Source organism: Salmo salar, chromosome ssa28 (assembly GCF_905237065.1).
Source record: "Salmo salar chromosome ssa28, Ssal_v3.1, whole genome shotgun sequence".
Taxonomy (NCBI): Eukaryota; Metazoa; Chordata; class Actinopteri; order Salmoniformes; family Salmonidae; genus Salmo; species Salmo salar.
The window spans coordinates 39,803,560-39,875,648 of NC_059469.1; the positions used below are offsets into that span (position 1 = coordinate 39,803,560).

Consider the following 72,089-nt stretch of genomic DNA (forward strand, 5'->3'; position numbering starts at 1 on the left):
GCTCTGAAGATAGATGGGGGGGCAATCGGTTCACATATGGTGTCCAGAGCACAGCTGGGGGCAGAGGGTGGTCTACAGCAAGCGGCAACGGTGAGAGACTTGTTTTTGGAGAGGTGGATTTTTAAAAGTAGAAGTTCAAATTGTTTGGGTACAGACCTGGATAGTAGGACAGAACTCTGCAGGCTATCTCTGCAGTAGATTGCAACACCGCCCCCTTTGGCCGTTCTATCTTGTCTGAAAATGTTGTAGTTAGGGATGAATATTTCAGAGTTTTTGGTGGTCTTCCTAAGCCAGGATTCAGACACGGCTAGGACATCCGGGTTGGCAGAGTGTGCTAAAGCAGTGAATAAAACAAACTTAGGGAGGAGGCTTCTAATGTTAACATGCATGAAACCAAGGCTTTTACGGTTACAGAAGTCATCAAAAGAGAGCGCCTGGGGAATAGGAGTGGAGCCAGGCACTACAGGGCCTGGATTCACCTCTACATCACCAGAGGACCAGAGGAGGAGTAGGATAAGGGTGCGGCTAAAAGCTATGAGTATTGGTCGTCTAGGACGTCCGGAATAGAGAGAAAAAGGAGCAGGTTTCTGGGGGCGATAAAATAGCTTCAAGGTATAATGTACAGACAAAGGTATGGTGGGATGTGAGTACAGAGGAGGTAAACCTAGGCATTTAGTGATGATGAGAGAGATATTGTCTCTAGAAACATCATTGAAAACAGGTGATGTCATAGCATGTGTGGGTGGTGGAACTGAGAGGTTGGATAAGGTATAATGAGCAGGGCTAGAGGCTCTACAGTGAAATAAGCCAATAAACACTAACCAGAACAGCAATGGACAAGGCATATTGACATTAAGGAGAGGCATGCTTAGCCGAGTGATCATAAGGGTCCAGTGAGATTCAGACAGCTAGCCGGGCCATAGGTAGCAAGTTGGCAGAAGATGGGAGGAGGTCTGTTTTTAGCCACCTCGTGCATTTCCGTCTGTAGATTAGTGGGGTTCCGTGTGGTAGGGGGGATCAGTCCAATTGGCAAAATAGTTATAGTTATAGTGGCCGAAGAAAATTGTCCGGTATATTCAGATAGCAGCCGATAAGACAGCTAACGATTAGTGGGCCGCAGATGGGCCATCAGGTTACGTCGCGACGGAGGGGCCAGTTGGATAACTCCCTCGGGCAGATAACGTCGGTAGTCCAGTCGTGAAGGCCCGATGGGGCTCCGCATCGGCAGTAAAACGGGTCCGGATAGGTGATTGTAGCCCAGGAGTCGCTGATGGAACTCTTCAGCTGGCTAGCTCCGGAATAATTGATGTTTGCTCTGGGACCGACGTTAGCCAATAGTCACTCGGATAGCAGCTAGCTAGCTGCAAGATGTGTAAGGAAACCAGGGTATCATTTTGTAATTTGGCCTGTCATTTAGTAATTTGACCTGTAACAGTTTGGCCTGTCAATCAATCACTGTGGGTGGGATTGTCAGGGGAGGGGGCAGGATGTTTGTAACAGAGTTGTTATGGTTTCAGATCTGTCAATCAATCACTGTGGGTGAGACTTTGAGGGAATAGATTAGTAATCCAGTCAGAAAAGTCTACTCTTTCAATATAATTTATTGTGGCAAAGACCTAAGAAAAAAAGTTGTGTTTTGTCAAGTAAATATAGATTACATGCTAAGAAACAATGTAGAGTTGCAGAAAAAAATAAAAACTTTAAAAGTCCCCATCAGATTGTGCACCCCCCCCAATCTTAAACATAGTCAAGTGTCCATGAATAGACCTGCAGGTGTGATTGATGAATGAAGCAGGTGTTAAACATGGAATCTGCTACATAGAAGGAAGCAGTTGACTGCTTTCGTGTTCGACATTTTAATCAAATCAGTAGGCCTACATCAATATCATGACGTTAGATTTTATAACCTTAAATTTGTTTTCATCTATCGTATTTTGGACCAGAACGAGGCTCTTTCTCCACTACCTATTGTTCCTGCAGTGAGGCTTTAACATCTTCACCTAATGTTTTCAGAATTTATCTTCAAATAGTCGCCAAAATAAATAACAGTAGTGGTCTACCAGTGTGCAAATTAGGGAGCCAAATGAACGACTCTCTCTCTCACCGATATAATTTAGTTCCGTTCACCTAAATGATCCGTTCAAAAAGAGCCATTCGTTCACAAACAACCCATCACTAGTCAACACTGACGAGTCACTTTAGCGCTCACTGGCAAGTCAAGACATGGTCTTCAAATCCTAGGAAAATACAAAGGAAATTGTTGGTTTACTGTACAGATGCGATATAAAAAAAGAAATGGATCTGCCACAAAACAATAACGTAGTGGATTTCAACTCATCATGACCACTTACGTCACATGGATTTGTGGAAATACACTCACGTGAAAGGATGAAGAAGCATCATGCTCTCCCTGCTACGTGAAAATAAATTAGACTGCAGCCAACAAGAACAAACACAAACCCAGGTACTGAGAGGCGGGACAGACAGCAGACTGACCAACCAGCAGTGTCCCTGTCATCGCTTGCTATGTGACTGACAGGCGTCTGTCCTATCAATAGACCACTAGAAGATACATTTAGTTCTTCTAGCGGGATAAGGCTATACACACATTTCTGACTAGCAAATGTAATATTTTTTAAATGAAAATAAGCCTAGTTAATGAATGAAGTGGAAAAAGTAACTGGCTAACAATGAGGCTGTTCTCGGCTGTTTATTTAACACTGTATTGTCTTCCCCTAGTTTGAAGACTGAAATGAGAGAAAAGTAGGTCGAGTCTGTAGGGAGAGCAGGCCTTTCAGAGAGTAAGGTCGGTCGAGTCTGTGGGGAGAGCAGGCCTTTCAGAGAGTAAGGTCGGTCGAGTCTGTGGGGAGAGCAGGCCTTTCAGAGAGTAAGGTAGGTCGAGTCTGTGGGGAGAGCAGGCCTTTCAGAGAGTAAGGTCGGTCGAGTCTGTGGGGAGAGCAGGCCTTTCAGAGAGTAAGGTCGGTCGAGTCTGTGGGGAGAGCAGGCCTTTCAGAGAGTAAGGTCGGTCGAGTCTGTGGGGAGAGCAGGCCTTTCAGAGAGTAAGGTCGGTCGAGTCTGTTTGGAGAGCAGGCCTTTCAGAGAGTAAGGTCGGTCGAGTCTGTGGGGAGAGCAGGCCTTTCAGAGAGTAAGGTTGGTCGAGTCTATGGGGAGAGCAGGCCTTTCAGAGAGTAAGGTCGGTCGAGTCTGTTTGGAGAGCAGGCCTTTCAGAGAGTAAGGTCGGTCGAGTCTATGGGGAGAGCAGGCCTTTCAGAGAGTAAGGTCGGTCAAGTCTATGGGGAGAGCAGGCCTTTCAGAGAGTAAGGTCGGTCGAGTCTATGGGGAGAGCAGGCCTTTCAGAGAGTAAGGTCGGTCGAGTCTGTGTGGAGAGCAGGCCATTCAGAGAGTAAGGTTGGTCGAGTCTGTTTGGAGAGCAGGCCTTTCAGAGAGTAAGGTAGATCGAGTCCATGGGGAGAGCAGGCCTTTCAGAGAGAGAGTGAAGAAGATGAAGATGACGGGAGTAGAGTGATGAAGGGTACCGAGTCACAGCAAACCAATGCCTGGGAACACAAACACACACACACCTCACTCACCCAGGTTGTGCTCGGTGAACAACGGCAGATTGACGCTCGAGTTGAAGCTCCCTGGAGTAGAAAAGATGCAATAACCACATCCACTTTAATACAATAGGTTAGCAAGCTTGAAATAAACAAATATCACACTTGTATTCATTTGAAATGGAGAGCAGAGAAGAAAGAAAGGGTGGTGACTAATACAGTAGGTCCTGTACTGTGACTACTACAGTAGGTCCTGTACTGTGACTAATACAGTAGGTCCTGTACTGTGACTAATACAGTAGGTCCTGTACTGTGACTAATACAGTAGGTCCTGTACTGTGTGATGTGACTAATACAGTAGGTCCTGTACTGTGTGATGTGACTAATACAGTAGGTCCTGTACTGTGTTATGTGACTAATACAGTAGGTCCTGTACTGTGACTAATACAGTAGGTCCTGTACTGTGTGATGTGACTAATACAGTAGGTCCTGTACTGTGTACTGTGACTAATACAGTAGGTCCTGTACTGTGACTAATACAGTAGGTCCTGTACTGTGACTAATACAGTAGGTCCTGTACTGTGACTAATACAGTAGGTCCTGTACTGTGTAATGTGACTAATACAGTATGTCCTGTACTGTGTACTGTGACTAATACATTAGGTCCTGTACTGTGACTAATACAGTAGGTCATGTGCTGTGTGCTGTGACTAATACAGTAGGTCCTGTACTGTGTACTGTGACTAATACAGTAGGTCCTGTACTGTGACTAATACAGTAGGTCCTGTACTGTGACTAATACAGTAGGTCCTGTACTGTGTAATGTGACTAATACAGTAGGTCCTGTACTGTGTGATGTGACTAATACAGTAGGTCCTGTACTGTGTAATGTGACTAATACAGTAGGTCCTGTACTGTGACTAATACAGTAGGTCCTGTACTGTGTGATGTGACTAATACAGTAGGTCCTGTACTGTGACTAATACAGTAGGTTCTGTACTGTGTGATGTGACTGTAGAGATTTTGTGACCATAGTACAGTAGGTCCTAGTGGTAGGAATGTATGACTCACTCTTCCTGGGGTACTCAGGTAGAGGATCCACCTGGTAGGCACTACGGAGGAAGCTGGGCTTGGGTCTCTCCTTTTCCTCAGCAGCCTTTACCCTGACCTCCCCCTCCCTCTCGGGGACTGGAGCATGAAGGAGCACCTCCTGGTCTGATTCTCCCAGATACCCTTTACTCCCATCCACCACTTGCCTCTCCTGGGTTTCCGCGTCTCTCTTGTTCCCCTCCTCTTCAGGCTCCTGGTCCAAATCCTCCATCCTCTCCTCCTCTTCCTCTTCTTCCCGGTGTCCGGCGGTGTTGCTACTCCCGTCACTACCAGTCCCAGACGTGTGCGCCACGCTCTCCTCGTCCGAGATGATGTCATCAAAGAACTGGTCTTCATCGAGGACGTCAGAGGGAGTGGGAGGGATCAGGTTGATGACAGGTGGGGTGAGGAGGCTACCTGTACCTGAGCCTCCAGGTGTGTCAAACAGAATTGAGTCCTCCTCCTCCGCTACCTCCACCTCCTTCTCCTGCTCCTCCATTGCCTCATCCTGCTCCCCTTCGCCTGTTATGTTTCTCCTCTGGTTTGCCCCAGGCTCCTCCTCGCTGGCTGGGCTTCTCCTCTTTGTCTGCTTTCCACCCGGCTGGTCTCCTCCCGGCTGGTCTCCTCCCAGCTGGAGAGGAAGGGAGGACAGAGGCTTCAGCATTCTTTTCTTCTTCAGTGCCCTGCGGACGGCCGACACAGAGTTGGAAGATGGACTAAAAGTACTGAACATCTGGACTGGTGCAACCTCCTCTTTGGTCAGGGTGAAGCTAGGGTTGGCCAGCCCAAGATCCTCCACCGTGATGTGGATAGCACTGGCCTCTCCCTCCCCTGAGATCCCCTGGTCGTCCCCAAGACAAGTCCACTCTAGCTGTGTGTCCCTCTCCCCGCTCTGCCCTCTCTGGCTCTGGCCTGGTATTAGTTCTTTGTCCTCTCCTCCCACACAGGAGCAGCAGCAGCACAGCAGCCTGCAGGAGAGACCGTGTATGTTCTTCCTCCACAGACACAGACGATGCATTCGAGGACCATGCAACCTCTCTGCCTCCATCTCTGCAGCCATGTCTTCCCAATCCCAGAAAATAATGGATAAATCCAGCACACTGGTGATCTTGATGTTTCTGAAAATGCTGTTGGTTTTATTTTACCAGCATTTCCCAACCGTGTCTGTCATGCGTTCCCTGCCAATTCAATGCACATCCTCGGGCAGTCTCAGACAATCTCAGACCACAACGATGCCATTCTTCAGTTTCATCTGATAAGATAACTTCTCTGACATGTCAGATGACTCTGCACATCCTCGGGCAGTCTCAGACAATCTCAGACCACAAGGAGGCAATTCTTCAGTTTCATCTGATAAGACAATTTCTCTGACACGTCAGATCACTCTGCACTCCACTTACCTCAGACAGCCCCCCCCAAAAAAAAAAAAACAAGGAGGCTGGTATAGTTGCTAAACTAGTGTCTTCCGAAATCTGTCTTGTCATGAGCTTGGCAAGCAAGACTATTGGTAAACACGGTCTTGTTTTCTATCTGATAAGCCTTCGTCAATAGTCTCACGGAAGGATGAACAGCGAACAGCCACCCACACCTCTGCACTGTACTCCTGCTCTTACCCTTTGATAGGTTCTGGAGGCTTCGCACGCCATGCAAATATATCTTTCTGCAGTCTGTGTTGCTTAGCAAAGCAGAGAGTACTAACTTATTCATGTCGCTGCTCTGGGTCGTCAGAGGAACACTTCAAATGAACATCAGTTTTAATTAAAAAAAAAGGCCTTTCGTATGGAAAGCAGCATGTTTAGACGTTGCTCTGCTTTAAAAAAAAAAAGCCACACAAGTGACAATGATAGCTGGGAAAATAACATCTTAACGAAATTCAAAGTATTATGGATGAATGTAACATTTTTTTCCCCCCGCATTAATTCTGCGTGGTTAGAGGGTTAATTCCGCTTGGTTACTTAATTGAAACAACTCAAAGGTTAACAGTTTAAGCATTAATTCAGAGTGGTTAAGGTTAGGGCTGTGGTTTGGGGAAGGCTTAAAACAACTCAATATTACCATCAAGGCTTGCTAGAGCATTGTGAACTGCCGTAGCGCAGTGGTCTGAGCAGTATGCTTTGGCTCTGAACATTACGTTTACATTTTAGTCATTTAGCAGACGCTCTTATCCAGAGCAACTTACATTAGTGAATGCGTACATTTCATTATTATTATTTTTTTTTCCTCATACTGGTCCCCCGTGGGAATCGAACCCACAACCCTGTCGTTGCAAACACCATGCTCTACCAACTGAGCCACACGGGACTTTGTGAGTTTGCTGGGCAATCGGTTCTTTTTTTTGGTGAGCGCCGAGGAAGGCATTCTCAGGACATTTTAAAATGTCTGAAATCGATTTATATTTCTAGAGATCAGGCTGGTGTCTGTCTGTCTGTCTGTCTGTCTGTCTGTCTGTCTGTCTGTGTGTGTGTGTGTATATATAATCCCTGAGTCAGTGTTGACATTGTGTTGAGGCTCAGTGTTTGGAGTAGGTGTGTACAATACGTGGATCAGCGGACACACACACACACACACACACACACACACACACACACACACACACACACACACACACACACACACACACACACACACACACACACACACACACGGCCAGTGAGCAGATGCATGGCACACCCACCACCACAAGGCATCAGATAAATCTCCTTTCATGCCACAGGCCCAGTCCTGTTCTCAGATTGGTGGGAAGTCAGACAGAACAAAGTGGAGAACGTCCTGCCATCACCACCACCCAACTAAATCCCTGCCCATCACCCCAACTAAATCCCTGCCATCTCCACCAATCAACTAAATCCCTGCCCATCACCCCCAACTAAATCCCTGCCCATCACCACCAATCAACTAAATCCCTGCCCATCACCCCCCAACTAAATCCCTGCCCATCACCCCCAACTAAATCCCTGCCCATCACCAACACCACCCAACTAAATCCCTGCCCATCACCACCCAACTAAATCCCTGCCCATCACCACAAACCAACTAAATCCCTGCCCATCACCACCAATCAACTAAATCCCTGCCCACCACCACCCAACTAAATCCCGCCCATCAACACCAACCAACTAAATCCCTGCCCATCACCACCAATCAACTAAATCCCTGCCCATCACCACAAACCAACTAAATCCCTGCCCATCACCACCAATCAACTAAATCCTTGCCCACCACCACCCAACTAAATCCCTGCCCATCAACACCAACCAACTAAATCCCTGCCCACCACCACCCAACTAAATTCCTGCGCATCACCACCACCCAACTAAATCCCTGCCCATCACCCCCCAACTAAATCCCTGCCCATCACCAACACCACCCAACTAAATCCCTGCCCATCACCACCCAACTAAATCCCTGCCCATCACCACCCAACTAAATCCCTGCCCATCACCCCCAACTAAATCCCTGCCCATCACCAACACCACCCAACTAAATCCCTGCCCATCACCACCCAACTAAATCCCTTCCCATCACCACAAACCAACTAAATCCCTGCCCATCACCACCAATCAACTAAATCCCTGCCCACCACCACCCAACTAAATCCCTGCCCATCAACACCAACCAACTAAATCCCTGCCCATCACCACCAATCAACTAAATCACTGCCCATCACCACAAACCAACTAAATCCCTGCCCATCAACACCAATCAACTAAATCCCTGCCCACCACCACCCAACTAAATCCCTGCGCATCACCACCACCCAACTAAATCCCTGCCCATCACCCCCCAACTAAATCCCTGCCCATCACCAACACCACCCAACTAAATCCCTGCCCATCACCACCCAACTAAATCCCTGCCCATCACCACCCAACTAAATCCCTGCCCATCACCAACACCCCCCAACTATATCCCTGCCCATCACCATCACCACCCAACTAAATCCCTGCCCATCACCAACACCACCCAACTAAATCCCTGCCCATCACCACCACCCAACTAAATCCCTGCCCATCACCACCACCCAACTAAATCCCTGCCCATCACCACCACCCAACTAAATCCCTGCCCATCACCACAAACCCACTAAATCCCTGCCCATCACCACCACCCAACTAAATCCCTGCCCATCAACACCAACCAACTAAATCCCTGCCCATCACCCCCACCCAACTAAATCCCTGCCCATCACCCCCACCCAACTAAATCCCTGCCCATCACCCCCAACTAAATCCCTGCCCATCACCCCCAACTAAATCCCTGCCCATCACCAACACCCCAACTAAATCCCTGCCCATCACCAACACCACCCAACTAAATCCCTGCCCATCACCATCACCAGCCCAACTAAATCCCTGCCCATCACCACCCAACTAAATCCTTGCCCATCACCCCAACTAAATCTCTGCCCATCACCCCCAACTAAATCCCTGCCCATCACCCATCACCACTAAATTGGATGCAGTCTATCACAGTGCCATCCATTTTGTCACCAAAGCCCCATATACTACCCTCCACTGCGATCTGTATGCTCTCGTTGGCTGGCCCTCGCTTCATACTCGTCGCCAAACCCACTGGCTCCAGGTCATCTACAAGTCTCTGCAAGGTAAAGCCCCGCCTTATCTCAGCTCACTGGTCACCATAGCAGCACCCACCTGTAGCACGCGCTCCACTGGTCACCCCCAAAGCCAATTCTTCCTTTGGTCGTCTTTCCTTCCAGTTCTCTGCTGCCAATGACTGGAACGAACTGCAAAAAATCTCTGAAGCTGACTCTTACCTCCCTCACAAGCTTTAAGCACCAGCTGTCAGAGCAGCTCACAGATCACTGCACCTGCACATAGCTCATCTGGTCCTGCGTGGCTCAGTTGGTAGAGCATGGTGTTTGCAATGCCAGGGTTGTGGGTTTGATTCCCATGGGGGACCAGTACGGAGAAGAAATGTATGCATTCACTACTGTAAGTCGCTCTGGATAAGAGCGTCTGCTAAATGACTAAAATTGAAATGTAAATAGCCCATCCAATCTACCTCATACTTTATTTATTTATCTTGCTCCTTTGCACCCCAGTATCTCTACTTGCACATCTACCATTCCAGTGTTTAATTGCTATATTGTAATTACTTCGCCACCATTTCCTATTTATTGCCTTACCTCCCTAATCTTACTTCATTTGCACATGCTGTATATAGATTTTCCTATTGTGTTATTGACTGTATGTTTTGTTTTACTCCATGTGTAACTCTTTGTTGTTGTATATGTCGAACTGCTTTGCTTTATCTTGGCCAGGTCGCAGTTGTAAATGAGAACTTGTTCTCAACTGGCCTACCTGGTTAAATAAAGGACTTGTTCTCAACTAGCCTACCTGGTTAAATAAAGGTGAAATAAAAAAATACTAAAATTAAATCCCTGCCCATCACCACCACCCCTCAACTAAATCCCCTCCCATCACCACCACCCCAACTAAATCCCCTCCCATCACCCCCAACTAAATCCCCTCCCATCACCACCACCCCCCAACTAAATCCCCTCCCATCACCACCACCCCCAACTAAATCCCCTCCCATCACCACCACCCCCAACTAAATCCCCTCCCATCACCACCACCCCCAACTAAATCCCCTCCCATCACCACCACCTCCCAACTAAATCCCTGCCCATCATCACCACCCAAATAAACCCATACCACTCAAATGATTGGATCTCTTAAGTTATCCTCTTTGGGCTAGACGTGCTGCTAGCGGGACACCTCGACAACATCCGGTGAAAATGCAGAGCACGAAATTCAAAATACAAAAATTGTAATATTAAACATTCATGAAAATACAAGTATCTTACATCGTTTAAAAGCTTAACTTCTTGTTAATCCAGACGCTTTGTCAGATTTCAAAAAGGCTTTATGGCGAAAGCATACCATGCGATTATCTGAGGACAGCACTCCGCGTACAAAAGCATTAAAAACATTTTCCAAACCAGCAGAGGCATCACGAAAGTCAGAAATAGCGATAAAATAAATAATTTACCTTTGAAGATTTTCCTCTGTTTGCAATCCCAAGGATCCCAGCTACATAACAAATGGTTGTTTTTTGATAAATTCTTTCTTTATATCCCAAAAAAGTCAGTTTAGTTGCCGTGCTTGATTCAATAATACACCTGTTCCCCTCGTTTAAAATGCATACAAAGGAATCCCAAAAGTTACCAATAAACTTCGTCCAAACAAGTCAAACAACATTTCTAATCAATCCTCAGGTACCCTAATATGTAAATAAACTATCACATTTAAGACTAGTGTGTTCAATACCGGAGATAACCTTTTACAGTTAGGGGAGAGCACGAAATTCAAATAAAAATATTAGAAATATTTAACTTTCATACATTCACAAGTGCAATACACCAAATGAAAGCTTAACTTCTTGTTAATCTAGCCACCGTGTCAGATTTCAAAAAGGCTTTACGGCGAAAGCAAACCATGCGATTATCTGAGGACAGCACCCCACAATTCATGCCTTACCTTTGAAGATCTTCTTCTGTTGGCACTCCAATATGTCCCATAAACATCATAAATGGTCCTTTTGTTCGATAAATTCCGTCGTTATATCTCCAAAATGTCCATTTATTTGGCGCGTTTGTCTCAGAAAAACACTGGTTCCAACACACGCAACATGACTACAAAATATCTAATAAGTTACCTGTAATCTTGATCCAAACATTTCAAACAACTTTCTTAATACAACTTTAGGTATTTTTTTATGTAAATAATTGATACAATTTAAGACGGGATAAACTGTGTTCAATACAGGACGAAAACAAAGGGGAGAGAGCTTTTAGGTCGCGCGCCCCAACCACAACAGTACACTAGACTCGACCCTTCTCAACAGCCATACTTCTTCATTGCGCAAAATAAAAACATCAACCAATTTCTAAAGACTGTTGACATCCAGTGGAAGCAATTGGAACTGCAAGCAAGTGCCTTAGAAATCTAGATCCACATAGAAATCTCACTGAAAACACTATCACCTCAACAACAACAAAAATCCTGGATGGTTTGCCCTCGGGGTTTCGCCTGCCAAATAAGTTCTGTTATACTCACAAACATAATTTTAACAGTTTTAGAAGCTTTAGAGTGTTTTTTTGTCCAAATCGACCAATTATATGCATTTCCTAGCTTCTGGGCCTGAGTAGCAGGCCGTTTACTTTGGGCATGCTTTTCATCCGGACGTGAAAATACTGCCCCCTATCCCAAACAGGATAATAACGAAGTGCGTGCCATCATCCACACGCGCCACACAACTACAGTAAAAATGAGAGCCAACTAGAAAAACTACAAATTGTAGCTGATTATTGGCCAACAACCCAATAAGGGTACAGAATGCCTTCCAGAACTGAGACAAGAACTGAGGACCTGATCAGAAACCATGTCTACCGGGAGTCCATGGATATGGAAGACATGCTGCACCATAAGCTGGGCCGTCTCCTTGGCAAAAGGTAGTTTGGGGAGAAGGATGAAATGGGCGGCCTTGGATAACCGATCGACTACCATCAGAATGACAGTGTTGCCATCAGACGGAGGGAGCCCAGTGACAAAGTCCAGAGATATATGAGGCCAGGGACGATGAGGGACCGGTAGTGACTGAAGGAGGCCAGAAGGAGGTTGCCGTGGAGTCTTGTTCTGAGCACACACACTGTGAGTGCGGCGACGAAGGCAGAGACGTCAGGACCCATTGTGGGACACCAAAAACATTGTCGGAGGAAGGCTAGTGTATGACGGGACCCTGGCTGACAGGTCAGCCAGGAGGAATGAGCCCATTTCAAGACCCGGGAGCGGTCTGGATTAGGGACAAACACCCGGTTAGCCGGGCCCCCTTCAGGTCCAGACTGGGAGTGTTGTGCCTCACGGACCAGATTCTCAATACCCCAATCCACAGTGGCAGCAAGGCATGAGGTAGGGAGAATGGTTTCAGAGGTCGAGGGTGTGGCAGAGGAACTGTATAGGCAGGAGAGGGCGTCAGGCTTCACATTATTTGACCCTGGGTGATAGGAGATGGTGAAGTTAAATCTGGTGAACAGGAGGGCCCACCGGGCCTGCCTGGAGTTGAGGCACTTGGCTGTATGGAAATATTCCAGGTTATGGTCGGTCCAGACCAGGAATGGCTGTTCTGCTCCTTCCAGCCAGTGCCTCCACTCTTCCACCGCCAGGAGTTCTCGGTTGCCAACATCGTAGTTCCTTTCAGCAGGATTGAGACGATGGGACAGGAAGGCACAGGGATGACGCTTCTGGTCCTGGGCAGATCGCTGGGACAGGATGGCCCCCACTCCAACATCCGAAGCATCCACTTCCAACACAAATTGACGCGAGGGGTTTGGATGGATGAGGATGGGTGCTGTTGTGAACCGATGCTTCAGGTCCACAAAGGCTTTGTCAACAGCTGGAGACCATTTGAATGGTACCTTGGTAGAGGTGAGTGCCAAGAGGGGGGCCGCCAGGGTGCTGTAGTCCCGAATAAAACTGCGGTAGAAGTTTGCAATCCCAAGAAACCGTTGCAACAGCACCCTGGACTTTGGTTGAGACCAATCCACCACCTTTCCAGGATCCATCTGAACATTTCCCTCAGCAATGACATATCCCAGAAAGGTGATTGTAGAGCGGTGGAACTCACACTTCTCGGCTTTCACGAACAGTTGGTTCTCCAGGAGGTGCTGAAGGACCTGTCTGACATGAAGAACATGTTCTTGTGCAGATCGGGGAAAAAAACAGGATGTCGTCCAGGTAGACGAACACAAGCCGGTTTAGCCTGTCCCGAAGCACATCATTGACCAAAGCCTGGAAAACAACAGGAAAAAAAACCTGAGTACTCATAATGTCCACTGGCTGTGTTGAAGGCCATCTTCCACTCATCCCCCTCGCTTATCCAAACCAGGTGGTAGGCATTTCGAAGGTCCAACTTGGAAAATATGGTGGCCCCCTGGAGAGGTTCAAACGCCGAGGAGAGGTAGAGGGTAACGATTCTTGACAGTTATGTCATTAAGTCCCCGGTAGTCAATGCACGGCTGCATGGTCTTGTCCTTCTTCTCCACAAAGAAAAACCCTGCGCCGGCAGGAGATGCAGACGGATGGCCCCAGTGGCCAGAGACTCCTCTACGTACTCCTCCATAGCTTTGGTCTCTGGTCCAGACAGAGAATACAACTGACCCCGAGGTGGTGTTGTGCCTGGGAGAAGATCAATGGCACAATCATAAGGACGGTGCGGAGGAAGGGAAGTAGCATGTGCCTTACTGAACACTTCCAGGAGGTCATGGTATTATGTGGGGATAGCAGAGACATCCACAGTCTAGCTAACATCCTGAGGAGGACGACTTGGGGAAGGCTGTGCTGCTTGAAGGCAGAGGGAATGGCAGAGACATCCACAGTCTAGCTAACATCCTGAGGAGGACGACTTGGGGAAGGCTGTGCTGCTTGAAGGCAGAGGGAATGGCAGTGACATCCACAGTCTAGCTAACATCCTGAGGAGGACGACTTGGGGAAGGCTGTGCTGCTTGAAGGCAGAGGGAATGGCAGTGACATCCACAGTCTTGCTAACATCCTGAGGAGGATGACTTGGGGAAGGCTGTGCTGCTTGAAGGCAGTGGGAATGGCAGAGACATCCACCGTCTTGCTAACATCCTGAGGAGGATGACTTGAGGAAGGCTGTTCTGCTTGAAGGCAGTGGGAAGGCCAAAATGGGCTCCAACCCAGGATGGAGGTTGCGGTCCAATCAATCGTCTGATTTTGCTTTTGAAGCCAAGAAAATTCCAAAACAACCGCAACATGGGGAGAGGCAACGAGGAGGAACTGTATTGTCTCGCTGTGGTTACCAGAAACCCGTAATTGAATGGGCACAGTACTATGGGTGACTTCCCCTATAGAGCAGCGATCCAGTGCCCTAGCATCCATGGGCACAGAGAGAGACTGAGTGGGAATACCAAGCTCCGAATCTATCGTGGCATCCTTAAGACATTCATCAGCCCCAGAGTCAATGAGCACTCAGAGAGACTTAGATTGGTCTCCCCACAGCACAAGAGCTAAAATGGGTGTGCGGGTGATGGGAATTAGGGAACTCCCAGTCTGACTGGCCATAGTACTGGTACCCACTAGAGACAGGGGTTTCCTAATAAGGCAGGTAGCAATAAAATGTCCTACCCCTCCCCAGTACAGACAACAGTTATCATTCATCCTTCGTGAGCATTCCTCAACTGATAACCTAGCTCTTCCCAACTGCATAGGCCCAGGAGTATCCAACTCACCAGTTTTAGATTCCTGAGAGCGCTCGGGTGGCTTTAAGTCCTCTCGGAAGAGCTGCCTTCGGAAACTTCCAGATTCCCTTGAAGGTGAATGTGCCATAGCGGGTACATGAGTGTGCCCAAGATCAGACCTCCTCTCACTCTTGCGGTCCCTTAGGCGTCCATCAATTTTAATGGTAAGGGCGATAAGGGTGTCGAGATCCATCGGCAGTTCCCGAGCAGCTAGCTCATCTTTACCTCCTCAGATAATCTGTGCAAAAAAGTATCGAAAAGAGACTCCGGATTCCAGGCAGTCTTGGCAGCCAACGTGCGAAAATCAACCACGTAGTCTGCCACACTACGGGAATTTACTGGCCACCTTCCTCCCGGAAACCGGATTCTGAAATATCTTTCTCACTTCTGCCATGTATTCCTCCAGATGACTACAAATGGCAGATTGTTTCTCCCAAACTGCCATAGCCCAGGAGAGCCCCCTTCCCGACATTAACGTAACAATATACGCTACCTTTGATCTGTCTGAAGGAAACGAAGATAGCTGTAGCTCAAAAATAAGTGAGCACTGAGAAAGAAAACCTCGGGAGTTACCAGGACTCCCCGAATATCTCTCCGTAGGTGTTAAGCAGGGTTCTCAGGGAGCCGGGATAGGTTGTACAAACTCACCTTTTAGAGGTGGCAGGCAGCCTCTGAGCTAACTCCCTGATTTGCACCATAATAGCCTTTAACCCATGGTTGTGGCGTTCCATCAAGGAACTGAGCCCTTCCAAAAGGCCCTGTAGGAACTCCTGATGTCTCCCAATGGTGGCTCCCTGAGGGAGACAGCTTGGCGGAGCTGGTCCAAGTCTGCTGGGTCTGTCAGGGCCAGTTCGTACTATCAAGGCACAAGGTGAGACCCAAATGCAGACACAGGAGGCAGATGGTTGGAGTCTTACAATGTTTATTCATCCAAACGGGTATGAAAGAGAATGTTCAAAAAGGCAAAAAGTCAAAACCAGATCAGAGTCCAGGAGGTACAGAGTGGCAGACAGGCTCGTGGTCAAAGCAGGCAGGCGGGTACAGAGTCCAGAAAACAGGCAAGGGTCAAAACCGGGAGGACTAGAAAAAGGAGAATAGCAAAAGGAGTACGGGAAAAACACGCTGGTTTACTAAACATATGATGTGGGGGCACACTTCCTATCACATGACATGGGGGCACACTTCCTATCACATGACATGGGATAATGACGTACACTACAAAAGGCATGCCTATGCATCACCCAACCGGATGGCTTAATTGTTATGGTATTGTGTTATTTTTTATTTTATTTTGTACTTGATTTTACTGGAAATATGTCTTCTACCTATTTAATGTTCTGGGTGTTTGTTGGTTCTCATGAAGACAGGAGACTCATATGACTATGTCCTTACACCACCCGACTGCTCTATATTGTAATTTGTGACATTGATTCGTTAGAAGACTGAAGACTTAGTTACTATCACAATGTCATATCGCCTGGCGGAAGATGCAGTTACAAGTCCGTGTCAACTACGTGCTACATTTCCCCCTCGGAGGACAATGCATTTTTATCCAAACTAAACAGAATAACGAGGCTTGAAATGTTGAGTAATCCGTTACTTCGCACTAATGCATGCCTTTCAAACTTCTTTCCATCGGTCTCGAGGTGGATTCACATCCTAATCTAGACTTTTGGTATAAAAGTTAGAGCCTAGATATAATATATAAGTATGTTTGGAAGCATAAGCCCTTTCTATTTCAATGAACATTTACAACCAAATTTGTCTTCAAATTGCAAGGCTTTGCAATGCTCATTGAAAAGCTCAATGGGCAACTGACTATTTTCACCCACATAAAGTTGACCAACCATATCACTGGAGGTCAGCTCCCAGTTCACCACTGGAGGTCAGCTCCCAGTTCACCATATCACTGGAGGTCAGCTCCCAGTTCACCATATCACTGGAGGTCAGCTCCCAGTTCACCACTGGAGGTCAGCTCCCAGTTCACCATATCACTGGAGGTCAGCTCCCAGTTCACCACTGGAGGTCAGCTCCCAGTTCACCACTGGAGGTCAGCTCCCAGTTCACCATATCACTGGAGGTCAGCTCCCAGTTCACCACTGGAGGTCAGCTCCCAGTTCACCATATGACAGGCGGTGTCTGAGAAAGGCCCCAGACATGGATTGTTCTCCATGCTCCCGCCCAGCAGGCGGTGCCGGTGCATCAAGGCTCTGACAAACAGACTCCTAAACAACTTCAATCACCTGGCCATAAGATTGTTACATGGCTAACAACTGCTCTCACTCACACCTACGCTTCTGCTAAAATGATTATTGGTTAGATTTCATACTCTCACAATTACATGCACAAACTTACACTCACATACATACACTCATCACCATATACAAACCCACCTGACTAAAATGTAAATGTAAATACCGTATACTACGTCAGCTACTGTATAATCAACAGCGGCTAGACTACTTTAGTCTGTGGCTCGCTAGCATTATGTAAGGTACTGTTTAATCAACGAGGGGCTATGCATTGTCTGGAAAATAATGAACGATGTGGAAGGTGTGTTCCACAACGCTCTAGTGGAGAACTGAACCTTCCAAATCAAATCAAATCACATTTTATTTGTCAAATGAGCAGAATACAACAGGTGTAGACCTTACAGTGAAATACCTACTTACAAGCCCTTAACCAACAATGCAGTTTTAAGAAAAATACCTAAAAACAAGAAATAAACAATTAAAGAGCAGCAGAAGATAACAATAGCGGGGTTATATACAGGGGGTACCGGTTAGTCGAGGTAATTGAGGTAATATGTACATGTAGGTAGAGTTATTAAAGTGACTATGCATAGATAATAACAGAGAGTAGCAGCAGCGTAAAAGAGGGGGGGCAATGCAAATAGTCTGGGTAGCCATTTGATTAGATGTTCAGGAGTCTTATGGCTTAGAAGCTGTTTAGAATCCTCTTGGTCCTAGACTTGGAGCTCCGGTACCACTTGCCGTGTGGTAGCAGAGAGAACAGTCTATGACTAGGGTGGCTGGAGTCTGACAATTGTAGGGCCTTCCTCTGACACCGCCTGGTATAGAGGTCCTGGATAGCAGGAAGCTTGGCCCCCGTGATGTACTGGGCCGTACGCACTACCCTCTGAAGTGCCATGCAGTCAGAGGCCGAGCAATTGCCATACCAGGCAGTGATGCAACCCGTCAGGATGCTCTCGATGGTGCAGCTGTAGAACCTTTTGAGGATCTGAGGATCCATGTCAAATCTCCTCAGTCTCAGATCCAAAGTTAGTTTGATGGTGATGTGGACACCAAGGAACTGGAAGCTCTCAACCTGCTCCACTGCAGCCACTTCAATGAGAATGGGGGCATGCTCGGTCCTCTTTTTCTTGTAGTCCACAAACATCTTCTTTGTCTTGATCACGTTGAGGCAGGTTGTTATCCTGGCACCACACGGCCAGGTCTCTGACCTCCTCCCTATAGGCTGTCTCGTTGTTGTCGGTGATCAAGCCTACCACTGTTGTGTTGTCTGCAAATATAATGATGGTGTTGGAGTCGTGCTTGGCCGTGCAGTTATGAGTGAACAGGGAGTACAGGAGGGGGCTGAGCACGCACCCCTGAGGTGCACCTGTGTTGAGGATCAGTGTGGCGGATGTGATGTTACCTACCCTTACCACCTGGGGGCGGCCCGTCAGGAAGTCCAGGATCCAGTTGCAGAGGGAGGTGTTTAGTCCCAGGGTCCTTAGCTTATTGATGAGCTTTGAGGGCACTATGGTGTTGAACGCTGAGCTGTAGTCAATGAATAGCATTCTCACATAGGTGTTCCTTTTGTCCAGGTGGGAAAGGGCAGTGTGGAGTACAATAGAGACTGCATCATCTGTGAATCTGTTGGGGCGGTATGCAAATTGGAGTGGGTCTAGGGTTTCTGGGATGATGGTGTTGGTGTGAGCCATGACCAGCCTTTCAAAGCACTTCATGGCTACAGACGTGAGTGCTACGGGTCGGTAATCATTTAGGCAGGTTACCTTAGTGTTCTTGGGCACAGGGACTATGGTGGTCTGCTTAAAACATGTTGGTATTACAGACTCGGACAGGGAGAGTTTGAAAATGTCAGTGAAGACACTTGCTAGTTGGTCAGTGCATGCTCGCAGTACACGTCCTGGTAATCCGTCTGGCCCTGGGGCCTTTTGAATGTTGACCTGTATATTAAAGGTCTTACTCACATCGGCTGCGGAGTACGTGATCACACAGTCTTCTGGTACAGTTGGTGCTCTTATGCATGTTTCAGTGTTATTTGCCTCGAAGTGAGCATAGAAGTAGTTTAGCTCGTCCGGTAGGCTCGTGCCACTGGGCAGCTCTCAGCTGTGCTTCCCTTTGCAGTCTGTAATGGTTTGCAGGCCCTGCCATATCCGACGAGCGTCAGAGCCGGTGTGGTACGACTCGACCCCACTAGAATCAACACTCAGATATAACACTGGTGTTAAGCACACTAGAATCAACACTCAGATATAACACTGGTGTTAACCCCACTAGAATCAACACTGAGATATAACAGTGGTGTTAACCACACTAGAATCAACACTCAGATATACCACTGGTGTTAACCCCACTAGAATCAACACTCAGATATAACGCTGGTGTTAACCCCACTAGAATCAACACTCAGATATAACACTGGTGTTAACCCCACTAGAATCAACACTCAGATATAACACTGGTGTTTACCCCACTAGAATCAACACTGAGATATAACACTGGTGTTAACCCCACTAGAATCAACACTCAGATATAACACTGGTGTTAACGCCACTAGAATCAACACTCAGATATACCACTGGTGTTAACCCCACTAGAATCAACACTCAGATATAACACTGGTGTTAACCCCACTAGAATCAACACTCAGATATAACACTGGCGTTAACCCCACTAGAATCAACACTCAGCTATAACACTGGTGTTAACCCCACTAGAATCAACACTCAGATATACCACTGGTGTTAACGCCACTAGAATCAACACTCAGATATAACACTGGTGTTAACGCCACTAGAATCAACACTCAGATATAACACTGGTGTTAACCCGACTAGAATCAACACTCAGATATAACACTGGTGTTTACCCCACTAGAACCAACACTCAGATATAACACTGGTGTTTACCCCACTAGAATCAACACTCAGATATAACACTGGTGTTTACCCCACTAGAATCAACACTGAGATATAACACTGGTGTTAACCGCACTAGAATCAACACTCAGATATAACGCTGGTGTTAACCCCACTAGAATCAACACTCAGATATAACACTGGCGTTAACCCCACTAGAATCAACACTCAGAGATAACACTGGTGTTAACCCCACTAGAATCAACACTCAGATATACCACTGGTGTTAACGCCACTAGAATCAACACTCAGATATAACACTGGTGTTAAACCCACTAGAATCAACACTCAGATATAACACTGGTGTTTACCCCACTAGAATCAACACTCAGATATACCACTGGTGTTAACCCCACTAGAATCAACACTCAGATATAACACTGGTGTTAACGCCACTAGAATCAACACTCAGATATACCACTGGTGTTAACCCCACTAGAATCAACACGCAGATATAACACTGGTGTTAACGCCACTAGAATCAACACTCAGATATACCACTGGTGTTAACATCACTAGAATCAACACGCAGATATAACACTGGTGTTAACCACACTAGAATCAACACTCAGATATAACACTGGTGTTAACCCCACTAGAATCAACACTCAGATATAACACTGGTGTTAACCCCACTAGAATCAACACTCAGATATACCACTGGTGTTAACCCCACTAGAATCAACACTCAAATATACCACTGGTGTTAACCCCGCTAGAATCAACACTCAGATATAACACTGGTGTTAACCCCACTAGAATCAACACTCAGATATACCACTGGTGTTAACCCCGCTAGAATCAACACTCAGATATAACACTGTTGTTAACGCCACTAGAATCAACACTCAGATATAACACTGGTGTTAACCCCACTAGAATCAACACTCAGATATAACGCTGGTGTTAACCCCACTAGAATCAACACTCAGATATAACACTGGCGTTAACCCCACTAGAATCAACACTCAGATATAACACTGGTGTTAACCCCACTAGAATCAACACTCAGATATAACACTGGCGTTAACCCCACTAGAATCAACACTCAGATATAACACTGGTGTTAACCCCACTAGAATCAACACTCAGATATAACACTGGTGTTAACCCCACTAGAATCAACACTCAGATATACCACTGGTGTTAACCCCACTAGAATCAACACTCAGATATACCACTGGTGTTAACATCACTAGAATCAACACTCAGATATAACACTGGTGTTAACCCCACTAGAATCAACACTCAGATATACCACTGGTGTTAACCCCACTAGAATCAACACTCAGATATAACACTGGTGTTAACCCCACTAGAATCAACACTCAGATATACCACTGGTGTTAACCCCACTAGAATCAACACTCAGATATAACACTGGTGTTAACCCCACTAGAATCAACACTCAGATATAACACTGGTGTTAACCCCACTAGAATCAACACTCAGATATAACACTGGTGTTAACGCCACTAGAATCAACACTCAGATATAACACTGGTGTTAACCCCACTAGAATCAACACTCAGATATAACACTTGTGTTAACCCCACTAGAATCAACACTCACAGTACTTTTTACCTTAACACCAAGATTTTAACACCCGCTAATTAGCTGTGTGGATTGTCGGTCTGTAAAAACAAACAAAACAAAACCATCTACGTTTGATCGTTTTAGCTCAGAGCTGAACAGAACATAACGCAGCAAGAAGCTGATAAAACCCTGCCAAGATCTATACTGTAACAGTGCTGAGAGAGAGAGAGAGAGAGAGAGAGAGCAGGGCACAGAAACAAGGGGGAAACTCAGTGTGTTTTGTAGACTATGTTCACAGTGAACAAGAAGGTATTCTGTTCTATTGTTGTGGCAGATTTTTTTTTAAAGATTTTTTTTTTTATTAAAGAGCAAATGTGTTCAGACACAATAATCTGTGGCATCAAAGAGAGGTTCCGTTTTTATTTGTCACCACAGTGTGGCAGTGGTGAGTAGAACTACATGAGGAGAGAGGAGACAAATCGCTGTTCTCTAACATCTGATTCGTCTGGTCTGTGAGAGTCTGGGTAAGACAGAAACCTCACTAGCGTTTTTCATTCACACCAGAGAGACAGACTCTGGATGATAGCTTCATCTGATATTTGCAATAATATCAATTTGGAGTATAACTCTGCCACGGACACAAACAGTAGAGAGAGAGAGAAAGAGAGAGAGAGTCCCACTGGTCTCTCTACTCTCAGTCACTGAGATCAACGTGGATCCTTCTGATTCCTAGGACAGACAGGACATTCACACAGGCTAAGACTTGCTATAGGTTATCTTTCCCTATACACAGGTTCCTATGTGTATGTTTTCTGTCCGTTCCCAGCAGTGTTCAGTGGTATGTTCTCTGTCTTACTGCTCTCACCACCAGAGAAAGAGGGAGTAGTAGATTCTGGACAGAGCTCAGATGGCTAGAAGGCAAGCCAACAACAACAACAACAACCACAACAACAACAACAACAACAACAACAACCACAACAACAACCACCACCACCACAACAACAACAACAACAACAACAACAACAACCAGCTCTCTAGAACTGATCTGTAAGGACTCCTCACTAATGGATCCTAGACCCTGCTCTCTCTCACACACACACACACACACACACACACACACACACACACACACACACACACACACACACACACACACACACACACACACACACACACACACACACACACACACACACACACACACAGAGAGAGCTCTGTAAGGACTCCTCACTAATGGATCCTAGGCCCTGCTCTCTCTCACACACACACACACACACACACACACACACACACACACACACACACACACACACACACACACACACACACAGAGAGAGAGAGCTCTGTAAGGACTCTTCACTAAGGGAAGCTTACCACACGTCTCTCTGCTCACAGTTCGATACTAGTTTTCCGTGTGGCTGGAGTTTCCACAGCTAGTTTATAGCTAGGCAGCTAGCAGGTCTCACATATCTCTCCCTGGTTCCTTAATATCCCCATTCTGTGGTTACCAGGGCGTTTCCTGTGGTTAACAACGTTCCCCTAGGGTTAACCAACGTTTGCTCTGTAGCCTACATTAAACCAACTTTCTCCCTCAGTCCCCAGCACACATCCTCTCAGAATCCTCATACTTGTAATGTGTCTAGCTAAAAATGCAAGCTAGCTTGTCTTCTCCACTTGGTTGTTGGCTGTTGGCTGTTACATGCCTTGATATCCATTGGCTGTTACATGCCTTGATATCCATTGGCTGTTACATGCCTTGATATCCATTGGCTGCTGGCTGTTACATGCCTTGATATCCATTGGCTGCTGGCTGTTACATGCCTTGATATCCATTGGCTGCTGGCTGTTACATGCCTTGATATCCATTGGCTGTTGGCTGTTACATGCCTTGATATCCATTGGCTGCTGGCTGTTACATGCCTTGATATCCATTGGCTGCTGGCTGTTGCATGCCTTGATATCCATTGGCTGCTGGCTGTTGCATGCCTTGATATCCATTGGCTGTTGGCTGTTACATGCCTTGATATCCATTGGCTGCTGGCTGTTACATGCCTTGATATCCATTGGCTGCTGGCTGTTACATGCCTTGATATCCATTGGCTGCTGGCTGTTACATGCCTTGATATCCATTGGCTGTTGGCTGTTGCATGCCTTGATATCCATTGGCTGTTGTTAGACTCTTGGAGACAGTGAGTCTCATCGTACATCCACAGACTGTTTGTGATGTCACGTGGCATGGCAAGGGTCTCTTCACTGTACTGCCCAAACAACGCTGAATCCCTCTCTTTCTACCGGAAATAATGTCAACACTTCTTCATGAGACAATGTTAGAAAAGGGCAGCGAGGAAGAGAAGACTTCGTCCCAAATGGCAACCTATTTTCCACACGACTCTGGTCTAAAGTAGTGTACTATATAGGGAATAGGGTGCCATAGGGCTCTGGTCTAAATTAGTGTTTTTTATAGGCAATAGGGTGTCATTTGGGCCGTAACCGAGGACTTCAGAATAACATCCAGAACCTCTTTATAATTCTGAGGATGTTGAGAAAACATGAAGGGAACAAGGACGGAAACAATGTCACCAAGCCGTTTCTGAGGAGTCTGGGAAGGCCTGCGAAAATAGCCACTTTACATATTGGACAGGATCTGCTAATAAAATAATAAAATAATAAAATCCAGAATTAAAAGGAGAACCTGGGTAGAACACACACACACACACACACACACACACACACACACACACACACACACACACACACACACACACACACACATGCAAGCATGAACACACACACACACACACACACACACACACACACACACACACACACACACACACACACACACACACACACACACACACACACACAGCACACACACACACACACACACACACACACACACACACACACACACACGCAAGCACGAACACACACACACACACACACACACACACACACACACACACACACACACACACACACACACACACACACACACACACACACACACGCACACACACACACACACACACACACACACACACACACACTCAGACACGCAAACACACACACACTCAGTTGATTTTTTGAAATGCAGTGGACCAGCCCAGTAGTCAGGGACGAGAGGGAAGGAGGAAGGAGGAGAGAAAAAGGGGGGATGAGAGGGGAGGACAGAGGAGGGCAGGGGAGGGGATGAGAGGGGAGGACAGAGGAGGGCAGGGGAGGGGATGAGAGGGGAGGACAGAGGAGGAGAGGGGATGATAGGAGAGGACAGAGGAGGGGAGTGACCTTGGTGCCCTCTTGCCCAGCAGCCTGTGTCTAATCAATTACTACTGGCATTCAGTAGCCCACCAACAATTAGCAACAGCAAAGATGGTGATGGGGGTGTGGAGGGGCAGAGGAGGGCAGGAATGAAGCCTAACAAACTGATTTGATTGAAATGCTGTTCGTTTCCAGAATGTGAGTCAGTGGAATAAGACCCCAGGGCTTCCACAATAAACTGGTGATAAGACCCCAGGGCTTCTAGTATAACCTGATAATAAGACCACAGGGCTTCTAGTATAACCTGGTAATAAGACCCCAGGGCTTCTAGTATAACCTGGTGATAAGACCCCAGGGCTTCTAGTATAAAATGGTAATAAGACCCCAGGGATTCTAGTATAAAATGGTAATAAGACCCCAGGGATTCTAATATAACCTGATTCTCTTCTTCTGTGTTTTTAAAACAACAGTTAATGAGCCAGATAACGTACTATTCTGTCCTCTGTAGGTGGACGTTACTACTACTACAATCATGACATGTTACAGTGAGTGTTAGAAAGGACCATATGTTTATTATCAATGCACATATATGGCTATAAATTTGTATGAATGATACAAAGAGTTACTGAACGTTCAGTATGTTCTGAAAGACACTATCACAAGTTGCTTGGTCATGTAGGGAGCAAACAGTAGACAACTAACCAGCTACATACAGACAAACAGTAGACAACTAACCAGCTACATACAGACAAACAGACAACTAACCAGCTACACACAGACAAACAGACACTAACCAGCTACACACAGACAAACAGTAGACAACTAACCAGCTACACACAGACAAACAGTAGACAACTAACCAGCTACACACAGACAAACAGTAGACAACTAACCAGCTACATACAGACAAACAGTAGACAACTAACCAGCTACACACAGACAAACAGACAACTAACCAGATACACACAGACAAACAGTAGACAACTAACCAGCTACACACAGACAAACAGTAGACAACTAACCAGCTACATACAGACAAACAGACAACTAACCAGCTACATACAGACAAACAGTAGACAACTAACCAGCTACACACAGACAAACAGTAGACAACTAACCAGCTACACACAGACAAACAGTAGACAACTAACCAGCTACATACAGACAAACAGACACTAACCAGCTACATACAGACAAACAGTAGACAACTAACCAGCTACATACAGACAAACAGACAACTAACCAGCTACATACAGACAAACAGTAGACAACTAACCAGCTACATACAGACAAACAGTAGACAACTAACCAGCTACATACAGACAAACAGTAGACAACTAACCAGCTACATACAGACAAACAGACAACTAACCAGCTACATACAGACAAACAGACAACTAACCAGCTACATACAGACAAACAGTAGACAACTAACCAGCTACATACAGACAAACAGTAGACAACTAACCAGCTACATACAGACAAACAGACACTAACCAGCTACATACAGACAAACAGACAACTAACCAGCTACATACAGACAAACAGTAGACAACTAACCAGCTACATACAGACAAACAGTAGACAACTAACCAGCTACATACAGACAAACAGAGACAACTAACCAGCTACATACAGACAAACAGACAACTAACCAGCTACATACAGACTGTAGGACAACGAGGCAGCTACATATAAACACAAATCTTTTGTTGTTGTGGTTCAGCTTTTGAAGCAGCGGGGGAATTATTTACTGCCCTCTGTTTTATTACAGACTGTGCCGTTCCTGGGGAGAAGAAGTCCGACCAAATCATTTGTCTTAAAGTGGTTGATTGGCTCTCTGGAATCTTAAATTTGCATCCCAAATAGCACATTATGCGCTAATTAATGCACTACTTTTGTTTAAGGCCATTTAGGACACAGGCCATGTACACTGATGTTTTGGTGGAGGGTTGGTCATGTCTGTCTGTCTGTCTGTCTGTCTGTCTGTCTGTCTGTCTGTCTGTCTGTCTGTCTGTCTGTCTGTCTGTCTGTCTGTCTGTCTGTCTGTCTGTCTGTCTGTCTGTCTGTCTGTCTGTCTGTCTGTGTCAATATTTCTCTCTTTGTTTTGCTCTTTCTTTCTCTCTCGTCTCTGTCTCTTTTTGTCACGCCCTGACCTGAGAGAGATGGTTTATTTCTCTATTTTGTTAGGTCAGGGTGTGGGGTGGGCATTCTATGTTTTGTATTTCTTTGTGTTGGGCCGAGTATGGTTCCTAATCAGAGGCAGCTGTCTATCGTTGTCTCTGATTGGGAACCATACTTAGGCATCCTTTTCCCACCTGTGTTGGTGGGTAGTTGTTTTCTGTTTTGTGCTTCTGTACCTGACAGAACTGTGCGCTTTCATTTTCCCTTTGTTATTTTTGTTCGGGTGTTTGTTTGATTCAAATAAATAATCATGAACACTCAACACACTGCACCTTGGTCACCTCTCTACGACGATCGTTACAGAACTACCCACCACAACTGGGTCAAGCAGCGTGCCCAGGAGGAGATGGATTCCTGGTCTCTAGCCTGTTGGGGCTCGGGGGCAGTATTGAGACATTTTGAAAAAAATATGTGCCCATTTTTAACTGCCTCCTACACCAACTCAGAAGCTAGGATATGCATATTATTAACACATTCGGATAGAAAACACTCTGAATTTTCTAAAACAGTTTGAATGGTGTCTGTAAGTATAACAAAACTCATATTGCAGGCAAAAACCTGTGAAAAATAGATCCCCAAAAAATCATTGTTTTATAGATACCATAGTGAGAAAGGATTCATTTCGCAACACCTACGGCTTCCACTAGATGTCAACGATCTTTATAAAGTTGTTTGAAGCGTCTATGATAAACAGAGAGCAAATTAGAATCCAAGGAAGTTGACATGTCATCACTTCATTTTTTTGCGCCTGCGCATAAATCTGAGAAACGTGAGTTTGTCATCATTGTTTATCTAGACATAGGATAGGTTGTGTGAAAATATTACTGATGTTTAACGTTAAAAATGGACCAAAAGATTAATGCTAAACAACATTTGACATGTTTGAACGGACGTAAATAGATTATTTACTAGGTTTTTTTTGCTTTTCGGCGTGATTTTACACTCCACCCACCACGTTTTGTGGGAGCATAATGAACGCTAAGTACTTGGTGTTATTTGGACATAAATTATGAACTTTGTCAAAAGAAACCACATTTGTTCCGGACCTGGGATGCCTTCCGGACCTGGGATGCCTGCCTTCTGATGGAGATAATCAAAGGTAAGGGGATATTTACAATGTTATTATCGATTTTAGATGATGCTAACTGTATAGCATAGCCTGTTGTTCTTAGCATAGCACCCCGTTTATTGCAAAATGTGATTTCCCAGTAAAGTTATTTTGAGATCTGGCCATTCGGTAGCAATTACGAGATGATAATATATTATTCTTTGAATGACAATATTATAATTTACCAATGTTTTCAAATAGTAATTTTGTTATGTTCACCGGAAGCATTTCAGAGAAGAAAAAAATCTGAATTTCACGCTACTGTAAAATGCTGTTTTTGGATATAAATATGAACTTGATGGAACAAAAAATGCATGTATTGTATAACATAATGTCCTAGGAGTGTCATCTGATGGAGATTGACAAAAGTTAGTGCATAATTCTAGCTGGTTTCTGCTTTTGGTGACGCCTGACCTTGAATTGAAAATGGATGTTTGTACTTTTGTGGCTATGTACTGTCCTAACATAATCTAACTTTATGCTTTTGCCGTAAAGCCTCTTTGAAAATCGAACAATGTGGTTAGATTAAGGAGATGTTTATCATTTAAATTGTGTAAAATAGTTGATTGTTTGAGAAATTGAAATTATTAGATTTTTGATGTTTTGAATTTCCAGCCTTGTTAGCAATCCCGACTCGGGGTTCATTGCTAACCTGTAGCCCCAACAGGTTAAAGGAGTTGGAGGAGAGATTAGACTGGACTTGGGGCCAAGTATTGGAGAGATACAGAAGCCTGCCGGGGAAGCAGGTGAAGGCAGCGAGAGAGGAACTAGCACGGCAAGGACGGAAGCACGAGAGGCAGCCCCTCCAAAAAAATTGTTTTGGGGGGGGGCACACGGGTAGATTGGTGGAGTCAGGGTTGAGACCTGAGCCAACTGCCCGTGCTTATCGTGGTGAGCATGTGCCTGCTCCTCGCACTCTCCCTCCAGTGCGCCTCCACAGCCCAGTATGTCCTGTGCCTGCTCCTCGCACTCTCCCTCCAGTGAGTCTATTCAGCCTGGTACGCCCTGTACCTGCTCCACGTACCAGGCTGTCAGTACGTCTCCTCAGTCCGGTGAGACCCGTTCCGGCTCCACGTAAGAAGCCTCCAGTGATGATCCATGGTCCGGAGCCTCAAGTGATGATCCATGGCAAGAAGCCTGTAGGGATGATCCATGGCCCAGAGCCTCCAGTGATGATCCATGGCCCGGAGCCTCCAGTGATGATCCATGGCCCGGAGCCTCCAGTGATGATCCATGGCCCGGAGCCTCCAGTGATGATCCATGGCCCGGAGCCTCCAGTGATGATCCATGGCACAAAGCCTCCAGTGATGTATACGCTGACTCGGTGAACGAGTTTATTAGCAAGTGCATCAGTGATGTTGTACCCACGGTGACTATTAAATCCTTCCCCAACCAGAAACCGTGGATTGATGGCAGCATTCGCTCAAAACTGAAAGCGCAATCCACTGCTTTTAATCATGGCAAGGTGACCGGAAACATGACCGAATACAAACAGTGTAGCTAACAAGCTAAGCGTCAGTACAGAGACAAAGTAGAGTCGGAATTCAACGGCTCAGACACGAGATGTATGTGGCAGGGTCTACAGTCAATCACGGACTACAAAAAGAAAACCAGCCCCGTCGCGGACACCGACGTCGTGCTCCCAGACAAATTAAACAACTTCTTTGCTCGCTTTGAGGACAATACAGTTCCATTGACACGGCCCACTACCAAAACCTGCGGGCTCTCCTTCACCTCAACCAACGCGAGTAAAACATTTACACTTGTTAACCCTCGCATGGCTGCCGGCCCAGATGGCATCCCTAGCCGCGTCCTCAGAGCATGCGCAGACCAGCTGGCTGGCTGGTGTGTATACGGACATATTCAATTCAATTCAACATATTCTGCTAACCATGTGTATGTGACCAATACAATTTGATTTGATTTGTTATATAGGATGGTGTGTACAGACAGTAGTTATGTAGGATGGTGTGTATGGACACTATGGACAGTATATGAATAGAAAATGTGTGGACAAGAGTAGTTATATAGGATGAAACCGTGACTAGAATACAGAATACATATGAAGTGGGTAAAACGGTATGTTAACAAGTGACTAGTGTTCAATGACTGTACATACTATACACAAGGCAGCAGACTCTAACGTGTACGGTCTAGTACCGGGCGGTAGCCGGCTAGTGACCGTGTCTGAGGTTCAGAACAGGGTACTGGGCGAAATGCCTGTTTTTCATAGAAATCACAGCAAATGAACTGTAACACTCGTTGAGTATGACTAGCAGCATACTGGACCACAGAGCCCGACCAACAGGCAGAGACAGGATCACACCCAGCTGTTGCCAACAACAAAACACATTGACCAAGTTTCCACTACCACAACCAACCAGCTTTCAGGATTCCCCAACAACTTCCCAGCTAGCACATTTGGCTCCCTGGAAGTTGTGGGAACATTTATTTCTGGTTTCACATTGGGTGTGAGAACGAAGCCAGATGTTTTCTGACCGGTACAACGAAACATTTTTTTTTTTTTACGTTTTCAGAACAGAACTGAAAATGAAGGTTTTCCTGGTAGGTTTTATTAACGCTCTGAGAATAGAAATTGTAGGTTATTTGGAGTTTTTTTTTAATAACTTCCTTGAAACTCTCACTGAATGTTTCATTAAGACTTTTAATAACACTGATAGATTAGTTTGGGTAAACTGTTTTGAACTCCAAGCACAGATAGGACTCATGGAGATTAATTTCCTTAGGCATTAATCACGTAAACACACTTATGTTTTACCCTGACATGGCATCAGTGAGATTCGAACCTATGATCTTCTGTTCTTTATCAATTCAAACATTTCAAAGGAAACTCATTTAAATCAGGTGTGGCCAATTAGTGGGCGTGGCCAACACACCTGAACACACTTAACAAGATAGAAGATCGAGATTTGTTGATGCTGAGAACGGAATGCATGTTTTTTAAATAACATTAAATGTTTTTAAATAACATTCTTAGAACATTCTTAGAACATTTCTCTGAACGTTACTAAAGTTTTCTTGTGATTTTTATGGAAAGTTTTATTAACTTTCTCGGAAACAATTTGAGAACAACAGTACTTTAAAAAGAACAATGAGGAAACCTTGGAAGGTTGTATGCAAAATACTCATAGGACAAATGCGCTCTCACCAAGCTCTTAGGAGCTCTAAGGAACATATGGTTCTCAGAATGTTATGGGCTAGCTGGGTTACATCTATTGTGTTGTTGGTCTGTGTCAAACACCTTTACCCTTCTCCAACCCCTTAAAAAAGAAAACCACTGGGGTTTCATCTGAACAGCCTCACCCCAACCCCAAAACTACCACCCTAACTCCTTTTGGGCAGTATCAGAGCCCTTTGCTGCCTCCTTTATCAGGAGAATTCAGTGTGTCGTTATGAGTGCTTCATGGAGATGAAGTGAGGCTGTTGGATAGTACTTTGGAAGATATATGTCTGTGAGTATAACAGAACTGATATGGCAGGCGAAACCCCGAGGACAAACCACCCCCCCCCCAAAAAAAATGATTCAGCTTACCACTATTTTCAATGGCTGTCACTTTTATTATAAGGCGAAGTCCTCCCAGATTGCAGTTCCTAGGGCTTCCACTAGATTTCAACAGTCTTTAGAAAGAGTTTCAGGCTGGTTTTTGGAAAAATGAGCCAAAAATTTTAGTTTTTCTAGGTGGCTCCCAATTTTGGCTGTAGTGTTTCCAAGCGCGTGGAGGAAAGCGCGTTCTTTCTTATTTATCTCCTTTAATGAAAGCGCGTTCTTTGGTATTTTTCTCCGCTAAAGACAATAACGATCGTTTATTTACGTATTAGGGTACCTAAGGTTTGATTATAAACGTTGTTTCACTTGTTTGGAAAAGTTTATTAGTAACATTTGGGATTCATTTTTTATGCATTTTGATGGAGGGAAACTGGGTGGATTATTGACTGAAGCGCGCCAGCTAAACTGAGTTTTTATGGATATAAAGAAGGACATTATCGAACAAAAGGACCATTTGTGACGTATCTGGGACCTTTTGGAGTGCCAACAGAAGAAGATCATCAAAGGTAAGGCATTTATTATATCGCTATTTCTGACTTTCGTGTCGCACCTGCCTGGTTGAAATATGTTTTCAATGGTTTTGTATGTGGGGCTAGTCCTCAGATATTCGCATGGTTTGCTTTCACAGTAAAGCCTTTTTTGAAATCTGACACAGCGGCTGGATTAACAATAAGTTAAGCTTTATTTTGATGTATTACACTTGTGATTTTATGAAAGTTAAATATTTATAATACAGTTGTTTTGAATTTCGCGCTCTGCAATTTCACCGGATGTTGTCGAGGTGTCCCGATAGCGGCACGCCTTTCCCAATTAAGGATTAATATTAAAGAAGTCTCAAGGTATTGCTCACCTGAGGTAGAGTACCTCATGATAAGCTGTAGACCACACTAACTATATTTTTCGTAGCCGTCTACTTACCACCACAAACCGATGCTGGCACTAAGACCGCACTCAATGAGCTGTATAAGGCCATAAGCAAACAACAAAATGCTCATCCAGAGGCGGCGCTCCTAGTGGCCTGGGGACTTCAATGCAGATAAACATTTCTACCAGCATGTTACAAAAAAAAATACTCTACACCACCTTTACTCCACACACAGAGATGCGTACAAAGCTCTCCCTCGCCCTCCATTTGGCAAATCTGGCCATAATTCTATCCTCCTGATTCCTGCTTACAGTACATGCAAAAACTAAAGCAGGAAGTACCAGTGACTCGCTCAATATGGAAGTGTTCAGATGATGTGGATGCTACGCTACAGCACTGTTTTCCTAGCACAGACTGGAATATGTTCCGGGATTCATCCAATGGACCTCAGTCAACGGCTTTCTAAGTCACTGGCTTCATCAATACGGTGCCTTGCAAAGTACTCATCCCCCTTGGCATTTTTTTCTACTTTGTTGCATTACAACCTGTAATTTAAATTAGATTTTTATTTGGATTTCATGAAATGGACATAGACAAAATAGTCCAAATTGGTGAAGTGAAATATAAAATATATATCTTGTTTCAAAATAAATAAAAACGGAAAAGTGGTAAGTGCATATGTATTCACCCCCTTGGCTATGAAGCCCCTAAATAAGATCTGGTGCAACCAATTATCTTCAGAAGTCAAATAATTAGTTAAATAAAGTCCACCTGTGTGCAAACTAAGTGTCACATGATCTGTCACATGATCTCAGTATTTATACACCTGTTCTGAAAGGCCCCAGAGTCTGCAACACCACTAAGCAAGGGGCACCACCAAGCAAGTGGCACCATGAAGAGCTCTCCAAACATGTCAGGGACAAAGTTATGGAGAAGTACAGATCAGGGTTGGGTTATAAAAAATTATCATAAACTTCTAACATCCCACAGAGCACCATTAAATCCCCAAAAAATTTAATTGAAAGAATATTTCACCACAACAAACCTGCCAAGAGAGGGCTCACGGACCAGGCAAGGAGGGCATTAATCAGACAGGCAACAAAGAGACCAAAGATAGCCCTGAAGGAGCTGCAAAGCTCAACAGCGGAGATTGGAGTATCTGTCCATAGGACCACTTTAAGTTCTACACTCCACAGAGCTGGGCTTTATGGAAGAGTGGCCAGAAAAAAGCCATTGCTTGAAGAAAAATATAATCAAACATGTTTAGTGTTCGCCAAAAGGCATGTAGGAAACTCCCCAAACATATGGAAGAAGGTACTCTGGTCAGATGAGACTAAAATTGAGCGTTTTGGCCATCAAGGAAAGTGGTATGTCTGGCTCAAACCTAACACCTCTTATCACCCCGAGAACAGCATCCTCACAGTGAAGCATGGTGGTGGCAGCATCATGCTGTGGAGATGTTTTTCAGGGACTGGGAAACTGGTCAGAATTGAAGGAATGATGGAAGGTGCTAAATACAGGGAAGTTCTTGAGGGAAACCTGTTTCAGTCTTCCAGAGATTTGAGACTGGAGTGGAGGTTCACCTTCCAGCAGGACAATGACCCTAAGCATACTGCTAAAGCAACACTCGAGTGGTTTAAGGGGAAACATTTAAATGTATTGGAATGGCCTAGTCAAAGCCCAGACCTCAATCCAATTGAGAATATGTGGTATGACTTAAAGATTGCTGTACACCAGTGGAACCCATCCAACTTGAAGGAGCTGGAGCAGATTTGCCTTGAAGAATGGGCAAAAATCCCAGTGGCTAGATGTGCCAAGCTTATAGAGACATACCCCAAGAGACTTGCAGTTGTAATTGCTGCAAAAGGTGGCTCTACAAAGTATTGACTTTCGGGGGGTGAATAGTAATGCACCCTCAAGTTTTCAGTTTTTTTGTCTTATTTCTTGTTTGTTTCACAATAACAAATATTTTGCATCTTCAAAGTGGTAGGCATGTTGTGTAAATCAAGTGATACAAACCCCCCAAAAATCTATTTTAATTCCAGGTTGTAAGGCAACAAAAAATTGGAAAAATGCCAAAGGGGTGAATACTTTTCGCAAGCCACTGTAAGTGCATTGACGACGTCATCCCCACAGTGACCGCACGTACATATCCCAACCAGAATCCATGGATTACAGGCAACATCCGTGACCTGTAATGCAGACAAACCATCAAACAGGCAAAGCGTCAATAGAGGACAAAAGATTGAATCCTTATACACCGACTCTGACACTCGTCAGATGTGGCAGGGTTTGCAAACTATTACGGACTACAAAGGGAAGCACAGCCGAGAGAAACGCAGTGACACAAGAGAGACCCAGTGACGAGCCTTAAGACTTTTAGGCATTTTCCTCAAAAAAGTTCATGAATTTATCACTGCTGAAGTGAAAGCCATCCTCTCTAGGGGAATACTGCTTTTTAGTTAGCTTTGCGAAAATACATTTTGTATTGTTCTTATTCTCCCCAATTAAGTTGGAAAAATAGGATGATCGAGCAGCAGTTAAGGCTCTTCGATATTGCTGTCTTTCCAAGCTACTCGAAAGACTTCCAGTTTGGTGTGGTGCCATTTCCATTCCAATTTTCTAGAAGCTTGCTTCAGGGTTCGGGTATTTTCTGTATACCAGGGAGCTAGTTTCTTATGACAAATGCTTTTTGTTTTTTGGGGTGTGACTGCATCTAGGGTATTACGCAAGGTTACATTTAGTTCCTCAGTTAGGTGGTTAACTGATTTTTGTGTCATTCGGAAAAGCATACTGAAGCAGGTTTTTCCTCAAAGATTTTGTCTGTGCTTAGCTCTATTCCATTTATTTGTATCCCAAAAATCTCCCTAGTTCATGCCGATGACAAGCATACCCATAACATGATGCAGCCACCAACATGCTTGAAAATATGAAGAGTGGTACTCAGTGATGTGTTGCGTTGGATTTACCCAAAACCTTTTTTAGCATTTTTTTTTAGCACATTACTTAAGTGCCTTGTTGCAAACAGGAAGCATGTTTTGGAATATTTGTATTCTGTACAGACTTCCTTCTTTTCACTCTGTCATTTAGGTTAGTATTGTGGAGTAACTGCAATGTTGTTGATCCATCCTCAGTTTTCTCCTATCACAGCCATTAAACTCTGTAACTGTTTTGTAATGTCACCATTTGCCTCATGGTGAAATCCCTGAGCTATTTCCTTCCTCTCTGGCAACTGAATTAGGAAGGACACCTGTATCTTTGTAGTGACTGGATGTATTGATACACCATCCAAAGTGTAATTAATAACTTCACCATGCTCAACATCATTTTTTTTTACCCATCTACCAATAGGTGCCCTTTAGGAGGCAGTGGAAAACCTACCTGGTCTTTGTGGTTGAATCTGTGTTTGAAATTCACTGCTCGACTTGTAGAACTTACAGATAATTTTATGTGTGGGGTATAGAGACGAGGTAGTCACTCAAATATCATGTTAAACACAGAACGAGTCCATACAACTTATTACGTGACTTGACCAAACTTTAAGCCTGAATGTATTTATGCTGCCTTGGCAGCAGCTGATTAGGGATCCTAATATAATACTAAATACTTAGCTGGACTCTTGGACACTTGGCGGGACTCTTGGCTGGACTCTTAGCTGGACTCTTAGCTGGACTCTTGGACTGTTAGCTGGACTCCGTGGGAAAAGGAGCCACACTGTGTTGCAGTAATAACAAACATCAACAGAAAACACAGGTGCTGTTGAACACTAATGGGAAATACCCTTAGCTCTACAGTACACACACACACACACACACACACACACACACACACACACACACACACACACACACACACACACACACACACACACACTACAATTCAAGGTCAGTAGTGAAAAGGAATAATGTCTCAAACTGGGTTCACCAGTAATGACCAAGTGGTCTGACCTTAAAAAAAGAGACCATGACATTGATTTACTTATCTTGGATACTTTAAACACTTTTAACTCTGACCACGGACACACACACACACAAACACACGTTTGAATCCCCGGGTCGACAAAAAGTTAAAAATATGTCGGTGTACCCTTGAGCAAGGCACCTAACACTAATTGCTCCATGATAATGGCCGTGACCCCGCTTTCCCAGGGTGTCTCAGGAGGAGTTGGGATTCGGTGACGCTGGCTGTGACCCCGCTTTCCCAGGGTGTCTCAGGAGGAGTTGGGATTCGGTGACGCTGGCCGTGACCCCACTCTCCCAGGGTATCTCAGGAGGAGTTGGGATTCTGTGACGCTGGCCGTGACCCCGCTCTCCCAGGGTATCTCAGGAGGAGTTGGGATTCGGTGACCCTGGCCGTGACCCCGCTCTCCCAGGGTATCTCAGGAGGAGTTGGGATTCGGTGACCCTGGCCGTGACCCCACTCTACCAGGGTATCTCAGGAGGAGTTGGGATTCTGTGACGCTGGCCGTGACCCCGCTCTCCCAGGGTATCTCAGGAGGAGTTGGGATTCGGTGACCCTGGCCGTAACCCCACTCTCCCAGGGTATCTCAGGAGGAGTTGGGATTCTGTGACCCTGGCCGTGACCCCACTCTACCAGGGTATCTCAGGAGGAGTTGGGATTCTGTGACGCTGGCCGTGACCCCACTCTACCAGGGTATCTCAGGAGGAGTTGGGATTCTGTGACGCTGGCCGTGACCCCGCTCTCCCAGGGTATCTCAGGAGGAGTTGGGACACGGTGACCCTGGCCGTGACCCCACTCTACCAGGGTGTCTCAGGAGGAGTTGGGATTCTGTGACGCTGGCCGTGACCCCACTCTCCCAGCGTATCTCAGGAGGAGTTGGGATTCGGTGACCCTGGCCGTGACCCCGCTCTACCAGGGTGTCTCAGGAGGAGTTGGGATTCGGTGACCCTGGCCGTAACCCCGCTCTCCCAGGGTGTCTCAGGAGGAGTTGGGACACGGTGACCCTGGCCGTGACCCCACTCTACCAGGGTGTCTCAGGAGGAGTTGGGATTCTGTGACGCTGGCCGTGACCCCACTCTCCCAGGGTATCTCAGGAGGAGTTGGGACACGGTGACCCTGGCCGTGACCCCACTCTCCCAGGGTATCTCAGGAGGAGTTGGGATTCGGTGACCCTGGCCGTGACCCCACTCTACCAGGTTATCTCAGGAGGAGTTGGGATTCTGTGACGCTGGCCGTGACCCCGCTCTCCCAGGGTATCTCAGGAGGAGTTGGGATTCGGTGACCCTGGCCGTGACCCCGCTCTCCCAGGGTGTCTCAGGAGGAGTTGGGATTCTGTGACCCTGGCCGTGACCCCACTCTACCAGGGTATCTCAGGAGGAGTTGGGATTCTGTGACGCTGGCCGTGACCCCACTCTACCAGGGTATCTCAGGAGGAGTTGGGATTCTGTGACGCTGGCCGTGACCCCGCTCTCCCAGGGTATCTCAGGAGGAGTTGGGACACGGTGACCCTGGCCGTGACCCCACTCTACCAGGGTGTCTCAGGAGGAGTTGGGATTCTGTGACGCTGGCCGTGACCCCACTCTCCCAGCGTATCTCAGGAGGAGTTGGGATTCGGTGACCCTGGCCGTGACCCCGCTCTACCAGGGTGTCTCAGGAGGAGTTGGGATTCGGTGACCCTGGCCGTAACCCCGCTCTCCCAGGGTGTCTCAGGAGGAGTTGGGACACGGTGACCCTGGCCGTGACCCCACTCTACCAGGGTGTCTCAGGAGGAGTTGGGATTCTGTGACGCTGGCCGTGACCCCACTCTCCCAGGGTATCTCAGGAGGAGTTGGGACACGGTGACCCTGGCCGTGACCCCACTCTCCCAGGGTATCTCAGGAGGAGTTGGGATTCGGTGACCCTGGCCGTGACCCCACTCTACCAGGTTATCTCAGGAGGAGTTGGGATTCTGTGACGCTGGCCGTGACCCCGCTCTCCCAGGGTATCTCAGGAGGAGTTGGGATTCGGTGACCCTGGCCGTGACCCCGCTCTCCCAGGGTGTCTCAGGAGGAGTTGGGATTCGGTGACCCTGGCCGTGACCCCACTCTACCAGGGTGTCTCAGGAGGAGTTGGGATTCTGTGACGCTGGCCGTGACCCCACTCTCCCAGGGTTTCTCAGGAGGAGTTGGGACACGGTGACCCTGGCCGTGACCCCGCTCTCCCAGGGTGTCTCAGGAGGAGTTGGGATTCGGTGACCCTGGCCGTGACTCCACTCTCCCAGGGTGTCTCAGGAGGGTGTCTCAGGAGGAGTTGGGACACGGTGACCCTGGCCATGACCCCACTCTCCCAGGGTGTCTCAGGAGGAGTTGGGATTCGGTGACCCTGGCCGTGACTCCACTCTCCCAGGGTTTCTCAGGAGGAGTTGGGACACGGTGACCCTGGCCGTGACCCCACTCTCCCAGGGTATCTCAGGAGGGTGTCTCAGGAGGAGTTGGGACACGGTGACCCTGGCCATGACCCCACTCTCCCAGGGTGTCACAGGGGGAGTTGGGATTCGGTGACCCTGGCCGTGACCCCACTCTCCCAGGGTATCTCAGGAGGAGTTGGGAGACGCAAACAAAAAAACATTTCCAATTTACAAGTGTGTTAGTACACACTGTTACATGTGTGAAATAGGACACATATAATGATTGTATAATATAATTATAACATATAATGATCGCCGACACAGAACTCTGGAGGACCGAGTTCTGAAATCAGTGGCATTAAAGTACGATAGCTAAGGAGACGGAAGAGAAAATTCTACCGTTTGATTGCAAATACAGTACCAGTCAAAGGTTCGATGGTTATAGCCTAATATTAGCTAGTTAACCTCTCTAGGGTATGTGGGACGAAATCGTCCCACCTACGTAACAGCCAGTGTAATCCCGTGGCGCGTTATTCAAAAACCTCAAAAATGCAAAAACTTCAATTTTTCATACATATGACTATTTTACACCATTTTAAAGACAAGTCTCTCGTTAATCTAACCACACTGTCCGATTTCAAAAAGGCTTTACAATGAAAGCAAAACATTAGATTATGTCAGCAGAGTACCCAGCCAGAAATAATCAGACACCCATTTTTCAAGCTAGCATATAATGTCACATAAACCCAAACCACAGCTAAATGCAGCACTAACCTTTGATGATCTTCATCAGATGACAACCCTAGGACATTATGTTATACAATACATGCATGTTTTGTTCAATCAAGTTCATATTTATATCAAAAACCAGCTTTTTACATTAGCATGTGACTAGCATGTGACTAGCATCCCCACCGAACACTGCCGGTGAATTTACTAAATTACTCACGATAAACGTTCACAAAAAGCATAACAATTATTTTAAGAATTATAGATACAGAACTCCTCTATGCACTCGATATGTCCAATTTTAAAATAGCTTTTTTCGGTGAAAGCACATTTTGCAATATTCTCAGTAGATAGCCCGGCATCACAGGGCTAGCTATTTAGACACCCAGCAAGTTTAGCATTCACCAAAGTCAGATTTACTATAATAAAAATGTTATTACCTTTGCTGTCTTCGTCAGAATGCACTCCCAGGACTTCTACTTCAATAACAAATCTTGGTTTGGTTCAAAATAATCCATAGTTATATCCAAACAGCGGCGTTTTGTTCGTGCGTTCAAGACACTATCCGAAAGTGTAAATAAGGGTGACGAGCATGGCGCAATTCGTGACAAAAAAAATCTAAATATTCCATTACTGTACTTCGAAGCATGTCAACCGCTGTTTAAAATCAATTTTTATGCCATTTTTCTAATAAAAAAGCGATAATATTCCGACCGGGAATCTGCGTTTAGGTAAACAGACGAAAGAAAATAAAGCATGGGGTCGACTCGGGCACGCGCCTAAGCCCATAGTACTCTGATCGGCCACTTGCCAAAAGCGATAATGTGTTTCAGCCAGAGGCTGCCTCGATATCGTTCAGCTTTTTCCCGGGCTCTGAGACCCTATGGGAGCCGTAGGAAGTGTCACATTAGAGCAAAGATCCTCAGTCTTCAATAAAAAGAGCCAAGATGAAACCCAACTTGTCAGACAGGCCACTTCCTGCATGGAATCTTCTCAGGTTTTGGCCTGCCATTTGAGTTCTGTTATACTCACAGACACCATTCAAACAGCTTTAGAAACTTTAGGGTGTTTTCTATCCAAAGCCAATAATTATATGCATATTCTAGTTACTGGGCAGGAGTAGTAACCAGATTAAATCGGGTACGTTTTTTATCCGGCCGTGTCAATACTGCCCCCTAGCCCTAACAGGTTAACATTGAACCTGGTTGGTTAACTTTAGTTATCTACAGATGAATGCATGGCAGTAACATTATGAGTTGGGATTACGGTTCATTGTTTTAGCTAGCTAGCTACATGTCTAAACAAAAGACGTCACGATTCAAGTAACCATTTGAATAGAATGTGGTTGGAGCTAAAGCTGAATAGGGGGTGAACGATGCTGATTTGAAACAGACAAAGAAGAGTTCTCCAGTAGGTACCAAAAATATTCAAAGGCCATTTTCTCAAAATTGAGGTTACAAGTTGATCAACTTTCAAAGCAGAATTACTTTCCCATTGTTTCCTCAACTGTAGTGTTTGATGTTGTAGCTCTGAGTCTCTACTTTTATCCAATGTAAAAAAACAATTGTGAGCCGGTCGGTCACTTAAGTAGTCTTGGGTATTTCATTATTAAATCATGATGTTGTTTAAGCAAATATACTCTAGTTCACCCTCTTTGTTGTGTAATACCCATTAAGATGTCCCCTCCTTTCGGTTTTCTCTTGCTTGTTTCCACCCATTATTTTTGTCATCTTTGTGGGTAGCAGGGCATGGGAATGAAACAGAGAAAGTGGTTTAATATAATAAATATTAAAATGAGTAAAATAGTAAAATGAGCCTATTTGAAGTCTGCTACTTTACCTAAAGGAATTCTGGACATTCACTGTCATCTGAAAAGATCTTCATTTGACTCATCTGAGACCACAACAACAATGGGAAAATACCTTTCATATCTCTCTCTCTGTCTCTGTGTCTCTGTCTCTCTCGCTGTCTCTGTGTCTCTCTGTCTCTCTCTCTCGATCTCTGTGTCTCTGTCTGTCTGTCACTCTTTCTTGCTCTTTCTTTCTCTGTCTGCCCTCCCTTGGTCCCTCTCTCATGCCCTCTCACTTTCACCTCTCTCTCTACTGAAGTCATTCCTCATCTGAACACAATCTTCCAGAGCGTTTGAGCTAACCTACCTCTGTCAGTCTGGGTCAGATTATTCCCTCTGTTCTCTAAAGACCTACCTCTGTCAGTCTGGGTCAGATTATTCCCTCTGTTCTCTAAAGACCTACTGGGACAATGAATCAACTATACATTCTGATCCTTTGAACTATTGTTGTCATTCTTTTTCCTCTTCCTCCCTGTCTTCCTCCCCTTCTTCCTCCCCGTCTTCCTCCCTCTCCTCCTCCCCGTCTTCCTCCCCATCTTCCTCCCCCTCTTCCTCCCCGTCTTCCTCCCTCTCCTCCTCCCCGTCTTCCTCCCCATCTTCCTCCCCCTCTTCCTCCCCGTCTTCCTCCCTCTCCTCCTCCCCGTCTTCCTCCCCATCTTCCTCCCCCTCTTCCTCCCCGTCTTCCTCCCTCTCTTCCTCCCCCTCTTCCTCCCTCTCCTCCTCCCCCGTCTTCCTCCCCGACCTTCCTCCCCCTCTTCCTCCCCGTCTTCCTCCCACTCCTCCTCCCCGTCTTCCTCCCACTCCTCCTCCCCATCTTCCTCCCTCTCCTCCTCCCCCTCTTCCTCCCTGTCTTCCTCCCCGTCTTCCTCCCTCCCCAAACAGTAGCAACCAGTGATATATGGGTACTGTGTCATAGATAAAACTGTCTGGTCTGGATGAATGGATATAGATTTACCTGGACTGGTCCTATATGACTGATTTACCTGGACTGGTCCTATGTGACTGATTTACCTGGGCTGGTCCTATATGACTGATTTACCTGGGCTGGTCCTGTGGGACTGATTTACCTGGGCTGGTCCTATATGACTGATTTACCTGGACTGGTCCTATATGACTGATTTACCTGGGCTGGTCCTATATGACTGATTTACCTGGGCTGGTCCTATATGACTGATTTACCTGGGCTGGTCCTATATGACTGATTTACCTGGGCTGGTCCTGTATGACTGATTTACCTGGGCTGGTCCTGTATGACTGATTTACCTGGGCTGGTCCTGTATGACTGATTTACCTGGGCTGGTCCTATATGACTGATTTACCTGGGCTGGTCCTGTATGACTGATTTACCTGGGCTGGTCCTATATGACTGATTTACCTGGGCTGATCCTATATGACTGATTTACCTGGGCTGGTCCTATATGACTGATTTACCTGGGCTGGTAATATATGACTGATTTACCTGGGCTGGTCCTGATTTACCTGGACTGGTGCTGTGTGACTGATTTACCTGGGCTGGTCCTATATGACTGATTTACCTGGGCTGGTAATATATGACTGATTTACCTGGGCTGGTAATATATGACTGATTTACCTGGGCTGGTCCTATATGACTGATTTACCTGGGCTGGTCCTGTGTGACTGATTTACCTGGGCTGGTCCTGTGTGACTGATTTACCTGGGCTGGTCCTGTATGACTGATTTACCTGGGCTGGTCCTGTATGACTGATTTACCTGGGCTGGTCCTATATGACTGATTTACCTGGACTGGTCCTATATGACTGATTTACCTGGGCTGGTCCTATATGACTGATTTACCTGGGCTGGTCCTATATGACTGATTTACCTGTCTGGTCCTATATGACTGATTTACCTGGGCTGGTCCTATATGACTGATTTACCTGTCTGGTCCTATATGACTAATTTACCTGGGCTGGTCCTATATGACTGATTTACCTGGGCTGGTCCTATATGACTGATTTACCTGTCTGGTCCTATATGACTGATTTACCTGGGCTGGTCCTATATGACTGATTTACCTGTCTGGTCCTATATGACTAATTTACCTGGGCTGATCCTATATGACTGATTTACCTGGGCTGATCCTATATGACTGATTTACCTGGACTGGTCCTGTATGACTGATTTACGTGGGCTGGTCCTATATTACTGATTTACCTGGACTGGTCCTATATGACTGATTTACCTGGGCTGATCCTATATTACTGATTTACCTGGACTGGTCCTATATGACTGATTTACCTGGACTGGTCCTATATGTCTGATTTATCTGGGCTGGTCCTGTGGGACTGATTTACCTGGGCTGGTCCTGTATCAAATCAAATTTCAAATCAAATGTATTTATATAGCCCTTCTTACATCAGCTGATATCTCAAAGTGCTGTACAGAAACCCAGCCTAAAACCCCAAACAGCAAGCAATGCAGGTGTAGAAGCACGGTGGCTAGGAAAAACTCCCTAGAAAGGCCAAAACCTTGGAAGAAACCTAGAGAGGAACCAGGCTATGAGGGGTGGCCAGTCCTCTTCTGGCTGTGCTGGGTGGAGATTAGAAACCTAGAGAGGAACCAGGCTATGAGGGGTGGCCAGTCCTCTTCTGGCTGTGCCGGGTGGAGATTATAACAGCACATGGCCTAGATGTTCAAATGTTCATAAATGACCAGCATTGTCAAATAATAATAATCATAGTAGTTGTCGAGGGTGCAACAAGTCAGTAACACAAGAGTAAGTGTCAGTTGGCTTTTTCATAGCCGATCTTTGAGAGTATCTCTACCGCTCCTGCTGTCTCTAGAGAGTTGAAAACAGCAGGTCTGGGACAGGTAGCACGTCCGGTGAATAGGTCAGGGTTCCAGCAGGTCTGGGACAACAGGTCTGGGACAGGTAGCCCGTCCGGTGAACAGGTCAGGGTTCCATAGCTGCAGGCAGAACAGTTGGAACTGGAGCAGCAGCACGGCCAGGTGAACTGGGGAAAGCAAGGAGTCATCAATCCAGGTAGTCCTGAGGCATGGTCCTAGGGCTCAGGTCCTCCGAGAGAGAGAAAGAAAGAAAGAGAGAGAATTAGAGAGAGCATATTTAAATTCACACAGGACACCGGAAAAGACAAGAGAAATACTCCAGATGTGACAGACTGACCCTAGCCCCCCGACACATAAACTACTGCAGCATAAATACTGGAGGCTGAGACAGGAGGGGTCAGGAGACACTGTGGCCCCATCCGATGAAGTTAAGGCCCCACACCTGCCAATCGTCATCTTTACCTCCAAGTGTTTCTTTAGGTTGGAAGTGGAGTCTCTGTATGTGGATAGTAGTTCTACCCTGGGAAAGCATAGTCTCTGTATGTGGATAGTAGTTCTACCCTGGGAAAGCATAGTCTCTGGATGTGGATAGTAGTTCTACCCTGGGAAAGCATAGTCTCTGGATGTGGATAGTAGTTCTACCCTGGGAAAACATAGTCTCTGGATGTGGATAGTAGTTTTACCCAGGGCAAGCATAGTCTCTGTATGTGGACAGCAGCTTTACCCTGGGCAAACAGACTGCATTAAACTGTTACATTCCTAACCCAGTGCAGTGCAGTACCCTAACCCAACGCGGTGCCTTAGCCTAAATATACCCAACGTAGTTGCGTAACCCTAAGGGTAATGCACCGCGTTGGGTTAGGGCAGTCCTTCTCAAATAGTGGGGCGCGCCCCCCTGGGGGGGCTCGGAGCGATGCCGGGGGGGGCCGCGTGACCCCGAGGAACATGCTTTTTCTTGCCGCGGGGAGTAGGTTTTTTTTTAACCGAACAAGAGCACACAGCACAGAGCAGGAGATATGAAGTGCAGATTACAAACCCTTAAGAGACACCATGGAAAAAATATTTAACAGGGATGAAAAGAAAGGCGGAGAGAGACGGAGATAATGAGACAAACGTAAGTCTCCCGAAAGCTAAGACGAGGAAATATGACGAAGCGTATGTAGAGCTTGGCTTCACCGTGACTACGGTGGGAGACGAGGAAAGACCGGTATGTTTACTGTGTCTAAAAATGTTGGCAGCAGACAGCATGAAGCCAAATAAATTAAGGCGTCACTTAAAGACATTTCACCCCAAACGAGCTGATAAGCCGCTTGAGTTTTTTTCAGCGAAAACGTGCCGAATATTGCCAACAATCGTCCCGCTTTGTGAATGCTACTTCAGTAAACCAGCGAGCACTGTTTGGCATCATATAAGGTGGCGTACCAAATTGCTCAGTGCAAAAAAAAAACACTCCATAGCAGAGGAGCTGATACTGCCTGCAGCATTAGACATGGTCTCTGTCATGCTGGATGACGCAAGTGCTGCAAAAATAAAAACTATCCCTCTGTCCAATGACACTGTCGCCAGACGTATAAATGACATTGCTAACGATCTTAAAGAACAGCTGGTAGATAAACTCAAAGACAAACGTTTTGCCTTACAGTGAAGCAACTGACTGCAACAAAGACTGTTTGTTTATCGCTTATGTGCGTTTTGACATGACAAACTCCCTGTGTGAGGATCTACTTTTTTTTGTAAATATGTCAGAGACAGAGCCACAGCTGAAGAGCTATTCAAAATGCTGGACTGCTTCCTGACTGAGAATGGGCTAAAGTGGGAGAACTGCATTGGTGTTTGCAGTGATGGTGCACAGACCATGGCAGGGATGAGAAAAGGACTTCGGGCATTCATCAAGAAGGCCTCACCTAATGCTGAGTGGACACACTGTGATATACACAGAGAAGCACTGGCATCAAGGCACCTTTCCTCTGAATTAAGAAGTGAGGTTATGACTGACATTGTAGGTGTAGTCAATTGTATAAAGACCAGACCACTAAAAACAAAAGTCTTCTCTGCTATCTGTGAGGAGATGGGAGCTGAACATCAAGCTGTGCTGTTTCACAGTGAAGCAAGGTGGCTGTCACGAGGAAAAGTCTTGTCCCGAGTTTTTGAGCTCAGAGAGCAGATAAGAATGTTTTTGGAGCAGGACCACAAGTATGACATCACAGAAAAATTTAGTGATGAGAACTTCCTGGCAAAACTGGCCTACCTGAGTGACATACAGTATTTGGAAAGCTAAATGAACTAAATCTACAGCTTCAAGGGAAAGATAAACACCTCCCTCAGGTCACAGACAAGATCAGCTCTTTCACTCGAAAGCTTGCAATGTGGGGCAGGCGACTTGATGAAGGAAATACGGATTCATTCGAGAACCTGCATGAATTTGTTGACACTACTGACTATGATGCCACCTCAGTGATTCCATATATTAAGGAGCATATTTCATCACTGATGGGATTCTTTAAAAAGTACTTCCCTGAAAACAGTTCCCAATATGACTGGGTGAGAGATCCTTTCAATGCACCAGCTCCAACTGGTTTCAGCTCTGCAGAGGAGGACCAGTTTATTGATATGACGTCTGACTCCACATTCAGACTGAGGTTCACATCACAGACACTGAGTGAATTCTGGCTGAGTGTAGAGAGGTAGTATCCACTCTTAGGGCAGAGGGCCATGGGCATTCTTCTTCCTTTTGCAACATCTTATCTTTGTGAGACTGGCTTCTCTGCTGTTGCTGCACTGAAGACCAAGTACAGGTCCCAGCTAAACATTGAGCAGGAGCTGAGAGTTGCAGTATCGTGCTTCAAACCCCGCTTCGAAAAGCTGTGCTCTGCAAAACGTGCTCATTGTAGCCATTAATCCTGACTTCCTCATTTTGATTTAAAAAAAAATCAGCACAAATTGTTTTATTCATTTTTGTTTTATAGGTCAAAATGTTTCATATATTGTGCTCCTGAGTTAATGTTGCTGATCAATTTGAATTTATTATTATTTATTGATTATATTTTATTTTATTTTTCAGTATCAAATGGTCAAAAATGTTTACCGTTTAAATAAGGGTTGAATTTTTTTTTTAAATTTCAGGCAAATTGATGCACTTGAAGTCTTTTCTGTTACAAACAAAAAAAAACAATGTTAATAAAGTTATTCTTTGTTGTAAGTTGATCTATATTTCTTTCTTTTTTATTTGTCTTTTAATGTTAATAAGGATACAATGTTATGCAGAGGTGTACTCATAACAATTTTATAGACAAATGATACTATTTACAGTCGCGGCGGAGAGTTGGGGGGGCGCGAAATGTTTACTTCTTCCTAGGGGGGGGCGTAACAGAAAATAATTGAGAATCACTGGGTTAGGGTAAGGCACTGTCTTGGGTTAGGTTTAGGGTAATGCACTGCATGGGGTTTGGGTAATGCACTGCGTGGGGTTTGGGTAATACACTGCATGGGGTTTGGGTAATACACTGCATGGGGTTTGGGTAATACACTGCGTGGGGTTAGGGTAATGCACTGCGTGGGGTTAGGGTTTGGGTAATGCACTGCGTGGGGTTAGGGTTTGGGTAATGCACTGCGTGGGGTTTGGGAAATACACTGCATGGGGTTAAGGTTTGGGTAATACACTGCATGGGGTTTGGGTAATACACTGCGTGGGGTTAGGGTAATACACTGCGTGGGGTTAGGGTTAGGGTAATGCACTGCATGGGGTTAGGGTAATGCACTGCGTGGGGTTTGGGTAATACACTGCGTGGGGTTTGGGTAATGCACTGCGTGGGGTTAGGGTTTGGGTAATGCACTGCGTGGGGTTAGGGTTAGGGTAATGCACTGCGTGGGGTTAGGGTAATGCACTGCGTGGGGTTTGGGTAATACACTGCGTGGGGTTTGGGTAATGCACTGCGTGGGGTTAGGGTTTGGGTAATGCACTGCATGGGGTTTGGGTAATACACTGCGTGGGGTTAGGGTAATACACTGCGTGGGGTTAGGGTTAGGGTAATGCACTGCATGGGGTTAGGGTAATGCACTGCGTGGGGTTTGGGTAATACACTGCGTGGGGTTTGGGTAATGCACTGCGTGGGGTTAGGGTTTGGGTAATGCACTGCGTGGGGTTAGGGTTAGGGTAATGCACTGCGTGGGGTTTGGGTAATGCACTGCGTGGGGTTAGGGTAATGCACTGCGTGGGGTTAGGGTTTGGGTAATGCACTGCGTGGGGTTAGGGTAATGCACTGCGTGGGGTTAGGGTAATGCACTGCATGGGGTTTGGGTAATGCACTGCGTGGGGTTAGGGTAATGCACTGCGTGGGGTTAGGGTAATGCACTGCGTGGGGTTAGGGTAATGCACTGCGTGGGGTTAGGGTAATGCACTGCGTGGGGTTAGGGTAATGCACTGCGTGGGGTTGGGTAATGCACTGCGTGGGGTTAGGGTAATGCACTGCGTGGGGTTAGGGTAATGCACTGCGTGGGGTTAGGGTAATGCACTGCGTGGGGTTAGGGTAATGCACTGCGTGGGGTTAGGGTAATGCACTGCGTTGGTGCGCCATGCATTTTTATTTTGTGACCGTATATGTTGCTCAGGTGGGAAGATCATAGTATCACTTTTTTGCTGGTCTGCACTCTGAGAGCACGGCTGGAGATGGCATCTGGGCTGGCAGCCATGCGAGGGTTAATACGTTTGAAAGACTTACATACGTCCTCAGTGGAGACTGTGAGTGTGTAGTTCACATTTTCATCCGGGGTTCTCCTCGGCAACTCAGGATCATTGTGGTCGAATGTTGAGAAAAAGGTGTTTAGCTCGTCTGGTAGGGTGGCGTTGGTGACCGTGCTTTCTTTTTTGTAATCTAGGATCGTTAGGAGCCCCTGCAACATACACCTTGTGTATCACACCAACAGTTTCTGCAGAAGAAGTAGATGAAGAAGGTTTCTGTGTAGTCTCTTCCTTTCTACTACTGAATATGAAGTTCCTAGGTGTTGAAATTGTGATCAATAGAGGAAAATATGAACTATTGGAAACAACAATAATATCAAAAGGTTTGAAATCCAGGGTTACATCTAGATGTTCCGCTAGCGGAACGCCTCGCCAATATCCAATGATAAGACGTGGCGCGAATTACAAACTCCTCAAAAATCCGAAAACTTCAATTTTTAAAACATATGACTATTTTACACCATTTTAAAGACAAGACTCTCCTTTATCTAACCACATTGTCCGATTTCAAAAAGGCTTTACAACGAAAGCAAAACATTAGATTATGTCAGGAGAGTACCCAGCCAGAAATAATCACACACCCATTTTTCAATGTCACAAAAACCAAAACCACAGCTAAATGCAGCACTAACCTTTGATGATCTTCATCAGATGACACGCCTAGTACATTATGTTATACAATACATGCATGTTTTGTTCAATCAAGTTCATATTTATATCAAAAAACAGCTTTTTACATTAGCATGTGACGTTCAGAACTAGCATACCCACCGAACACTTCCGGTGAATTTACTAAATGACTCACGATAAACGTTGACAAAAAAACATAACAATTATTTTAAGAATTATAGATACAGAACACCTTTATGCAATCCCGGTGTCCGATTTTAAAATAGCTTTTCGGTGAAAGCACATTTTGCAATATTCTGAGTACATAGCCCGGCCATCATGGCTAGCTATTTTGACACCCACCAAATTTGGCACTCACCAAACTCAGATTTACTATAACAAAAATTGGATTACCTTTGCTGTTCTTCATCAGAATGCACTCCCAGGACTTCTACTTCAACACCCAATGTTGTTTTGGTTCCAAATAATCCATAGTTATATCCAAATAGCGGCGTTTTGTTCGTGCGTTCAAGACACTATCCGAAAGGGTAAATAAGGGTGACGAGCATGGCGCATTTCGTGACAAAAAAATTCTAAATATTCCATTACCGTACTTCGAAGCATGTCAACCGCTGTTTAAAATCCATTTTTATGCCATTTTTCTCGTAAAAAAGCGATAATATTCCGACCGGGAAAGCGTGTATACGTACAAAGAGAGAGAAAATAAAAACATCTCGTGCCCTCGTGCACGAGCCTGAGTCTCAGTGTACTCTGACCGGCCACTATCCAAAAAAGATAATGTGTTTCAGCCTGGGGCTGCCTCGATATCATTCAGCTTTTTCCCGGGCTCTGAGAGCCTATGGGAGCCATAGGAAGTGTCACGTTACAGCAAAGATCCTCAGTCTTCAATAAACAGAGACAAGAAGAACAAGATCTTGTCAGAGAGGGCACTTCCTGGAAGGAATCTTCTCAGGTTTTTGCCTGCCATATGAGTTCTGTTATACTCACAGACACCATTCAAACAGTTTTAGAAACTTTAGGGTGTTTTCTATCCAAAGCCAATAATTATATGCATATTCTAGTTACTGGGCAGGAGTAGTAACCAGATTAAATCGGGTACGTTTTTTATCCGGCCGTGTCAATACTGCCCCCTAGCCCTAACAGGTTAAGATGTAAATAATGATCAATGGAAGTAAGATTTTCTCGCCAGTTCATTTTGAGTAAATCCAAACAGCTATTATCGTACTTTACAGTTTATGTTCCCCAAACTCCTCCCCTGTAGTGTCTTCCTTTTTTTCTCCCTGACTTTTGGAAAGGTCATGGAATAAACACATACCCATTTTTTGGATGATCAATACGGTATTGTCTTACAAGGTCATCATGAGCAATTGAGGACAGACATTTGGGAAAATATGTTTTTATTTGTGTGGCTTTAGTAGCCTACAGCCAGCATACTGCCAGCCTACAGCCAGCCTGCCAGCCTACAGCCAGCATTTATTGGAAACATGCATAAACCATTCAAAGAGAACTACTGTCCTGTAGATTGAAATACTTCTCTAATCCCAACTTTCAAAAAATAGGGTTAAATGTTTTGCAAGAGGAACCAACAGGTATCATTCTGATCCCCGAGTATCATTCTGATCCCCGAGTATCATTCTGATCCCCGGGTATCATTCTGATCGCCGGGTATCATTCTGATCCCCGGGTATCATTCTGATCCCCGAGTATCATTCTGATCCCCGGGTATCATTCTGATCCCCGAGTATCATTCTGATCCTTGAGTATCATTCTGATCCCCGGGTATCATTCTGATCCCCGAGTATCATTCTGATCCCCGAGTATCATTCTGATCCCCGGGTATCATTCTGATCCCCGAGTATCATTCTGATCCCCGAGTATCATTCTGATCCCCGAGTATCATTCTGATCCCCGAGTATCATTCTGATCCCCGAGTATCATTCTGATCCCCGAGTATCATTCTGATCCCCGAGTATCATTCTGATCCCTGAGTATCATTCTGATCCTTGGGGTATTCTCTTTCTCTCCTGCTCTCTCTCAACATATATATTTGTCTCATTCACTCTCTCTCTCTCTCTCTCTGGACAGTTTTACAGTAAACTAACACTGTCTGTCTCGCTGTCTCCACCCAAACTAGAATAGCTCTCCAGAAATTCCCTCTACAGCCTGCCTGTCAAGAGCTGTCCAAGTCTATACATCCAGAAAGCATTTAGTTTACATACAGTATAGTACAGTACAGTCTCCACAACACTGAGAAGGGGCTAATGAGAAAACAACATGCATGGCAACCATAGAGACAGACAGAGACAGAGAGGAATTCCAGACCAACCCCACTCCAGCGATCAACATTGAGACTCCATACACCTCCCTATATCAGCAGGTCTGGAGACTCCATACACCTCCCTATATCAGCAGGTCTGGAGACTCCATACACCTCCCTATATCAGCAGGCCTGGAGACTCCATACACCTCCCTATATCAGCAGGTCTGGAGACTCCATACACCACCCTATATCAGCAGGTCTGGAGACTCCATACACCTCCCTATATCAGCAGGTCTGGAGACTCCATACACCTCCCTATATCAGCAGGTCTGGAGACTCCATACACCTCCCTGTATCAGCAGGTCTGGAGACTCCATACACCTCCCTATATCAGCAGGTCTGGAGACTCCATACACCTCCCTAAATCAGCAGGCCTGGAGACTCCATACACCTCCCTATATCAGCAGGTCTGGAGACTCCATACACCTCCCTGTATCAGCAGGTCTGGAGACTCCATACACCTCCCTGTATCAGCAGGTCTGGAGACTCCATACACCTCCCTGTATCAGCAGGTCTGGAGACTCCATACACCTCCCCTGTATCAGCAGGTCTGGAGACTCCATACACCTCCCCTATATCAGCAGGTCTGGAGACTCCATACACCTCCCTCTGTCAGCAGGTCTGGAGACTCCATACACCTCCCTGTATCAGCAGGTCTGGAGACTCCATACACCTCCCTGTATCAGCAGGTCTGGAGACTCCATACACCTCCCCTGTATCAGCAGGTCTGGAGACTCCATACACCTCCCCTATATCAGCAGGTCTGGAGACTCCATACACCTCCCTATATCAGCAGGTCTGGAGACTCCATACACCTCCCTAAATCAGCAGGCCTGGAGACTCCATACACCTCCCTATATCAGCAGGTCTGGAGACTCCATACACCTCCCTATATCAGCAGGTCTGGAGACTCCATACACCTCCCTATATCAGCAGGTCTGGAGACTCCATACACCTCCCTATATCAGCAGGTCTGGAGACTCCATACACCTCCCTATATCAGCAGGTCTGGAGACTCCATACATCTCCCTAAATCAGCAGGTCTGGAGACTCCATACACCTCCCTATATCAGCAGGCCTGGAGACTCCATACACCTCCCTATATCAGCAGGTCTGGAGACTCCATACACCTCCCTATATCAGCAGGTCTGGAGACTCCATACACCTCCCTATATCAGCAGGCCTGGAGACTCCATACACCTCCCTCTATCAGCAGGTCTGGAGACTCCATACACCTCCCTATATCAGCAGGTCTGGAGACTCCATACACGTCCCTGTATCAGCAGGCCTGGAGACTCCATACACCTCCCTGTATCAGCAGGCCTGGAGACTCCATACACTTCCCTATATCAGCAGGTCTGGAGACTCCATACACCTCCCTATATCAGCAGGTCTGGAGACTCCATACACCTCCCTATATCAGCAGGTCTGGAGACTCCATACACCTCCCTATATCAGCAGGTCTGGAGACTCCATACACCTCCCTATATCAGCAGGTCTGAAGACTCCATACACCTCCCTATATCAACAAATATTTCTGTGAAATTAGTGTAGTTGAAGCCAAAAGCTATTACTTCTAAACTACTTGAGATCAAAACCCCCAAAACGGTGTTGGCAGGATGTGCATCGGGGTGTGTACACTATTACCACGGAGAATACAAATGATGGATTAGTGACCTACATTACTTCTGTACCAGCACAAAACTGTCCCGGAAAAACATACATGTTCTGACAGACTTCCCCTCTATACTTCCACCGTTCTTCTGTAGTAGCCCATCTATATTATACTGTTCTTCTGTAGTAGCCCATCTATACTACACTGTTCTTCTGTAGTAGCCCATCTATATTATACTGTTCTTCTGTAGTAGCCCATCTATACTACACTCTTCTTCTGTAGTAGCCCATCTATATTATACTGTTCTTCTGTAGTATCCCATCTATACTACACTGTTCTTCTGTAGTAGCCCATCTATACTACACTCTTCTTCTGTAGTAGCCCATCTATATTATACTGTTCTTCTGTAGTAGCCCATCTATATTATACTGTTATTCTGTAGTAGCCAAACCACCGAAACAACGGTATGGGTTAACTTACTTCTCTGGCCAATCCAGATTCACCATGACTGCTAATCTTCACAGACTAGACCCTGGTCACTACCTTGGACACTACCCTGGTCACTACCCTGGTCACTACCCTGGTCACTACCTTGGACACTACCCTGGTCACTACCCTGGTCACTACCCTGGTCACTACCCTGGTCACTGCCCTGGTTACTACACTGGTCACTACAATGGTTACGACCCTGGTCACTACCCTGGTCACTACCCTGGTCACTACCCTGGTTACTACCCTGGTTACTACCCTGGTCACTACCCTGGTCACTACCCTGGACACTACCCTGGTCACTACCCTGGTTACTACCCTTGTCACTACCCTGGACACTACCCTGGTCACTACCCTGGTTACTACCCTGGTTACTACCCCGGTCACTACCCTGGTTACTACCCTGGTTACTACCCTGTCTACTACCCTGGTTACTACCCTGGTTACTACCCAGGTCACTACCCTGGTTACTACCCTGGTCACTACCCTGGTCACTACCCCGGCTTACTACCCTGGACACTACCCTGGTCACTACCCTGGTTACTACCCTTGTCACTACCCTGGACACTACCCTGGTCACTACCCTGGTCACTACCCTGGTTACTACCCCGGTCACTACCCTGGTTACTACCCTGGTTACTACCCTGTCTACTACCCTGGTTACTACCCAGGTCACTACCCAGGTCACTACCCTGGTTACTACCCTGGTCACTACCCTGGTCACTACCCTGGTCACTACCCTGGTTACTACCCCGGCCACTACCCTGGTCACTACCCTGGTTACTACTCTGGTCACTACCCCGGTCACTACCCCGGTTACTACTCTGGTCACTACCCTGGTTACTACCCTGGTTACTACCCGGGTCACTACCCCGGTTACTACCCTGGTTACTACCCTGGTCACTACCTTGGACACTACCGTGGTTACTACCCTGGTCACTACCCTGGTCACTACCCTGTCACTACCCTGGTTACTACCCTGGTTACTACCCTGGTCACTACCCTGGTTATTACCCTGGTCACTACTCTGGTTACTACCCTGGTCACTACACTGGTTACTACCCTGTCTACTACCCTGGATACTACCCCGTTAACTACCCTGGTCACTACCCTGTGCACTACCCTGGTCACTACCCTGGTTACTACCTCTGGACACTACCCTGGTTACTACCCTGGTCACTGTCAAGGCTGCTGGTGGTGACTTTGACCTCGTCTCCGTCAGGACTGGGGAGGAGTATTTAAGTTGGGAATGTGTCAGTAGGGAGTCTGAAAGAGATTAAACGTATAGCAAAACATACCACTGCAAAACACTTGATCTAACGACAGCGATTTCATTTAGTTAAACATGCTTATTACAATCACTGTATTTTACCACCAAACATCAACTGTCTTTGATGGTCAGTTGTCTGTGCCAGTGTTGTCCACATCGTCACTGACTCAATGGGTGTAGAGAACTTCTTCTTCACCAAAATAAAAACAACGAGACAGTGGGTCTTTCTTCACTTCCTCTTGCCACCTCATTCTCAAAACATTACTAGGTACGAAGGACAGTATTGGAGGAGACAACGCTTCCAGAGAGAGGAGAAAGAGCTTCCTTATCGAGAGGGAGGTGGGAGAACGCTGGGCTTGAGGATACAAGGCACCAAGGAAAGATCAAGAAAAAGCCCTTATGTGAATATGAATCAGCGTGAGTTAAATTTGAATAAATGCCATTCTGTGGGTGTTATTAATTTTATGAAGTGATAAGAGCATAGTTCTCTGCCAAGTTAGTAGATTTCTTCAACTAACTGATTAAACAGGTTGTTCCAGAAATCAAATCGTTGTGTGAGGTCATCCGTTGTGTAGGGTGTGTGTGTGTGTGTGTGTGTGTGTGTGTGTTTTACTATCCTTGTGGGGTCCAGAAGTCCAGAAGTCCTCACAAGGATAGTAAAACAAGAAAAAAAAGGCTATTTTAGCCTTAGGGGTTAGGTTTAGTGTTACAACTGGGGTTAGGATTAGAATTAGGATTAGGGTTAGGATTAGGATTAGGGTTGAATTGGGATTAGGATTAGGGTTAGAATTAGGTTTAGGGTTGAATTGGGATTAGGATTAGGGTTAGAATTAAGTTTAGGGTTGAATTAGGATTAGAATTAGGTTTAGGGTTGAATTAGGATTAGAATTAGGTTTAGGGTTAGAATTAGGATTAGGGTTAGAATTAGGATTAGGGTTGAATTAGGTTTAGGGTTGAATTAGGATTAGGGTTAGAATTAGGATTAGGGTTAGAATTAGGATTAGGGTTAGAATTAGGTTTAGGGTTGAATTAGAATTAGTATTAGGTTTAGAATTAGGATTAGTTTAGGGTGAAATGGACACTTTACATGAGCAAAGGGATGGAAAGGGAGTGTATCACATGCTTATACCCCTCCAGCCCTTACCGCCTGGCCCTGGTCGTTTAAAATGGGAAGCTAGCTGATAAGGCTGTTACCGACTGTTCCGGCCCTTACCACCTGGTTCATTCTGAATGGGAAGCTAGCTGTTACCGACTGTTCTGGCCCTTACCACCTGGTTCATTCTGAATGGGAAGCTAGCTTTTACCGACTGTTCTGGCCCTTACCACCTGGTTCATTCTGAATGGGAAGCTAGCTGTTACCGACTGTTCTGGCCCTTACCACCTGGTTCATTCTGAATGGGAAGCTAGCTGTTACCGACTGTTCTGGCCCTTACCACCTGGTTCATTCTGAATGGGAAGCTAGCTGTTACCGACTGTTCTGGCCCTTACCACCTGGTTCATTCTGAATGGGAAGCTAGCTGTTACCGACTGTTCTGGCCCTTACCACCTGGTTCATTCTGAATGGGAAGCTAGCTGTTACCGACTGTTCTGGCCCTTACCACCTGGTTCATTCTGAATGGGAAGCTAACTGTTACCGACTGTTCTGGCCCTTACCACCTGGTTCATTCTGAATGGGAAGCTAGCTGTTACCGACTGTTCTGGCCCTTACCACCTGGTTCATTCTGAATGGGAAGCTAGCTGATAAGGCTGTTACCATACCTAATTCCTGTCCATTCCTTTCCATGTCCTCATCCCATTCCCGGAATGGTAAGGAAGGGTAGGGTAGGCGAGGACTCCCATCACAATGAGGATGATTCATAGGGGTAATTCTGCCATACAGAACAGCTACTGACTTGGCTCCTGCTTGACTTGGTGTAAAAATGTGACTTAACAATACATATCTTTCAGGGCACGGCCCAGACCTGTCTCTCTTTCAATCTCTCTCTTCTCTCTCTCTCTCTCTCTCTCTCTCCCTCTAGTCTCTCTCTCTCTCTGTCTCTCTCTCTGTCTCTCTCTCTGTCTCTCTCTCTGTCTCTCTCTCTGTCTCTCTCTCTGTCTCTCTCTCTCTCTCTCTCTCTCTCTCTCTCTCTCTCTCTCTCTCTCTCTCTCTTTCTTTCTCTCTCTCTCTCTCTCTCTCTCTCTCTCTCTCTCTCTCTCTGCCCCCCCTCCCTACATGGGAAACCAGACTCCAATAAAGCAAGTATCTGAGATCTCAACCACTGTAACCACCACTATGACAAGCCTTGATTGTAAGTGAGAAAGCTGTAGCTGTGCTTTCTGCTTCCATGTGTTAGAGGAGACTACCACAAGTCTAGCCCAGCCCAACGATGACTGCATCTGAACAGGAACAGATACACACACACACACACACACACACACACACACACACACACACACACACACACACACACACACACACACATATATACACACACACACACACACACACACACACACACACACACACACACACACACACACACACACACACACACACACACATATATATACACACACATATATACACACACATATATACACACACATATATACACACACACATACCACACACACACACATACCACATACACACACACGCACACACACACACACACTTACCACACACACACACACATACCACACACACACACAGACACACACACACACACACACACACACACACACACACGACACACACACAGACATACACACATACAGACACACACACACACACACACACATACAATGTTCAATAACCCTAACCCTAACCTGTATAGCCTAGCCTGTTGTTCTTAGCTTAGCACCCTGTTTATTGCAAAGTGTGATTTCCCAGTAAAGTTATTTTGAAATCTGGCAATGCAGTAGCATTTACGAAATGTTAAACTATAATTCTTTGAATGACAATATTATAATTTACCAATGTTTTCGAATAGTAATTTTGTAAATTGTAACGTTGATTCACCGGAAGCATTTGAGTGGAAAAAAATTCTGAATTTCACCGCTACTGTAAAATGCTGTTTTTGGATATAAATATGAACTTGATGGAACAAAAAATCCATGTATTGTATAACATGACATCCTAGGAGTGTCAACTGAGGAAGATTGTCAAAGGTTAGTGCATAATTTTAGCTGGTTATCTGCTTTTGGTGACGCCTGTCTTTGAATTGACAAAACATTACACACAGCTATTTTCAATGTACTCTCCTAACATAACCTAACTTTATGCTTTCGCCGTAAAGCCTCTTTGAAATCGGACAATGTGGTTGGATTTAGGAGATGTTTATCTTTCAAATTGTGAGAAATAGTTGATTGTTTGAGAAATTGAAATTATTAGATTCTTGCAGTTTCGAATTTCCCGCCATGGTCTCTGGACAATAAATCCCGATACCGGGATAAGATCCCCAACATTCAATACCGGGATAAGATCCCCAACAGGTTAATCTCAACCTCAATCCTACTCCTAACCTTAACCTCTCCCCAAACCCCACGCCTAACCTTAACCATTACTATCCCAATACCGGGATTAGATCCCCAACAGGTTAAACTAAAGTTTATAAATTCTTAGTTCCACTCATAAGTGAAAACATACTGTAATCAGCATCATACTGTAACCAGCATCTGACATACTGTAATCAGCATCTAACATACTGTATTCAGCATCAAACTGTAATCAGCATCTGACATACTGTAATCAGCATCATACTGTAATCAGCATCATACTGTAACCAGCATCTGACATACTGTAATCAGCATCTAACATACTGTATTCAGCATCAAACTGTAATCAGCATCTGACATACTGTAATCAGCATCATACTGTAATCAGCAGCGTACTGTAATCAGTATCATACTGTAATCAGCATCATACTGTAATCAGCATCATACTGTAACCAGCATCTGACATACTGTAATCAGCATCTAACATACTGTAATCAGCATCAAACTGTAATCAGCATCATACTGTAATCAGCATCATACTGTAACCAGCATCTGACATACTGTAATCAGCATCTGACATACTGTAATCAGCATCAAACTGTAACCAGCATCTGACATACTGTAATCAGCATCATACTGTAATCAACATCATACTGTAATCAGCATCATACTGTAATCAGCATCTGACATACTGTAATCAGCATCATACTGTAACCAGCATCTGACATACTGTAATCAGCATCTGACATACTGTAATCAGCATCAAACTGTAATCAGCAGCGTACTGTAATCAGCATCATACTGTAATCAGCATCTAAGATACTGTAATCAGCATCAAACTGTAATCAGCAGCGTACTGTAATCAGCATCAAACTGTAATCAGCATCATACTGTAATCAACATCATACTGTAATCAGCATCATACTGTAATCAGTGTCATACTGTAATCAACATCAGACATACTGTAATCACCATCACACTGTAATCAGCATCATACTGTAATCAGTGTCATACTGTAATCAACATCTGACATACTGTTATTAGCATCATACAGTAATCAGCATCTGACCTACTGTAATCAGCATCTGACCTACTGTAATCAGCATCTGACCTACTGTAATCAGCATCTGACCTACTGTAATCAGCATCTGACCTACTGTAATCAGTATCTGACCTACTGTAATCAGCATCTGACCTACTGTAATCAGCATCAAACTGTAATCAGCAGCGTACTGTAATCAGCATCATACTGTAATCAGCATCTAACATACTGTAATCAGCATCAAACTGTAATCAGCATCTAACATACTGTAATCAGCATCAAACTGTAATCAGCAGCGTACTGTAATCAGCATCAAACTGTAATCAGCATCATACTGTAATCAACATCATACTGTAATCAGCATCATACTGTAATCAGTGTCATACTGTAATCAACATCTGACATACTGTAATCACCATCACACTGTAATCAGCATCATACTGTAATCAGTGTCATACTGTAATCAACATCTGACATACTGTAATCACCATCATACTGTAATCAACATCTGACATACTGTTCAGTATCAGCATCTGACCTACTGTAATCAGCATCTGACCTACTGTAATCAGCATCTGACCTACTGTAATCACCATCACACTGTAATCAGCATTATACTGTAATCAGCGTCATACTGTAATCAACATCTGACATACTGTAATCACCATCACACTGTAATCAACATCTGACATACTGTTATTAGCATCATACAGTAATCAGCATCTGACCTACTGTAATCAGCATCTGACCTACTGTAATCAGCATCTGACCTACTGTAATCAGTAGCTGACCTACTGTAATTAGCATCTGACCTACTGTAATCAGCATCATATTGTAATCAGCATCCTGCCTGTTTGGCCCTGTCCGGGGTTATCATCGGATGGGGCCACAGTGTCTTCTGATCCCTCCTGTCTCAGCCTCCAGTATTTATGCTGCAGTAGTTTATGTGTCGGGGGGCTAGGGTCAGTCTGTTACATCTGGAGTATTTCTCTTGTCTTATCCGGTGTCCTGTGTGAATTAAAATATGCTCTCTCTAATTCTCTCTTTCTGTCTTTCTCTCGGAGGACCTGAGCCCTAGGACCATGCCTCAGGACTACCTGGTATGATGACTCCTTGCTGTCCCCAGTCCACCTGGCCGTGCTGCTGCTCCAGTTTCAACTGTTCTGCCTGCGGCTATGGAACCCTGACCTGTTCACCGGACGTGCTTGTTGCACCCTCGACAACTACTATGATTATTATTATTTGACCATGCTGGTCATTTATGAACATTTTAACATTTTAACATCTTGACCATGTTCTGTTATAATATCCACCCTGCACAGCCAGAAGAGGACTGGCCACCCCTCATAGCCTGGTTCCTCTCTAGGTTTCTTCCTAGGTTTTTGGCCTTTCTAGGGAGTTTTTCCTAGGGAGTTTTTCCTAGCCACCATGCTTCTTTCACATGCTTTGCTTGCTGTTTGGGGTTTTAGGCTGGGTTTCTGTACAGCACTTTGAGATATCAGCTGATGTACGAAGGGCTATATGAAAATAAATTTGACTGATTGATTTGATCTGACATTCTGTAATCTGCATCTGACCTACTGTAATCAGTATCATATTGTAATCTGCATCTGACCTACTGTAATCAGTATCTGACCTACTGTAATCAGCATCATATTGTAATCAGCATCATATTGTAATCAGCATCTGACCTACTGTAATCAGCATCTGACCTACTGTATTAAGCATCAAATTGTAATCAGCATCATATTGTAATCAGCATCTGACCTACTGTAATCAGCATCTGACCTACTGTAATCAGCATCATACTGTAATCAGCATCATATTGTAATCAGCATCTGACCTACTGTAATCAGCATCTGACCTACTGTAATCAGCATCATACTGTAATCAGCATCTGACCTACTGTAATCAGCATCATACTGTAATCAGCATCATATTGTAATCAGCATCTGACCTACTGTAATCAGCATCATACTGTAATCAGCATCATACTGTAATCAGCATCTGACCTACTGTAATCAGCATCATACTGTAATCAGCATCATACTGTAATCAGCATCTGACCTACTGTAATCAGCATCATACTGTAATCAGCATCTGACCTACTGTAATCAGCATCATACTGTAATCAGCATCATATTGTAATCAGCATCTGACCTACTGTAATCAGCATCATACTGTAATCAGCATCTGACCTACTGTAATCAGTATCTGACCTACTGTAATCAGTATCTGACCTACTGTAATTAGCATCTGACCTACTGTAATCAGCATCTGACCTACTGTAATCAGCATCATACTGTAATCAGCATCTGACATTCTGTAATCAGTATCATACTGTAATCAGCATCATACTGTAATCAGCATCATACTGTAATCAGCATCTGACCTACTGTAATCAGCATCATACTGTAATCAGCATCATACTGTAATCAGCATCATACTGTAATCAGCATCTGACCTACTGTAATCAGCATCATACTGTAATCAGCATCATACTGTAATCAGCATCATACTGTAATCAGCATCTGACCTACTGTAATCAGCATCATACTGTAATCAGCATCATACTGTAATCAGCATCATACTGTAATCAGCATCTGACCTACTGTAATCAGCATCTGACCTACTGTAATCAGCATCATACTGTAATCAGCATCATATTGTAATCAGCATCTGACCTACTGTAATCAGCATCTGACCTACTGTAATCAGCATCTGACCTACTGTAATCAGCATCATACTGTAATCAGCATCATACTGTAATCAGCATCATACTGTAATCAGCATCATACTGTAATCATCATCACTACTGTAATCAGCATCTGACATACTGTAATCAGCATCATACTGTAATCAGCATCATACTGTAATCAGCATCTGACCTACTGTAATCAGCATCATACTGTAATCAGCATCATACTGTAATCAGCATCTGACATATTATTACTATTCAATTTGAAGCTCTAGGAGTTCATTTCTACAGATGTAGGATTATAATTTGATCACTAATTTGTTGCTGAGAATTTTCATACACAGCAGGAAATTCAAACTTGTAGTGGATTCAGGGTTTAAAAAGGCTTGTGAAGTTTGTAATTTCCACTTTAAAAGGTCAGTCTTGATATGCCCTAATAAAAAACGGATCAATCCCTACAACAACAAAAAAATCAATTAATTATAGCATAATCCATATAATAATTCACATTTCCTTTTGCTGCAGGATTATTTTCCTTCTACTGCAAACTAGATCAAATTAAGATCCTACATCTGTTCCAAATAGCACCCTATTCCCTAAAGTAGTGCACTACTTCTGACCAGAGCCCTATCAAAAGGGAATATTATTTCCATTTTGGAAGCAACCATGGTTACATTCCATCTGCCAGAGCCAAAAAGACTCATGTCTCTGTCAGCCATCGGCCAGCGCTGAAACATAAATGATCTGAGGAGAGATAAGTACACACAAGCCATTTAAATAGCTAGTACACAAAGCAGTTACTATTCTAAACTTCCCTCCATCTAATCACATATCTACAATATGTCTGAGGAAGACTAGTACACACCAGCCAGTCTATATCTAACTACACACCAGTCTAATATCAACTAGTACACACCAGCCAGTCTACAATAGTGTCTGAGGAGAGACTAGTACACAAAAGCCAGTCTACAATAGTGTCTGAGGAGAGACTAGTACTCACCAGCCAGTCTACAATAGACAGAAGAAATGTATCATCATCAAGCACAGACAGGAAATTAACTCAGTGAAAAACTATGTGATTAAAGCAAAGAAAATGTCCTAGAAGAAGCTTCAGTGGCAATTTTATCTCATGAGCGACACACACACACACACACACACACACACACACACACACACACACACACACACACACACACACACACACACACACACACACACACACACACACACACACACACTTCAGAGGGGAGGTATGCTGCGTTTTCCCAGTGATGTCAGAGCTGTGGTAGTAGAATAATATGTGGGACTCCTGTTGTCACTGAGAGAGAGAGAGAGAGAGAGAGAGAGAGAGAGAGAGAGATTAGAGAGAGAGATTAGAGAGAGAGAGAGATCAGAGAGAGAGAGAGATTAGAGAGAGAGAGATTAGAGAGAGAGATTAGAGAGAGAGAGAGAGAGAGAGAGAGAGATTAGAGAGAGAGAGAGAGATTAGAGAGAGAGATTAGAGAGAGAGAGAGAGAGAGATTAGAGAGAGAGATTAGAGAGAGAGAGAGAGAGAGAGAGAGAGATTAGAGAGAGAGAGAGAGAGATTAGAGAGAGAGAGAGAGATTAGAGAGAGAGAGAGAGATTAGAGAGAGAGAGAGAGAGAGAGAGAGAGAGAGAGAGAGAGAGAGAGATTAGAGAGAGAGAGAGAGATTAGAGAGAGAGATTAGAGAGAGAGAGAGAGAGAGAGATTAGAGAGAGAGATTAGAGGGAGAGAGAGAGAGAGAGAGAGATTAGAGAGAGAGATTAGAGAGAGAGAGAGAGAGAGAGAGAGAGATTAGAGAGAGAGAGAGAGATTAGAGAGAGAGAGAGATTAGAGAGAGAGAGACTAGAGGGAGAGAGAGAGAGAGAGAGAGACTAGAGGGAGAGAGAGAGAGACTAGAGAGAGAGAGAGAGAGAGACTAGAAGGAGAGAGAGAGACTAGAGAGAGAGAGAGAGAGAGAGCACAGTACAACAGCAAGCAGCTGACACTAATTGAGGGGTCCATAAACACAAACAACTTCTGGCAAAATTGGAAAAAACTAAAAAAATCTAAACAAGAGGAATTAGCGATACAAAATGGTGACATATGGACGACCCATTTCAAAACACTCTACAACACCGTTCAAATTGACACAAATGCAGAACAATGGCAAATTAATGAGGTTGAATGGATTAGAAAAAGCTATAAAGGACAATCAAAACCCATTGGACTCCCCAATTACTGACCAGGAGCTCTATAAGAAACTTCAGGCTCTCAAATTTAATAAAGCATGCGTACCTGATGGCATCCGAAATGAGATGCTCAAACTCACTAGCGCAAAATTTCAATTGGCTATATTAAAACTGTTTCATTTGATCCTGAGTGTAGGTTATTTCCCTGACATCTGGAATCAAGGACTCATAACCCCAATCTTTAAGAATGGAGACAAATTTGACCCTAACAATTACAGAGGCATTTGTGTGAACAGTAACCTGGGGAAGGTTTTCTGTAGTATTATACATGTACGAGTTCTAAACTTCCTGAATAAGCACAATGTCTTGAGTAAAAGCCAAATTGGATTTATACCAAAACATCGCACAACTGATCATATTTACACCTTACACACCCTGATAGATAAACATGTCCACCAAAATAATACCAAAATATACGCTTGCTTTATCGACTTCCAAAAAGCATTTTAAATGGGACACATTTCCCTCATACCCACTGTGGTTCTACAAGGCCCTGATCCGACCTGACATTTGGGAGGGTATCCCTCCTCTACTCTCTCTCCCCTGGTACAGGCTGTGGAAAGTAATGTATGCCATATAACGTCAACACTGCGTCATGCCAACCTTGGATGGTATGATACTGCGTCATGCCAACCTTGGATGGTATGATACTGCATCATGCCAACCTTGGATGGTATGATACTGCGTCATGCCAACCTTAGATGGTATGGTACTGCATCATGCCAACCTTGTACGGTATAATACTGCATCATGCCAACCTTAAACAGTATGATCCTGCTTCATGCCAACCTTGGATGGTATAATACTGCATCATGCCAACCTTGTACGGTATGATACTGCTTCATGCCAACCTTGGATGGTATAATACTGCATCATGCCAACCTTAAACAGTATGATACTGCTTCATGCCAACCTCGTACGGTATGATAATGCCTCATGCCAACATTGGATGGTATGATACTGCTTCATGCCAACCTTGTACGGTATAATACTGCATCATGCCAACCTTAAACAGTATGATACTGCTTCATGCCAACCTTAAACGGTATGATACTGCTTCATGCCAACCTTGGATGGTATAATACTGCATCATGCCAACCTTAAACAGTATGATACTGCTTCATGCCAACCTTGTACGGTATGATAATGCCTCATGCCAACATTGTATGATACTTTGACACTCTTCCCAACGACACCAGTCCTGCTGAAGCCCAGCTCCATTTCTGTCCCTGTGTCCTTCCCCCAGCTTATATATCCAGTCTGTGGTAAAAATAAATAAAAACCACGAGCTGAAAGAAACATGGTGGAAATCTGTGGTTCTGCCGTGGTTGAGGAAATCTCTGGTAAAAGTGTCTGTGTGTGTGTGTTCCGGATTCCTCACAGAGAAGGTTGATCAAGTTTCTGCCCCTGAGTATACACAGAGTGTACAGAACATTAAGAACACCTTCTTAATGTTGAGTTCCTTCGCATCTTGCCTTCAGAACAGACTCAATTCGTCGGGACATGGACTCTACAAGGTGTCGAAAGCGTTCCACAGGGATGCTGGCCCATGTTGACTCCAATGATTCCTACAGTTGTGTCAAGTTGGCTGAGTGGTGGACCTTTCTTGATACACACGGGAAACTGTAGAGCGTGAAAAACCCAGAAGCGTTGCAGTTCTTGATACACATTGGCGCGCCTGGCACCTACTGCCTTACCCCTTTCAAATGCACTTACATCTTTTTTGTTGCCCATTCACCCTCTGAATGGCAAACACACACAATCCATGTGTCAATTGTCTCAAGGCTTAAAAAATCCTTCTTTAACCTGTCTCCTCCCCTTCATCTACACTGATTGAAGTGGATTTAACATTTAACAACAACAAAAAAATGACTGTGTTATTGTCTTTTGAGCTTCTAGTCATGAAATCTATGCAGCCTACTCAGTCACTTTTTATAGTTACTGTTTACAGGCCTCCTGGGCCATATGCAGCGTTCCTCACTGAGTTCCCTGAATTCCTATCGGATCTTGTAGTCATAGCAGATAATACTCAACTTTTTGGTGGCTTTAACATTCACATGGAAAAGTCCACAGACCCACTCCAAAAGGCTTTCGGAGCCATCATCGACTCAGTGGGTTTTGTCCAACATGTCTCTGGACCTACTCACTGCCACAGTCATACTCTGGACCTAGTTTTGTCCCGTGGAATAAATGTTGTGGATCTTAATGTTTTTCCTCATAAACCTGGACTATCGAACCACCATTTTATTACGTTTGCAATCGCAACAAATAATCTGCTCAGACCCAAATCAAGGATCATCAAAAGTCGTGCTATAAATTCTCGGACAACCCAAAAATTCCTAGATGCCCTTCCAGACTCCCTCTGCCTACCCAAGGACGTCAAAGTACAAAACTCAGTTAACCACCTAACTGAGGAACTCAATTTAACCTTGCGCAATACCCTAGATGCAGTCGCACCCCTAAAAACAAAAAACATTTGTCATAACAAACTAGCTCCCTGGTATACAGAAAATACCCGAGTTCTGAAGCAAGCTTCCAGAAAATTGGAACGGAAATGGCGCCACACCAAACTGGAAGTCTTCCGACTAGCTTGGAAAGACAGTACCGTGCAGTATCGAAGAGCCCTCACTGCTGCTCGATCGTCCTATTTTTCCAACTTAATTGAGGAAAATAAGAACAATCCGAAATTTATTTTTGATACTGTTGTAAAGCTAACTAAAAAACAGCATTCGCCAAGAGAGGATGGCTTTCACTTCAGCATTCATTAACTTCTTTGACGAAAAAATCATCGTCATTAGAAAGCAAATTAGGGACGCCTCTTTAAATCTCCAAAACTCAGTTGTCCTGAGTCTGCACAGAACTGCCAGGACCTAGGATCAACGGAGACACTCTAGTTTTGTATATCTATATCTCTCGATACATTAAAACCTCTTTGGGCTAGGGGGGCAGTATTTTCACGTTCGGATGAAAATCATGCCCAAAGTAAACTGCCTTTTACTCAGGCCCAGCAGCTAGGATATTGTCACGGCTGTCGTCGGAGAGATAATGGGACCAAGGCGCAGCGGGTTGCGTGCTCAACATATTTATTATAACAATGAGAACACCACGGAAAAACAATAAACAAACTAACGACAGGAACATAGAAGCAGGCTCAACAAAAGCAGTGCTATCAAACAACTAACAAGTGACAAACAAAACACACACCTATTTATAGGACTCCCAATCAGAGGCAACTCGAAACACCTGCCTCCAATTGAGAGTCCAGCACCCAACCTACACATAGAAAAACTAACCTAGAACATACCCATAGAAATACAAACATAAACCAGTGACCAACAAACCCCGTAATATATAAATCAACTACCTCTGCCACGTCCTGACCAAACTACAATAACAAAATATCCTCTATACTGGTCAGGACGTGACAGATATGCATATAATTTGGATAGAAAACACTCTAAAATAATGTTTGTGAGTATAACAGAACTGATATGGCAGGCGATAACCTGAGGAAAATCCATCCAGTAAGTGCCATTCTTTTGAAATTGTGTTTTTCCATTGAAAGCCTATCCACCATATAAAGGGACATGACCCAGATTGCGTTCCCTCTGGCTTCCCCTAGATGTGAACAGTCTTTAGATATTGTTTCAGACTTTTATTCTGAAAATGAGGGAGAATGACAACTTTCAATGAGTGGACAGTGGAATGTCCCCGACCTGTTTGGTGCGCGCTACCGAGAGTGTGCCTTTCGTCGTTTTTCCTTTATATTGACGACGCTATTGTCCGGTTGAAATATTATTGATTATTTAGACAAAAAACAACCTGAGGATTGATTATAAACATCGTTTGACATGTTTCTACAAACTTTACTGGTACTATTAGGATTTTGACGGCCTGTTGTGTCTGCCTTTGAGCCAATGGATTACTGAACAAAACGCGCCAACAAAACGGAGGTTTTTGGACATAAAGCGGGACTTTATCAAACAAAACAAACATGTATTGTGTAACACGGAGTCTTGTGAGTGCAACCATATGAAGATAATCAAAGGTTAGGGATTAATTTTATCGCCATTTCTGACTTTTGTTACTCCTCTACTTCGCTGGAAAATGTTTGTATGGTTTTGTGTGCTGGGCACGGGCGCTGTCCTCAGATAATCGCATGGTTTGCTTTCGCCGTAAAGCCTTTTCGAAATCTGACACAGCGGCTGGAATAACAAGAAGTTAAGCTTTATTTTGATGTATTACACTTGTGATTTTATGAAAGTCAAATATTTATAATTCTGTAGTTTTGAATTTCACGCTCTGCAATTTCACCGGATGTTAGCCATAAGAAGTTAATACACTACCGTACTCACTCTGTTTACATGGCCTCACATGTGAATCCTTAAAGATATGGGTGGGGCTGAGGCTTAAGAGGGTGTGAACTATGCTGAATGGGTGTAGACAAAAAAATCATACCCAGTAGGTGTACCAAACATTAAAGTGCCATTTTCTCAAAAATTAGGTTACAAGTTTATCAACTTTCAAAGCAGAATTACTTTCCCATTGTTTCCTCAACTGTAGTGTTTGATGTTGTAGCTCTGAGTCTCTACTTTTATCCAATGTAAAAAAACAAAAAAACATTTCATACATTGCTGGATAAAACCGAATTGAGCCAGTCGGTCACAAATGTCGGTGTCCAGTTGCAGGAGGTCAGTTGGAATTTAGAAAAATTCTCAATTATTAAAAGAAACACTTTTGTTGAACAATGTGTATGTCGCCATCTTGTCTACTCAAATAAAACTAAAACTTCTCTAGGGTATGTGGGACGAAATCGTCCCACCTACTCAACAGCCAGTGGAATCGAGTGGAGCGATATTGAAATACCTTAGAAAAGCTTTTACTTCAATTTCTCAAACATATTACTATTTTACACCATTTTAAAGACAAGACTCTCGTTAATCTAACCACATTGTCCGATTTCAAAAAGGCTTTACAACGAAAGCAAAACATTAGATTATGTCAGGAGAGTACCCAGCCAGAAATAATCACACACCCATTTTTCAAGCTAGCATATAATGTCACAAAAACCAAAACCACAGCTAAATGCAGCACTAACCTTTGATGATCTTCATCAGATGACACTCCTAGGACATTATGTTAAACAATACATGCATGTTTTGTTCAATCAAGTTCATATTTATATCAAAAACCAGCTTTTTACATTAGCATGTGACGTTCAGAACTAGCAAACATACCGAAAACTTCCGGTGAATTTACTAAATTACTCACGATAAACGTTCACAAAAAACATAACAATTATTTTAAGAATTATAGATACAGAACTCCTTTATGCAATCGCGGTGTCAGATTTTAAAATAGCTTTTCGGCAAAAGCACATTTTGCAATATTCTGAGTAGATAGCTCGCCATCACGGGCTAGCTAATTTGACACCCACCAAGTTTGGCCCTCACCAAACTCAGATTTACTATAAGAAAAATTGGATTACCTTTGCTGTTCTCAGAATGCACTCCCAGGACTTTTACATCATCCACAAATGTTGTTTTGGTTCAAAATAATCCATAGTTATGTTCAAATATCCTCTGTTTTGTTCTTGCGTTCAAGACACTATCCGAACGGTGCCGCGCGGACGCGTATCGTGACAAAAAATGTCAAAATATTCCATTACCGTACTTCGAAGCATGTCAAACGCTGTTTAAAATCAATTTTTATGCGATTTTTCTCGTAAAATAGCGATAATATTCCGACCGGGAGACGTCTTTTTTGTTCAAAGACTGAAAATGTAAAATGGCTTCTTCACATGCACGCGCGCACCCGTCTCATTGTTCTCAGATCGACCACTATCCAAATGCGCTGCTGTTTTTCAAACGGGGACTGCAGAGTCATCATTCAACGTTCTGGCGCCTTCTGAGAGCCTATGGGAGCCTTAGAAAGTGTCACGTTACAGCAGAGATCCTCTGTTTTCGATAAACAGAGTATAGAAGGCCAAGAAATGGTCAGAGAGGGCACTTCCTGTACAGAATCTTCTCAGGTTTTGGCCTGCCATATGAGTTCTGTTATACTCACAGACACCATTCAAACAGTTTTAGAAACTTTAGGGTGTTTTCTATCCAAATCAAACAATTATATGCATATTCTAGTTTCTGGGCAGTAGTAATAACCAGATTAAATCGGGTACGTTTTTTTATCCAGATGTGAAAATACTGCCCCCTACCCTAGAGAGGTTAGGTAAGTCAGAAGTTTGTGGAGCAGGGCTTTGTAAACAAAAAAGAGCGTAATTATGTGATCTACGTTACTTCAAAGAGGTTCAGCCAACCTTTCGGTAAAGAGTACAGTGATGAACTGTCAAGAACATGTGGAAAGGTTGAAGGCACAATCTGCTGACTAGAGAGAGTCAAAATATTTTTTCTCTAAAAAAAAAAAGAAGAAAAAAAGCTCACTTCAAATCTTCAGTTTCTTAAAAAGTCGTATGTTTTTAAAATGATGGCTGGCTGACTGGCTGACTGGCTGACTGGCTGGCTGGCTGGCTGACTGGCTGGCTGGTTGGCTGGCTGACTGGCTGACTGGCTGACTGGCTGACTGGTTGACTGGCTGACTGGCTGACTGGTTGGCTGACTGGCTGACTGACTGGCTGGTTGGCTGACTGGCTGACTGACTGGCTGGTTGGCTGACTGACTGGCTGGTTGGCTGACTGGCTGACTGGCTGACTGGTTGGCTGGTTGGCTGGCTGACTGGCTGACTGGCTGACTGGCTGACTGGCTGGCTGGTTGGCTGTCTGGCTGACTCCATTATCAATCCAAATACCAATGTATTTGTATCCAGGGACTTGTTTGATTATAGAACCATCTGATGAATGAAGATGTAATTCACCTGAAACAATATTATGAGAACTTGAAAACTGCATTTTATTTAAATCAGTAAAGGCTTCCTGCACAACTGCAAAATCAGATTGTAGCCTTGCCACAGCCAGGTCAGTAGCCTGGGCAATTGCGTTCATAATAGCATCCTCCAGATATAGATGAAATTGAAATTTGTAACAGATTGACCAATAGCATTTATACAAATAGTGAAACTGACAGGTCCTACTAGCGACCCCTGTGGAACGCCTTTATGTACTTTCAGAACTTCTGATTTCAATAACGATGAGTTCTGTCACTAAGATAATCAGGATGGCCTGAGTTCTGTCACTAAGATAATAACGATGGCCTGAG

At 44.8% G+C, this 72,089-nt stretch overlaps 1 protein-coding gene across 1 annotated transcript; it reads right to left on the reverse strand.

The window, feature by feature from the left end:
• Positions 1 to 1,810: 1,810 nt before the first annotated feature.
• Positions 1,811 to 6,809, reverse strand: LOC123731476 (uncharacterized). Its single transcript, XM_045710441.1, has 2 exons — positions 4,626 to 6,809; positions 1,811 to 3,641 (listed from the first exon to the last, which is right to left on the reverse strand). Exons 1-2 carry the CDS (start codon positions 5,701 to 5,703, stop codon positions 3,583 to 3,585), a joined length of 1,137 nt encoding a protein of 378 aa, XP_045566397.1. The 5' UTR covers positions 5,704 to 6,809; the 3' UTR covers positions 1,811 to 3,582.
• Positions 6,810 to 72,089: the final 65,280 nt, after the last annotated feature.

Coding starts and splice junctions, on each gene's coding strand:
- LOC123731476 (XM_045710441.1), bottom strand. CDS start 5,703: ATGGCTGCAGAGATGGAGGCAGAGAGGTTGCATGGTCCTCGAATGCAT. Junction 3,642..4,625: donor ACCTGAGTACCCCAGGAAGA/GTGAGTCATACA, acceptor TTTCTACTCCAG/GGAGCTTCAACTCGAGCGTC.